Source organism: Serinus canaria, chromosome 25 (assembly GCF_022539315.1).
Source record: "Serinus canaria isolate serCan28SL12 chromosome 25, serCan2020, whole genome shotgun sequence".
In the NCBI taxonomy this organism is placed as follows: Eukaryota; Metazoa; Chordata; class Aves; order Passeriformes; family Fringillidae; genus Serinus; species Serinus canaria.
This window is the reverse complement of record NC_066338.1, coordinates 14,481,927-14,550,568: the sequence shown is the minus strand read 5'-3', so window position 1 is coordinate 14,550,568 and position 68,642 is coordinate 14,481,927. Positions and strand designations below refer to the sequence as shown.

At 52.4% G+C, this 68,642-nt stretch overlaps 9 protein-coding genes across 12 annotated transcripts in view; 4 read left to right on the top strand and 5 right to left on the bottom strand.

Annotated features, from left to right (window-relative positions):
- LOC115484103 (NAD(P)(+)--arginine ADP-ribosyltransferase 2-like) overlaps positions 1-1,239 on the bottom strand; it is a 5,240-nt gene extending 4,001 nt beyond the window's left edge. The window contains 2 exon segments of the mRNA XM_050984868.1: positions 445-536; positions 538-1,239. Coding sequence (XP_050840825.1) covers positions 445-536; positions 538-1,239 — 794 coding nt within the window.
- Positions 1,240-5,710: 4,471 nt separating this feature from the next.
- Positions 5,711-6,463, top strand: LOC103824763 (NAD(P)(+)--arginine ADP-ribosyltransferase 2-like). Its single transcript, XM_009100064.4, has one exon. The coding sequence runs from the start codon at positions 5,711-5,713 to the stop codon at positions 6,461-6,463; it is 753 nt and encodes a 250-aa protein (XP_009098312.2).
- A 2,851-nt stretch (positions 6,464-9,314) lies between these two features.
- On the bottom strand, positions 9,315-10,097 carry LOC103824764 (NAD(P)(+)--arginine ADP-ribosyltransferase 2-like). The gene has a single exon (XM_030228007.2). The coding sequence runs from the start codon at positions 10,095-10,097 to the stop codon at positions 9,315-9,317; it is 783 nt and encodes a 260-aa protein (XP_030083867.2).
- Positions 10,098-13,938: 3,841 nt separating this feature from the next.
- LOC103824765 (NAD(P)(+)--arginine ADP-ribosyltransferase 2-like) lies at positions 13,939-14,688 on the top strand. The gene has a single exon (XM_009100066.4). It carries the CDS (start codon positions 13,939-13,941, stop codon positions 14,686-14,688), a length of 750 nt encoding a protein of 249 aa, XP_009098314.3.
- Positions 14,689-19,529: 4,841 nt separating this feature from the next.
- LOC115484101 (erythroblast NAD(P)(+)--arginine ADP-ribosyltransferase-like) lies at positions 19,530-25,913 on the bottom strand. The gene is given in 5 exon segments (XM_050984867.1): positions 19,530-20,101; positions 20,104-20,292; positions 24,034-24,058; positions 24,499-24,589; positions 25,531-25,913. Coding segments are annotated over 5 exon segments (1,260 nt in total).
- A 4,396-nt stretch (positions 25,914-30,309) lies between these two features.
- On the top strand, positions 30,310-48,110 carry LOC103824758 (NAD(P)(+)--arginine ADP-ribosyltransferase 2-like). 3 transcript variants are annotated; one of them, XM_050983770.1, is made up of 3 exons: positions 45,076-45,217; positions 45,989-46,764; positions 47,174-48,110. In XM_050983770.1, exons 2-3 carry the CDS (start codon positions 46,023-46,025, stop codon positions 47,257-47,259), a joined length of 828 nt encoding a protein of 275 aa, XP_050839727.1. In that variant the 5' UTR covers positions 45,076-45,217; positions 45,989-46,022; the 3' UTR covers positions 47,260-48,110. The 3 variants fall into 3 exon arrangements, 2 of the variants coding, with proteins under 2 accessions (XP_050839726.1, XP_050839727.1); XM_050983769.1 differs by lacking the exons at positions 45,076-45,217; positions 45,989-46,764 and adding an exon at positions 30,310-33,117; XR_007779567.1 differs by lacking the exons at positions 45,076-45,217; positions 45,989-46,764 and adding an exon at positions 41,862-41,890 and having other exon boundaries at positions 47,174-47,260.
- On the bottom strand, positions 33,048-38,396 carry LOC115484106 (NAD(P)(+)--arginine ADP-ribosyltransferase 2-like). Of its 2 annotated transcripts, XR_007779570.1 has the most exons (3): positions 38,336-38,396; positions 36,830-37,593; positions 33,048-33,136 (listed from the first exon to the last, which is right to left on the bottom strand). XR_007779570.1 is itself a non-coding variant. In XM_050983783.1 (2 exons), the coding sequence occupies exon 2, from the start codon at positions 37,548-37,550 to the stop codon at positions 37,050-37,052; it is 501 nt and encodes a 166-aa protein (XP_050839740.1). In that variant the 5' UTR covers positions 37,551-37,593; positions 38,336-38,396; the 3' UTR covers positions 34,800-37,049. The 2 variants fall into 2 exon arrangements, 1 of the variants encoding a protein (XP_050839740.1); XM_050983783.1 differs by lacking the exon at positions 33,048-33,136 and having other exon boundaries at positions 34,800-37,593.
- On the top strand, positions 47,283-60,852 carry LOC115484107 (NAD(P)(+)--arginine ADP-ribosyltransferase 2-like). The gene is made up of 3 exons (XM_050984866.1): positions 47,283-47,636; positions 53,743-53,814; positions 59,989-60,852. The coding sequence occupies exons 1-3, from the start codon at positions 47,283-47,285 to the stop codon at positions 60,850-60,852; spliced, it is 1,290 nt and encodes a 429-aa protein (XP_050840823.1).
- A 2,725-nt stretch (positions 60,853-63,577) lies between these two features.
- Positions 63,578-64,984, bottom strand: LOC115484108 (erythroblast NAD(P)(+)--arginine ADP-ribosyltransferase-like). Its single transcript, XM_050984865.1, is given in 3 exon segments — positions 63,578-63,663; positions 64,244-64,777; positions 64,780-64,984. Coding segments are annotated over 3 exon segments (825 nt in total).
- Positions 64,985-68,642: the final 3,658 nt, after the last annotated feature.

The following is a 68,642-nucleotide window of genomic DNA, read 5'->3' as shown; positions in this document are numbered from 1 at the left end:
AGCACTGCCTTTGGTGGGGAGTGACAGGATCAGAATGGGGACATCCCTGTCTCTGTCCATCTCCCTGTTCCTGTTGTCCTCTGGCAGGGGTGTCCCTGTTCGTGTCCCCCCCAGAAGTGGGGATCTCCATCTCTGTGCCCTATAATCCACATTCCTGTCCCCCTTCCCACAAGGGGTGTCCCTAAACTTGATGTCCCCAGCATGTGGCGTCCCTGTCCCCAAACTCTCAGTGGGTGTACCCACCCCCTGTGCCCTGTGCCCACCCCCTGTGCCCTGTCATGTGTGTGCCGTGCACACTGTGGGTGTCCCCAGCACCGGGTGTCCCTGTCTTTGTTTCCAGCTGTGGATGTCCTTGTCCCAGCACACACACTGAATGCCCATGTCCCCCATCCCAAGTCAGTGTCATTGTCCCCTGTGCCTTACCATGGGGGTCCCCATGCTCACAGTGGGTATCCCCATGGCCCCAGTATGACCACTGTGTCATCACCCCACAGCCATGCACAGCTGTGTTTGCTGTAGGTCCCGGTGGAGCGGAGGACTGATCCTTGTCTTCTTCCCATTCTGAGTGACTTTGGTGACCTTGAAGGTCTCAAAGGGAGGGATCAGCACCTCACGGTTCCTAGGATCGTAGGAAAAAAACTGGATGTCCACACCATGGCACGTGTAAACAACAAATAAGGTGTCTCTTCCGTATTTCTGGGCAATCTCTTTGCTCAGTGACGTCGATGTGAATTGACCAAACCGGACACTCTGGCCAGGCTGCGTCTTGAATTGAACGTCACGCACACCCCTGAACACGTGGTGACACTGCTCATTCTTAACATGCTTCAGCGTCACCACGGCATCAGTCAGCAGGAAATGCAGCGTTTTGAAGTGGAAGTTGTTCTGGTATTCCTCACGGGAACTCCCAGCCACACGCACGGCCGCGTTGAACTCCTTGTAGAGGTGCTTCATTGTGTAGGCCATGAGAGCCACGGCCTGCCATGGGGACACCAGAGGGAAAACAGGAGAGCCCCGCTTGCGCCACTCAGCATCAGCATGATACCAGCCCCAGGCAAAGTGAGGATTCTTCTGGTACTCGAAGTTGTAGAGGGCTGGCAAGGCCGAAGCCATGGCAGGGGTACAGCCCCGGTACTGGTCATCGAAGGAGTCCAGAGCCATGTCCAGGGGCACCTCTGTGATGGTCACGGTGGCCGCGGTCATTGCCAGCAGTGCCAGGGTGTGAGCCAGGAGGGTCATGGTGGGGAGAGGCCACCACGAGCAGTGTGGGACACTGGGAGACAAAGAGGGACACACTCAGGGGACAATTAGGGCACACGGGGGTATATGGGAAGGATTTCTCTGTGAGGGGCTGAGGAGGGGAACTGGGGTCAGCCATAAGGCAGAGGGGGAGCTTCGGCTAGAAGACTCCTGGACACATCCTGGGATGCTGATCTCAAATCCTGGGATCATTCCTGGACTCCCAACAGAACCCCAGGACAACAATCCTACTCCCATGGTCCCATGTCCTCAACACTTAGAGTACTCCTGGAACCTCAGGAATTTAATTCAAATTCCGCAGTCACTCCCTGACCCCCAGGATCTCAATCCCACTCCAGCAATGCCCCCCTGGACCCCACATCTGCGTCCCCCTACCAGAGTCGTCCCTGTGCCAACCAGCCCCACAAGCCTACTCCCCATCCCATATCAGTTCCCCCTCTAGTGCCATCCCCCTACTCCCAGTCTCGTCTCAGTTCAACACTAGTGCCACCCAGCCCAAACCTTGGGAACAATCCCTGACCTCCTCAGTGTCCCCTCAGTGTCCCACCAGCCCCCCATCCCAAACCCAGCCTTGTGTTTACACTTTCATTGTCTCCCCCAATATTCCCCTTGACCTCAATCCTGTCCCCATACCTCTTTAGACCTTTTGTGAACCAGGGCCCTTCTGGCACTTCACCCAAATTCCTAAAGCCACTCACTCACACCACCCTCCCCTGCCCCCAATGTCCCCCAGGTCCCTCTCCCAGACCCAAGTCCCACTCCAAGTCCCGTTACCCATTTCATGGCACTGCAGTCATTCCTGGACTCCTCTTAGACCCCCAGGACAACATTCCCACTCCCAGAGCCCAATGTCCTCCACTCTAAGTGTCCTCCTAGAACCCCAGGAAATTATATCAAATTCAGGGGTCACCCCCTGTGTCCCTAGAAGTACCCACCAAGATCCCAATCCCACTCTGACAATGTCCCCCTGAACCCCACGGCTGTGTCCCCCACAGTGTCGTCCCTGTGCCCACAAGCCCCACAACCCTACTCCCAGTCTCGTCTCAGTTCACCCCTAGTGCCACCCAGCCCAAACCTTGGGAACAATCCCTGACCTCCTCAGTGTCCCCTCAGTGTCACACCAGCTCCCCTGTGCCAATCCCAGTCCTGTGTTTGCCCTTCCATTGTCCCCTCAGTGCTCCCCAGGAACTCAATCATGCTCCCAATCCTCTCCAACCCTCTTGGGACCCCAGACCATTCTGTGATTTCACTGAAATTCCAAAAGCTACTCCCTCACCAGCCCCAGTGTCCCCCAGGTCCCTCTGCCAGACCCAAGTCCCAAACCCAGTCCCATTACCCATTTCATGTCACTCCAGGACTCCAACCCAAATCCAGAGGTCACCCCTGCTCCCATAATGTCCCCCTGGAGTCCCTCATGGCCCCACCTCGCAATCCCAGTCCCAAGTCCCTCCCTCAAATGTCCCCAGTGTCCCCCCAGCCCCTGATACCGAAATTGGCCGGAGTGATCTCCCTGATGGAACTGGAGGAAGCAGAAATCCGGAATTCTTTATCAGCTCAGACTCACAGTAGATCTCTACTGGTCCTGCAGCTCAGGGGGGATTTTGCCATGGGCTATTTATCCATCATAATAATAAATATTCATTAGAAGGGTCTTCTTAATTAATGCAGATACATCATGTTCTCTGGAAATAATTTGCATGTTTCTGCCTCTTTCTGGAAGTCCTTTTATGGTACTGGAGGGCCATCCAAAGGGGTTTCTGGGTGTGGTTTTCACTGAGTGCCACAATATGCCAGATGACCTTTCCTGCAACTTCTGCTTTTTGCAGGCAATGCTCCTTCTGTGGTCCAGAACTTGCAAAATATCTCCACCGGAGTTTCTTTATCTGTTTCTCCATGAATTCCATCCACATTCATCCTGGTTATCTACACTTCTACCTCCTTTACTTGCTTTTGCCCATTCATCTTTAAGCTCTATCTAGACCTATGAAGGAATAAATTTTTTGTTCTCTCTCTTATTGCTCACAGCCCAGATCCCCAGTCCCACTGCCACAGTCCCATGCAAACATGGGAACTCACTTGCCATCTACTTTGAGCATTGCTCATGCCCATGGAGCCATATGGAGAGATAGAATTCAATTCACAGCACAGGGATCTCCAATTAAATATAAACAACAAATATTATTCCTCCTTGACTCCACCCAGCTGCCCAAAGCAGTGGCTGTACTACAATCCAGGGCAAACCAGATTGGGAATGGACAAATCCCTGTGGGAAATAGACTTGCAATAAAACTGCACGAGAGGTTCCACAACAAAGCATCCTGGTGTTAATTCCTGAGAAAGGAGTTTCACTGCCAGAGGTGAGGCCTGGAGAGAGTTGGGCAGATTGAAAATTGGCTGTTTATCTAAAAGCCCACAATAAAGAGGGTGTGTGGGTGGGTGAGAGGTAACTCCCAATAACCAGGTCAGGCCCTCCCCAGCTGATGCTGCAATTTGTAAAGGAGAAAAGCACCAGCAAAGCTCTGGGGAATCGATGCAATGGGGATTCATCTGTGGCCTCAGATCCTCAGTGACCTATAGGACAAAACTGTCAGGTGTGTTACAGAGCAATGCCTGATGTGTTTTCAAAAGAACCCTTTCAATTCAAAACCATCACCTCCAGCCATCACTGAAAGAGAAAGACCCCCGGGGGATCACTGGCAAATGGATTTTCTGAGCTACCAGGCCAACATGGGCTCAGCTATCTCCTGGTGTTGGTGGATCCCTTTTACGGGGTCCAGATCTTCTCCTGACACACCAGCAAGGCCAGGGAAGTCACGCATGCACTCCCCCAACAGATCATTCTCCTGGCTCAAGTCACCTACAGGGATGTCATCTCATAAGGGACCCCAACTGGTATCTGAGGTGTGGCAGCAACTCAGTGAGAAGTGGGGAGTGGGACTGGGGGGAATTGGGGGAACATGAAAAACTGAGATTAGGGTTGTGGGGAGAGAGCAATAAGAGAGAGAATAGAAAGTTTCAGATTCCTTAATGGTGCTGGATAGAGCTTAAAGATGAACAGGCAAAAACAAGGAAAGGAGGTAGAAATGTGGATACCAGGATGAACGTGGATGGAATTCATGGAGAAACAGATCAAGGAACTCCAGTGAGCATCTTTTGCAAATTCTGGACCACAGAAAGAGCAGCGCCAGCAAAAAGCAGAAGTTGCAGGAAAGGCCATCTGGCATATTGTGGCACTCAGTGAAAACCACACCCAGAAACCCCTTTGGATGACCCTCCAGTACCATAAAAGGACTTCCAGAAAGAGGCAGAAGCATGCAAATTATTTCCAGAGAAAGTGATGTATCTGCATTAGTTAAGAAGCCCCTTCTAATGAATATTTATAAATGTGGTGGGTAAATAACCTGTAGCAAAATCCCCCCTGAGTTGCAGGACCAGGAAAGATCTACTGTGAGTCCAAGCTGATAAAGAATTCCAGATTTCTGCTTCCTCCAATTCCATCAGGGAGCTGACTCGGGCCAATTTCGGTATCAGCGGCTGGGGGGACAATGGTGTCATTTGAGGTGGGGACATGGAACTGGGATTGTAGGGTGGTTCCATGGGGGGGTCCAGGGCAGATGTTGTGGGGGGGCAGGGAGTGACCCCCAGATTTGGGTTGGAGTTCTGGGGTGAATCCAAAAGTGTCAAGCGACTGGGAGAGGGCTGAGGAGGACATGGGGGCTGAGGGAGTGGCTTTTGGGATTTAGTTGGGGTTTGTAATCAGCCCGGCACTACAAGAGATTTGCAGAGCATTGGGAGCAGGATTGAGTTCCCGGGGAGCACTGGGGGGACATCAGAAGGGTAAACACAGGACTGGGATTGGGAATGGAGATTGGTGGGGCACTGAGGGGACGCTGGGGAGGTCAGGGAGTGTCCCCAGGATATGGGCTGGGGAACAGTAGAGGGGCTGGGGTGACACTAAGGGTGAAGGGACACAGGGATGGGAATGGTGTTGTGGGGCTTGTGGGCACAGGAGTGACACTGGGGGAGTGGGACACAGCAGTGGGGTCCAGGGGGGCTTTGTGGGAGTGGGCCTGGGGTCCTGGGGGACAATGCTGGGGGGACAGGGAGTGACCCCACAATTTGAATCCTGGTCCTGGGGGCTGGGAGGCTGCTAATAGTTGACGATATGAGACCATGGGAGTGGGATTTTTGTCCTGGGGGTCTGAGGGACCCTGGGGAGTGCTGGAATGACCCCAGGTTTTCAGATCAGCATTTCAGGATGTGTCCAGGGGTCTTCTAACCAGACCTGCCCCTATTCCCACGGGCTGACCCCTTCCCTACCTCAGCCCCTCACGGGAGGGACACTTCCTATGTACCCCTGTGTGCCCTAATTGTCCCTTCAGTGTGTCCCCTTTTTTCTCCTAGTGTCCCCTACCAGCCCCTTGGCTTCTCCTGGAGGCTTTTCCCCACCATGGCCCTCCTGGCTCACACCCTGGCACTGCTGGCAATGACCATGGCAACTGCCATTGCCATCAAGGTGGTGCCCCTGGACATGGCCAGGGACTCCTTCGATGACCAGTACCGGGGCTGTGGCCCTGCCATGACAGCGGCGTTGCCAGCCCTCTTTAACTTCGAGTTCCAGGTTAATCCTCTCTTCACCCAGACCTGGGTGAAGGCCGAGGCTGAGTGGCACAAGCGGGGATCTCCTGTGTCCCCTCTGGTGTCCCCAGCCCAGGCCGTTGCTCTCATGGCCTACACAACAAAGGACATTTACAAGGACTTCAACGCGGCCGTGCGTGCAGCCGGGCGCTCCCGCCAGGAGTACCAGAACAACTTCCACTTCAAAACGCTGCATTTCCTGCTGACCCAGGCACTGGTGAAACTGAAGCAGGCTCAGAACAGGCATTGTCACCGCGTGTTCCGGGGTGTGCGTGACGTCCGGTTCCAGGCACGGCGTGGCCAGAGGGTCCGGTTTGGTCAATTCACATCGACGTCGCTGAGCAAAGAGGTCGCCCAAAAATACGGGACGGACAGCATATTCGAGGTTCAGACGTGCCACGGTGTGGACATCCAGGCTTTTTCCTTCTATCTGAGCAACCGAGAGGTGCTGATCCCGCCATACGAAACCTTCAAGGTCACCAAAGTCACTCAGGATGGGAAGAGAGCAAGGATCAGTCTCCGCTCCACTGGAACCTTCAGCAAACACAACTGTGCATGGCTGTGAGGTGACAGTGGAGGGAACAATCTGGGGGATGGGGACAACCACTGTGGCCTTGGTGACACACATGATATAGCATGGTGATGCATGGGGACAGGGACAAGGGCAACCACTGTGTGTGTGCAGGACAAGGACACCCGCAGCTAGGGACAAGGCAGAGACAGTCACGGCTTGGGACACCCAGTATGGGGATAGGGGACACACATCACAGGGCACAGCAGGTGAGGACACTCACTGCCAGCTGTGGGGACACTCACTGAGAGTGTGGAGACAGAGACACCCAAGGCTGGGAAGACCAGGTTGGGGGACACCCACTGTGCACCAGGAACCCCCATGGCACTCCCTGAACCCCTGTCACAGCCCATGGCACCCCCTGACTGCCCCTGACCCCTGTCACCCCTAAGCACACCTTGACACCCCCAGATCCCTGATCTTTGTACCCTGTTCCCCCAACCACACCCTGTCACCTCATGGCCCCCATCTCTCCTGTCACCCCTAACCGTCCATTATGGCCATCCAAGATCCTCTCCCTACACCCATGGTCCCCCTGATGACTCTCTTTGTCCCCCAGGTAGGAGCATCCCCAGGAATTCCTTCCAACTTGGAAGACTCCTCCTGGCCACCACAGCCCTGGCAGTGGACACAAGAATTCTCTGAGCCACAAGGCCACCAAGGACACCATGGTCATTGCGGTCACTGTGGCAACCATGGCCACGATGATCATCAAGACTCCCTGATCCACAAGGCTACCACAGCCACTGTGACTGCTGAGCCCACCAAGGCCATTGTGCAAAGCAATTCTATTTAAAAAATTCTATCAAAACAGTTTCAGTAAATATTTTTGATCAAAACAATTCCATTACATGAATCTGTCACACCCAGCCAAAAGTGACAAATTTTCAGCAGGACTTGATGTCACTCCCAAGAACAACACTTGTGAGAACATCTCTTTCTCAAGGACGATCCTTAGAGGGCATCCCCTCCCTAAGGGAGGAACCTCACACACATTAATTCCAAGCAGGAATAGGGGAGAGGAATCTCTGTCTCAGAGGGGACTGGATGCTCCCAGGGTCAGATGATGGATGGCCAGGCCCAGCTCTGGTGCTTCAGCCTCGGAGTTTGATTTGAGATTGGTGATCTAGGCTGGTTTTAGACCAATTCAGAAGCAAAAACAGATCAAGACCCCTCTCAATGCAACGCTGATGGCTACAAATGGGATATTGTCCCTTGACCACATTCCAGGCAAAGCATCCTGCCAATCCTGCACTTCAGGGGGAACTTAAATGCTGGAAATTGAGAGGTTCAAGAGGGCAAGAGCAGGTCCTGTCCTTGGGGAGGGACAGTGCCCAGTGTCAGTCCCAGATGGGGGGAACCTCCTGAGGCAGTTCTGAAGAAAAACATGGGGATGCTGGTGGGTGACCAGTGGAACTGGCTGAGTCTCCTGGGACCAGGAGGTACCCAGAGGGCAACAAGAGGGTCTGGCCAGGAGGTCAGGGAGTGTTTGTGCCCCCCTATCATGCCCAGGGAGGCACATCAGAAGTGCTGTGTCCAACTCTGTCCAGGACTGTGTCCAGCTCTGCCAAGTGCCATGTCCAGTTCTGAGCTGCTCTGGACTCGATCCTCTGCTCAGGGATGACGCTGTCTGAGCTGGGAGGTTGTGCCAGGTGCCCACTCTGGATCCTTCCAGCCTGACCCATTCTGGGATTTAGGGATTCTGGCAGTTGCAGTTTGGGAATTGTCCACCGGAGGGCAGCAGTGAGCACAGGAAATCAGCGGCACTGCGCATGCCCCGCCCCCAGCTGCAGGGTACATAGGAAGATTCCTCTCCCCTGTTCCTGTGGGAATTTAAATGTCATGAGGTTACTCCCTCAGGAAGGGGATGCTCAGCAAGGATCCTCAACGTTGAGAGAAAGAGATGTGCCCATAAGTGTTCGTATGGGGAGCGACATTGAGCCCTGCTTAGGTATTGTCACTTTTTCTAGGTTTGTCAGAATTATTTAAAGGAATTGTTATGATTGAATTATTTTATAGAATTGCTTTACACAATGGCCTTGGTGTGCACAATGGTCACAGTGGATGTGGTAACCTTGTGGCTCACGGTGTCTTGGTGATCGTGGTGGCCATGGCTTACACAGTGACCACAGTGACCTCAGTGACCTTGCTGGCCTAGAGCTCAGAGGATCCCAGAGGCCCATGACAGGCGTGTGGTGGCCAGGAGGAATCCTCGGAGGTGACAAGGTGCCCTTGGGATGCGCCCAGCTGGGAGACAAAGAGGGCTATAATAGGAGACCATGGGAGGAGTGAGGAGGTCGGGAATGACCATAATGGAGGGGGGTAGGCATTGCAGGAGAGATGGGGGCCATGAGGTGACAGGTGACAGGATGTCATGGTTGGCGGTGTCAGGGGGGTAGAGGGGCTAGTTAGGTCAGCAGGGTCATGGTGGGCTTATGGATGACAGGGCTCAGGGATAGTCAGGGGTGCCAGGGTGTGCCAGGGGTTCAAGAAGTGCCATAGGGGGTCATTGCCCACCCGTGTCCAGCACACGGGGCCATCCCAACAGCACTGTTTTGGAGGGGCAGGACAGGTTTGGTACAGGCAAGGTCCAGTCTCTGTCATCCCCTCGCAGGAGTGTCCCTGTTCCTGTCCCCTCCCAGAAGTGGGAATTCCCATCCCTGTGCCCTGTCATGGATGTTCTTGCCCTCGTGCCCACAATGGGTGCCCCCAAATTTGATGTCACCAGCCCTGGGTGTCCTTCTCCCCACACACACAGTGGGAGTCCCTGTCCCCATGCCCAGTGAGTATCATTGTCCCCTGTGCCATATCATGGGTGTCTCCATGCCCACAGAGGGTATCCCCATCACCCCAGGCTGTCCCCTGTGCTGTCACCCCACAGCCACGCACAGTTGTATTTGCTAAAGGTCCCGGTGGAGCGAAGACTGATCCTTGTCTTCTTCCCATTCTGAATGAATTTGGTGACCTTGAAGGTCTCAAAGGGAGGGATCAGCACCTCACGATTACTAGGATCATAGGAAAAAGCCTGGATGTCCACACCGTGGCATGTGTGAACATCAAATATCGTGTCTCTTCCATATTTCTGGGCGACCTCTTTGCTCAGCGACGTCGATGTGAATTGACCAAACCGGACCCTCTGGCCACGCCGTGTCTTGAAATGAACGTCACGCACACCCCGGAACACGTGGTGACACTGCCCGTTCTGAACATGCCTCAGTGTCACCAGTGCCTGGGTCAGCAGGAAATGCAGCATTTTGAAGTGGAAGTTGTTCCGGTATTCCTGGAGGGAGCGCCCGGCCGCGCGTACGGCTGCGTTGAACTCCTTGTAGAGGTACTTCATTGTGTAGGCCATGAGAGCAACGGCCTGGGCTGGGGACGCCAGAGGGGACACATGGGAGCCCCGCTTGCGCCACTCAGCCTGGGCCTTCACCCAACCCCGGGCAAAGTTGGGATTCTTCTGGTATTCGATGCCGTAGAGGGATGGCAGAGCTGCGTTCATGGCAGGGGCACAGCCCTGGTACTGGTCATCGAAGGAGTCCCTGGCCATGTCCAGGGGCACCACCTTGATGGCAATGGCAGTTGCTATGGTCATTGCCAGCAGTGCCAGGGTGCGAGCCAGGATGGCCATGGTGGGGAGAAGCCACGGGACCGGTGTGGGACACTGGGGGACAAAAGAGGACACACTGAGGGGATAATTGGGGAACACAAGGGTACATAGGAAGGGTCCCTCCGTGAGGGGCCGAGGTGGGACGGGGTGGAGGTTAGCCCAGGGGATGGGGGGTAGCTCTAGTTAGAAGACCCTTGGAAACCTCCTGGAATGCTGATCTGAAAACCCGGGGTCATTCCAGGACTCTCCAGGGTCCCTCAGACCCCCAGGACAACAATCCCACTCCCATGGTCTCATATCCTCAACCATTGGCAGACTCCCAGCCCGCCAGAACCATGATTCAAATTCTGAGGTCACACCCACTCCCACCAGCAGTGCATCTCAGGACCCCAGTCCCACTCCCAAAAAGCCCCTCCTGGAACCTAATGCTGTGACCCCCCCCAATGTGTTATTCCTGTGCCCACAAGCCCCACAACCCCACTCCCAGTCCCGTGTCCCTTCCACCTTAGTGTCACCCCAGCCCCTCTGCAGCTCCCCAGCCCAAAACCTGGGGACAATCCCTGACTTCCCAGTGTCCCCTCAGTGCCCCAACAGCCCATATCTCAATCCCAGTCCTGTGTTTACCCTTCCACTGTTCCCCCAGTGCTCCCCAAGAACTCAATCTTACTCCCAATCCTCTGCAACCCTCTTGTAACCCCGGGCTGATTACAAACCCCAACAAAATCCCTAAAGCCACTCCCTCGCCCCCCCACTGTCCTCCTCGGTCCTCTCCCTGGCCCCAGTTCCACTCCAGGTCCCGTGACCCTTTTGGTGTCACCCCAGGACTCCAACTCAAATCTGGGGGTCATTCCCTGCCCCCGCAACATCCCCCTTAAGTCGCCCATGGCCCCACCCTGCAATCCCAGTTCCGTGTCCCCACCTCAAATCATCCCATTGTCCCTCCAGCCCCTGATACCGAAATTGGCTGCAGTCAAATCCCTGATGGAATTGGAGCTATCAGAAAGCCGGAACTGTTTCTCAGCAGATCTCTCCTGGTCCTGCTGCTCAGGGGGGACTTTGCCATGGGTTATTTACTCACCACAATAATAAATATTCATTAGAAGGGGCTTCTTAGCTAATGCAGATACATCATTTTCTCTGGAAATTATTTGCATGCTTCTGCCTCTTTCTGGAAGTCCTTTTATGGTACTGGAGGGTCATCCAAAGGGGTTTCTGGGTGTGGTTTTCACTGATTGCCCCAGTATGCCAGATGACCTTTCCTGCAACTTCTTCTTTTTGCAGGCACTGCTCCTTCTGTGGTCCAGAATTTGCAAAAGATCCCCACTGGAGTCTCCTTTATCTGTTTCTCCATGAGCTCCATCCATGTTCATCCTGGTATCCACACTTCTACCTCCTTTCCTTGGTTTTGCACGTTCATCTTTAAGCTCTATCCAGCACCATTAAGGGATCTGAAACTTTCTATTCTCTCTCTTAAAGCTCTCTCCCCACAACCCTAATCTCACTGTTCCATGTTCCCCCAGTTCCCCCCAGTCCCACTCCCCACTTCCCACTGAGTTGCTGCCACACCTCAGATACCAATTGGGGTGCCCTATCTGATGACATCCCTGTAGGCGACTTGAGCCTGGGGGATGATCTTTTGGGGGACTGCCTGGGTGACTTCCCTGGTCTTGCTGGTGTGGCAGAAGAATTCTGGACCCCATAAAAGGGATCCACCAATACCAGGAGATACCTGAGCCCATGTTGGCCTGCTAGCTCAGAAAATCCATTTGTCAGTGATCCCCCGGGGGTCTTTCTCTTTCAGTGATGGCTGGAGGTGATGGTTTTGAATTGAAAGGGTTCTTTTGAAAACATATCAGGCATTGCTCTGTAACAGACCTGACAGTTTTGTCCTATAGGTCACTGAGGATCTGAGGCCACAGATGAATCCCCCTCGCAGCGATTCCTCAGAGTTTTGCTGTTGCTTTTCTCCTTTACAAATTGCAGCATCAGCTGGGGAGGGCCTGACCTGGTTATTGGGAGTTATCTCTCACCCACCCACCCACCTTCTTTATTTTGGGCTTTTAGATAAACAGCCAATTTTGACTCTTCCCAACTCTATCCAGGCCTCACCTCTGGCAGTGAAACTCCTTTCTCAGGAATTAACACCAGGATGCTTTGTTGTGGAACCTCTCGTGCAGTTTTATTGCAAGTCTATTTCCCACAGGGATTTGTCCATCCTCAATCTGGTGTGCCCTGGATTGTAGTACGGCCACTGCTTTGGGCAGCTGGGTGGAGTCAAGGAGGGACAATCATTCTTGTTTATATTTAATTGGAGATCCCTGTGCTGTGAATTGACTTCAATCTCTATCTTCTGTCTCTCCATATGGCTCCATGGGCATGAGCAATGCTCAAAGTAGATGGCAAGTGAGTTCCCATGTTTGCATGGGACTGTGGGAGTGGGACTGGGGATCTGGGCTGTGACCAATAAGAGAGAGAACAAAAACTTAAATCCCTTAGTAGTTCTAGATAGATCTTAAGGATGAATGCGCAAAAGCAAGGAAAGGAGGTAGAAGTGTGGATAGCCAGGATGAACGTGGATGGAATCCTTGGAGAAACAGATAGATGGGATTCCAGCACAGGTCTTTTTTTTGTAAATTCTGGACCACAGAAGGAGCACTGCCTGCAAAAAGCAGAAGTTGCAGGAAAGGTCATCTGGCATATTGGGGCAATCAGTGAAAACCACACCCAGAAACCCCTTTGGATGACCCTCCAGTACCATAAAAGGACTTCCAGAAAGAGGCAGAAGCATGCAAATTATTTCCAGAGAAAGTGATGTATCTGCATTAGTTAAGAAGCCCCTTCTAATGAATATTTATTATTGTGGTGGATAAAACTTCAAAAGCAAAGTCCCCCACAACATGCCGGACCAGTAGAGATCTGCTGTGAGTCCGAGCTGATAAAGAATTCTGGCTTTCTGACACCTCCAGTTCCATCAGGGATTTGACTCCAACTGATTTCGGTATCAAGGGCTGGGGGACACTGGGGAACCTTGTGTGGGGACATGGAATTTGGATTGTGGACTGGGGCCATGGGGGGCTCCAGGGGGATGTGGTGAAGGGCAGGGGATGAACCCTGGATTTGGGTTGGAGTCCTGGATTGACATGGAATGGGTCTTGGGATTGGGAGCGGGTTTTGGGTCTGGGAGAAGGACTTGGGGGACATTGGGGGTGGGGTGAGGACATGGCTTTTGGAATTTGGGTGAAGTCCCGGAAGGGCCTTGGTTCATAAAAGGTCTAAAGAGATGTGGGAACAGGACTGAGGTCCTGGGGAACACTGGGGGTACAATGGAAGGGTAAACACAAGACTGGGTTTGGGATGAGGGGCTGGTGGGGCACGCAGGGAACTCGGGGGATGTCAGGGATTGTTCCCAGGGCTTGGGCATAGGTCACACTACTGAGATGGGACTGGGAGTAGGGTTGTGGGGCTGGTGGGCACAGAACAACACTGGGGGACACACAGAAGGGGTGTCCAGGGAGGCACTGCTGAGGGGACAGAGAGTGACCCCAGAATTTGATATAATTTCCTGGGGTTCCAGGAGGACACTAAGGGTTGAGGACATGAGACCATGGGAGTGGGATTGTTGCCCTGGGGCTCTGAGGGGAATCCAGGGATGACCCCAGGATTTGTAATCTGCATGCCAGGATGTGTCCTGGGGGCTTCAAGCCGAAACTGCCCCTCCACCTTACGGCTGACCCTAGTACCCCTCTTCAGCCCCTCATAGAGGAACACTTCCCATGTACCCACATGTGCCTGAATTGTCCCCTCAGAGTGCCCATCTTTGTCCCCTAGTGTGCCATATTGCCTGTGGTGGCCCTTCCCCACCATGGCCATCCTGGCTCGCACCCTGGCACTGTTGGCAATAACCGCAGCCACGGTGGCCATCAAGGTGGTGCCCCTGGACATGGCTCGGGACTCTTTTGATGACCAGTACCGGGGCTGTGGCCCTGCCATGAACGCAAAGCTGCCATCTCTCTACAACTTCGAGTATCAGAAGAATCCTCACTTTGCCTGGGGCTGGTATCGTGCTGATGCTGAGTGGCGCAAGCGGGGCTCTCCTGTGTCCCCTCTGGTGTCCCCAGCCCAGGCCGTGGCTCTCATGGCCTACACGTCGCAGAATGTGTACAAGGAGTTCAACGCAGCCGTGCGCACGGCCGGGCGCTCCCGCCAGGAGTACCGGAACAACTTCCACTTCAAAACGCTGCATTTCCTGCTGACCCAGGCACTGGTGACGCTGAGGCAGGCTCAGAACAGGCAGTGTCACCGCGTGTTCCGGGGTGTGCGTGGTGTTCGTTTCCAGGCACGGCGTGGCCAGAGGGTCCGGTTTGGTCAATTCACATCAACGTCGCCCCATAAAGAGATTGCTCTGCGATTTGGGATAGACACGATTTTTGAGGTGCACACATGCCATGGCGTAGGCATCGGGCAGTTTTCCATGTATCCAGAGGAAGAGGAGGTGCTGATCCCTCCCTTTGAGACCTTTAAGGTCACCAAAGTCAGCCGGAATGGGAAAAAGGCATGGATCAGTCTTCGCTCCACCGGGACCTTCAGCAAATACAACTGCACGTGGCTGTGAGGTGACAGCACAGGGGACATCCTGGGGTGATGGGGATACCCACTGTGGGCATGGGGACACCCATGATAAGACACAGGAGACAATGATACTCACTGGGCATGGGGGACAAAGAATACCCATTGTGTGTGTGGGGAGAAGGACACCCAGGGCTGGTGACATCAAATTTGGGGGCACCCATTGTGGGCATGAGGGCAAGAACATCCATGACAGGGCACAGGGATGGGAATTCCCACTTCTGGGAAGGGACAGGGACAGGGACACTCCTGCGAGGGGATGACAGAGACTGGACCTTGCCTGTACCAAACCTGTCCTGCCCTTCCAAAACAGTGCTGTTGGGATGGCCCCGTGTGCTGGACACGGGTGGGCAATGACCCCCTATGGCACTTCTTGAACCCCTGGCACACCCTGGCACCCTTGACTATCCCTGAGCCCTGTCATCCATAAGCCCACCATGACCCTGCTGACCTAACTAGCCCCTCTACCCCCCTGACACCGCCAACCATGACATCCTGTCACCTGTCACCTCATGGCCCCCATCTCTCCTGCAATGCCTACCTCCCTCCATTATGGCCATTCCCGACCCCCTCACTCCCTCCATGGTCTCCTATTATAGCCCTCTTTGTCTCCCAGCTGGGCGCGTCCCAAGGGCACCTTGTCACCTCCGAGGATTCCTCCTGGCCACCACATGCTTGGCATGGGCCACTGGGATCCTCTGAGCTCTAGGCCAGCAAGGTCACTGAGGTCACTGTGGTCACTGTGTAAGCCATGGCCACCACGATCACCAAGACACCGTGAGCCACAAAGCTACCACAGCCACTGTGACCATTGTGCACACCAAGGCCATTGTGTAAAGCAATTCTATAAAATAATTCAATCATAACAATTCCATTAAATAATTCTGACAAAGCCAGCAAAAAGTGACAATTCCCAAGCAGGGCTCAGTATCACTCACCACACAACACATTAGCAATGTCTCTTTCTCTCAATGTCGAGGAGGACCTTTGGGGAGCATCCCCTTCCCGAGGGAGGAACCGGATGCACATTTAATTTCCAGCAGGAACAGGGGAGAGGAATCTCTGTCTGAGAGGGGACTGGGCATTCCCAGGGTCACATGATGGATGGCCAGGCTCAGCTCTGGTGCTTCATCCTCAGTTGTCAATTCGGGGTTGGTGATTTGGGCTGGTTTTTGCCAAATTCAGAACCAAAATCAGTGCCAGACCCCTCCCAGTGTAGTCCAGATGGCCAAAAACGGGGCAAAAATTGACCATTGGCCACATTTCAGGCAGAGCATCCTGCCACATCCTGCACTTCAGGTGGGCCTTAACGGCTAGAAATTGGGAGGTTCAAGAGGGCAAGGCCAGGTCCTGTCCCTGGGGAGGGACAGTCCCCAGTGCCAGTTCTGACTGGGGGCACCTGCTGGAGAAGCTGCGGAGAAGGACTTGGGGGTGCTGGTGGGTGACCAGTGAAGCCGGCCCTGTGGGCTGGAACCAAGAGGGATCATGAGGGAATCAAGAAGAGCAGGGCCACGAAGTCAGGGGGCCATCGTGTCTCGCTGCCATGCGTCCAGCTCTGCCAAGTGCCATGTACAGTTCTGAGCTGCTCTGGACCCAGTCCTGGTCACAGCGATGACACTGCCTGAGCTGGGATGTTGGGCCAGGTGCCCACTCTGGGTCCTTCCAGCCTGACCCATTCTGGGATTTGGGCATTCTGGCAGTTGAGGTTTGGGAATTGTCCACCGGAGGGCAGCAGCGAGCACAGGAAATCAGCAGCACTGCGCATGCCCCGCCCCCAGCTGCAGTTCCCAGTGCCAACAGCAGGCGGCAGCACGAGCTGGTGGCGCTGCCGAGCACCCGCCCCGCCCCATCCCGGCCCCGGGGGCTCTGCAATGGTTTGGGATGGAGTGACTTTAAAGCCCGTCCGGTGCCAGCCCTGCCATGGGCAGGGACATCTTCCCCTGGGCCAGGCTGCTCCAGGCACCGCCCAACCTGGCCTTGAACCCTTCCAGGGATGGGGCAGCCACAGCTTTGTTATGGATGGGTAACATGATTATTGGCTCTCACAATTAAGGGATGAATACTGTTTGCATGTGAAGGGAAGTTTTGTTGGAGTATGAATATGTTTTTGTGGTTTGGTTTTCGGACACCCTCTGTTTTCCCAGTGTCCTAGGGTGATGTTATGTTGGTTGTATCCCCAATTGTATGTTCGGTCTCTGCTGGATATTGTACTCTGTGCCCTCAAGCCTGGCTGAGAGCGAAGGTGGGGAGAGGAAGAAGCACAGAGTTTTGTTATCAGGGACTGGACTCCTCCTCCACAGTCTGCTGGCACTCTGATGATGTCTGGGCATGGATGGGGCAGAACACCATGCTCCTTTTGCTTTCTTGGTTAGTTAGTTAGTTTAGCTAGCTGAGGCAGTCCAAGTTTTCATGGACTACTTTTCTTTCCCTTTTCTTGGAACCATTATTGCCCGCTCCAGACTGGGATCTGGGGAAACACAGAGAGCTCACACTCTGTAGCCTGTGGGGGCCTATTCTGGGCAGCAATCTTTTCCAGCACCAGAAGGACTGGTAACAGAGCGACCAACCACTGGAGAGACTTTCCAAATTTGTCACCTCATCAGAGCAATGAATGAGATTTGTCATCTGGTATTGTTAATTTTGTGTGCTGGGGAGTGCTTGGCCTGTTAAATAAAAGGTTCTTTCTACTTCTCTCCAAGGAAATTCTTTCCCAAACTGGCCGGGGGGAGGGGCCCTGTAGGTTCGATTTTTGGAGGGGCCCCGTTTGGAGGTTTTCTCCCAAATTTGCACTAAACCAGGACACCCATAGTCTCCTTTTTCCCACTCTGTATTGTTGCCACCAGATGGCCCTGGTTGTCAGGGCTGTCAGGATCATGTGGAGAGTGGGCAATTGCCTGTGCCCCTTGCATGGGGCAGTTGGGAAAGGGCAAACCCCATTGCTGGGGAGGCGTGGCATGGCAACATCTCACCTCCAATCAGACTCCAGGAATGTGTCCACCAATGGACAGCAAGGAAGAGTCAACTGGCAGATTGTGGGAGGGGCCAGGGATATAAAAAGAAAATTTTTGTGTATGTATGACTATTTATGGATATGCATTTGGCCGATGCAACTCCAGGGGGATAAAAGGCAGAGCCGCCATTTTGTGGATGAGACTCTGGCTGCAGCTAAGCATTCAAGTGGAATCTGCTTAGGATTCAAGTGGAACATTTTTGCGATTGAACATTGGAGCAGAAAAATTCTCCTTGCCAGAGGTTTTCTTGCACCAAAGAGTCAGAAGAGCCCTGCAATTTTATTCATGAAAAAAGAGAGAAGAAAAGAAAATTCATGTGGAATTTCCCCACGACATCTCTCAAATTGCTGTTCAACACAGCCTCCTTTTTATCCAAATTTCCTGGCCATATCTCCCTCTCCCCTTCCCCACTGGCAGAGGTATTAGGAAAGTGCAGACTTCCAAATCCAGCCACTTCACGTCCCGCTTGCTACACACCCCACAGATCTGTAACACAGACACATGACCATTCAAATGAGCTTTAACTTCACCCTGGGTGGGGAAATTAATATTCATAAGCCTGTGAAGTCTTTTTTGTTCTTCTCGAGATTCAGAAATTTCGCAGGACCTTCTCTGAGCAGAAGTCCGTGCCAATGAAGAACATTTTCTGAAACGGATAATTTCTCTGGTCACTTCCTTCTCTACAAGTCCCAGGCCTTATCTACCACCAGATTAATACAATCTGATTGTAAAGAAACATTTGTCTTCTTCCTTTCTAGGTTGAATTCAGTGGGATGCAGAAACACAGTTTATTTGAGTTTAAGTGCTGAATATGTGGGAATTCAGAGGATTTGGGCAAGAATGCAAATAAATTAATCTCCAAAGAAGTTAAGGGCAGCTAATGAAATGTTGGGGGGGTGGGGAGTAGGCAGGATTTTTTTTTTCTCTTCTCTTCCTCTTTTGTCCCTTTTTTCTGCACAGGAAAATGGCAATGGTGGCCTTGGTAGCCTTGGCTGCCTCTTTTCTCTGGGGGTCATGGTGGCGTTGGTGATCATGGAGACCACGGTGACCTTCATTACCTCGTGGTTCAAATGACCCTGGTGGGCACTTCCAGGGCTGTAGTGGCCAGGAGAAGCCCTCTGAGGTGGGATGGGGCCCTGGGGATGCTCCTGCCTGGGGGTAAAAAGAGGGGGATGAGTGGTCCTTGGAGGTGAGCGGGATGAGGTGGGTCAAAGAGGGGTCAGGGAGTTCAGGTGGTATGGAGTACTATGGGGGTGGGGATCGGGGGGGGTCAGGAGGGCCCTGGGGGGTGTCAGGGGTTCAGAGGGGGCCATAACATGAGGTGAGGAGAGATAGGGGCCATGGGCAGTGGGAGGGTTGGGGGTGATTGGTGGTCGGGGTGCAGGAGGGAGATTGGTGGTCAGGGGGGCCATGGGGAATTTAGGGACGATGGGGCGTCAGGGGGGCAGTGGGGAAACACAGGGAGCAAGGGGTTTCAGGGGGGTCATGGTGGACTTTAGGGATGAGTGGTCAGGGGGAGATAAGGGGGTGCACTGAGTGGTGTCAGGGGGGTGCAAGAGGTTAATGGGGGGTCAGGATGGTCCTGGCTCACCCACAACCAGTTCACAGGGCTGGTCCCTACACAGATGGTCTGCAGAGGGGAGGGACAGAGTCAGCAGAGGAGGGTTCCTATCCCTGTCCCTTTCCTGGTCCTTGTCCCTGACTTCCCCTGGCAGGGGTGTCCCTGTCCCCTCCCAGATATGGGGGTCCCGATACCTGTGCCATGTCATGGGTGTCCCTGTCCCTGTCTCCCATCACCTGTGTGTCATTGTCCCCTCTACCTAATCATGGGTGCCCTCATACCCACAATGTGTGTCCCTGTCCTCCAGGTTTTCCCCATGATGTCACGTCGCAGCCACTCGCAGCTGTATCTGCTGAAGGTCCCGCTGGAGCGGAGCTGGATCAATGCCCTGTCCCCTTCCTGGGTGACACTGGTGACTTCAAATGTCTCAAAGGGTGGGATCAGCACCTCCTCCTCACTAGGATTGGAGGAGAATTCTCGGATGTCCACGCCGTAACACGTCTGCACCTGAAACATCGTGTCTGTCCCAAATTGCTGAGCGATCTGTTTATGCAGTGATGTTGATGTGAATTGACCAAACCGGATGGTGTCACCACGCTGCACCTTGAACCGGACCCCAAGCACTCCCCGGAACACATGGTGACACCGTGGTCCCCGAGTGTCCCTCAGTGTTGCCAGTGCCTGGGTCAGCAGGAAATGCAGCATTTTGAAGTGGAAGTTGTCCTGGTATTCCTGGCGGGAGCGCCCAGCCACACGCACGGCAGCGTTGAACTCCTTGTACACGTCCTTCATTGTGTAGGCCATGAGGGCAATGGCCTGGGCTGGGACAGAGGGGTCACAGGTAGCCCCCGCCTCCACCACTCGGCCGCAGCCTTCACCCAGACCTGGGCAAACAGAGGGTTCTGCTGGAACTCAAAGCAGATGAGGGCTGGCAACAACTCAGTCATGGCGTGTCGGCAGCCGGGGTACTGGTCATCAAAGGAGTGCCAGGCCATGTCCAGGGGCACCACCGTGATGGCTGTGGTGGCCATGGTCATTGCCAGCAGTGCCAGGGTCCAAACCAGGGGATTCAGAGAGAGGAGAGGCCATTGGGATCAGCGTGAGATGCTGGGGACACTGGGAAACTGAGAGGACACTGTGGGACATGGGGAACACTGAGGAACACGGCAGCACACTGATGGGATACTGAGGGGACACTGAGGCATACTGGGAGGATGCTGAGGGGACACTGAGGGTCACCATGGGACACAGAGAAGATCCATCAGTCAGGGGCTGGGGAAGGAGGGTGGGCTCAGCCTGGGAAGGGGAGAAGGCTTGGCCAGGAGACCCCTGGACACATCCTGGGAACCTGATCCCAAATCCTGGGGTCACTCCTGGATGCCTTAGTGTCCTCCAGCCCACCCTGGGACCGATATTCCACTCCCACAACTTTGTGTCATTCCCCCGGGATCCCCTCTGCCTCCTCAGGACCCCAATCCAATCCTGGGGTCACCCCCTGACTCCCCAAGTGTCCCTCTTGGCTCACCCACAGACCCCATTCCCACTCCCAGTCTGGTGTCCCCTTTGGAGTTGTTGGAAACGCTACAGGCCAGGAGCCCAACCCAAATGCAGGGATCACCCCCTGCCCCCTGGAGTGTCCTCCAGCCCTCCCATGGCCTCAGTCACACTCCCAGTTCCCTTCTGCTGCCCCACAGAGCTCTGTGAATCCCAGTCCCATGTCCCCCAGTGTCCCCCAGGCTCCCTCAAGACAACAATCCCACTTCACATCCTCCCTGAGGGTCCCCCCCCTCATTCCTCCCAGGGCTGCAATCCCAATGCCATGATGGCATCTGGATTGTCCCACCACAAGTGTTCCCAGGGCTTCCCCAAGCCCCCAATACTGAAATTGTTTGAAGGTGAACTCCCTGACCAAACTGGAGGAAGCAGAAAGACGGAATTCTTTATCAGCTTGGACTCACAGTGGATCTCTCCTGGTCCTGCACAACAGAAGGGACTTTGCCACGCAGAATCTATCTGTCCTAATTATACATATTCATTCAAATAGGCTCCTTAGCTAGTACAAAACCAGCACATTTCCCGTAAATAATTGACATGGCTTTGCCTCTTTTAGGAAATAATTTTTATTGTCCTGGAGGGTCATAAAAATAGGGTTTCTGAGGGTCATTTTCACTGAGTGCTGCAATATCTCAGATGACCTTGCCTCAAACTTTCACTTTGGGCAGGTGCCGCTCCTTCTGTGTTTCAGAATTTGTCAAAAACCCCACTAGTGTTCCCTTTATCTCTTTCTCCACTGCCTCCAGCCACTTTTATTGTCCTGTGTAAAGACTTTTACATCCTTTTATCATTTTTGCCAGTCAGACTTTAAGCTTTACCCAGCACCCTCAGAATGGGGGGAAAAGCCACACTCTGAAAAAGCCAAGTGTTCACAAAGTAGTCTTGAAACTTGATTTAAATAAGGGAGAGAGTTTCCACAGCCATGCCCCCATGGGGTTTCTCTCTCCATGTTTCAGAAGAAACAGCCTCCATTTATCCCAAACTCCTGGCTGCACTTTGTCTTCCTCCTTTCACCACTGGCTGAGGTATCAGGAAGGTGCAGCATTCCCAAATCACCTACCCCGTATCCCCCTTGAAACTGTCATTTTCTCCCAAAGTTCAGAAATTCGGGCTGTCTGGGTTATGGAATAGACTGTGTGGATGTGGAGGGATAGCATGTAAGAAAATAAAGATAGTGCAGAAGGTAATATCACCTCTGAGGAGGTGCAGCTGCACTAATTATCAAAGATCAGGAATAGGCCTGCCCTTAACAGGCAACAATGGCGTCTAATAAGGATGAGTGTTGTAAAAGAATGGGTTAGCTGGGTGAAGAGAGACCTGGAGTTTGTTGGCTGCGCTGTGAAGAAGAATGAGTCAGTGCTGTGAGGAGCTGCCCGTGAGAAATCACCAAGAAGGTATGGGAACTTTTGCAATAAGATGACAACGTGTGGGAACCCTATTTCTTATTAGCCAAAAGTTCAGGACTTCAAACTTTTTGATCAAACCACCAGAGTTCCGTGACAAACTTCGTGTCTTCTCATGCAGAGATGTCAAGAACCATTTTGAAGACACTGACACCAATTTCTCCTAAAGACCCCCAACCCTCTGAGTCATTTTTCAAAGACATCACCACCCATCTTTCCTAAAAAATCCTTCCCGGTGACAGTGGTGATGCCCTGGCACAGGCTGCCCAGAGAAGCTGTGGCTGCCCCATCCCCGGCCATGTCCAAGGCCAGGTTGGGCGGTGCCTGGAGCAGCCTGGCACCAGGGGAAGATGTCCCTGCCCAGGGCTGGGCTGTCACCGGACGGGCTTTAAGGTCACCCCATCCCAAACCATTGCAGAGCCCCCGGAACCAGGGCCAGGATGGGGCAGGCACTCAGCAGTACCAGCAGCTCGTGCTGCCGCCTGCTGTTGGCACCGGGAACTGCAGCTGGGGGCGGGGCATGCGCAGTGCTGCTGATTTCCCACGCTCACTGCTGCCCTCAGGTGGACAATTCCAAACCACAACTGCCAGAATCCCCAAATCCCAGAATGGGTCAGGCTGGAAGGACCCAGAGTGGGCACCTGGCCCAATCTCCCAGATCAGGAAACATCATCCCTGAGCACAGGATTGAGTCCAGAGCAGCTCAGAACTGGACATGGCACTGGACAGAGCTGGACACAGTACTCCTGATATGCCTCACTTGGCAGGGCAGAGGGGCACAATTAATCCCTGACTTCCTGGACTCACTATTTCCAACACCCCTGGTTTCCACCTGGCACTAAGCCACACAGACAGCTCTACTGGTCACCCACCAGCAACCCCAGGTCCTTCTCCAAAGCTGCTCCAGCAGTTTCCACCCAGCCTGGACTGGCACTGGGGACTGTCCCTCCCCAGGGACAAGACCTGCCCTTGGCCTCTTGAACCTCCCAGTTTCCAGGCTTTAATATCCCCTGAACTGTAGGATGTGGCAGGAGGCTTTGCCTGGAATGTGCCCAAGGGACAATGCCCTATTTGTGGCCATCAGGGCTGCATTGGGAGGGGTCTTGTGCTGATTTGGGTGCAGAATTGGGCTAAAACCAGCCCAAATCACCAACCCTAAATTGACAACTGAGGGTGAAGCACCAGAGCTGGGCCTGGCCATCCATCACCTGACCTTGGCAATGTACAGCCCACTCTCAGGCAGAGATTCCTCTCCCATGTTCCTGTTTGGAATGAAATGTGAGTGAGTTTCCTCCCTCGGGAAAGGGGATGCTCCCCAAGGATCCTCCTCGAGGTTGAGAGAGACTTTCCCACAAGTGTTGTCTTGGGAGTGTCATCGAGCCCTGCTCATGAATTGTCACTTTTGGCTGGGTGTGACATTTATTTAATGGAATTGTTTTGATAGAATTGTTTATTAAACTGTCTTTGCCCAATGGCTTTGGTATGCACACTGGTCAGAGTGGCTGTGGTAGCCTTGTATTTCAGGGAGTCTTGTTGATCCTTGTGGCCATGGTTGCCACAGCGACTACAGTGACCTCAGTGACCTTGGTGGCCTCATGGCTCAGAGGATCATGGTGGCCACTGCCAGAGCCGTGGTAGCTAGGGGGAGTCCTCCGACATGGAAAGGGGTGCTGGGGATGCTCCCACCTGAGAGACAAAGAGAGGGATCAGAGGGACCATGTGGGGAGTGAGGGGTTTGGGGATGGCCATAATGGGGAGTGAGGGGTTACAGGAGTGATGAGGGCCATGAGGTGACACATTACAGAGTGTCAGCGGGAGCATGGGAGTCTATAGGGAGCCAGGGAGGTCAGGGGTTCATGGTGGGCTTAGGGGTCACATGGGTGAGGGGGAGCCATGGGGGCTCCTGAGCCACCCTCATCTAGCACACAGGGCCCGTCCTCACAGCACTGCCCATGGTGGGAAGGGACAGGGTCAGAACGGGGCTGTCCCTGTCTCTGTCCCTGTCCCTGTTGTCCCCTGGCAGGGGTGTCCCTGTCCATGTTCCCTCTCAGAAGTGTGGGCCCCCATCCCTCTGCCCTTTCAAAGGCGTTCCTGTCCCTATGCCCACAACGGGTGTCCCCAAACTTGGCGTCCTCATCATGGGGTATTCCTTGTTCCTCCACACACAGTGGGTGTCCCTGTCCCAGTCCCCATCCCCAGTGAGTGTCATTGTCCCCATGGCCACAGGGGTTGTCCTCATTCCCCCAGGCTGTCCCTTGTGCTCTCACCTCAGACCACTCGCAGTTGTATTTGCTGAAGGTCACAGTGGAGCGGAGCTGGATCTGTGTCTTGTCCCCTTCCCGGGTGTATTGGGTGACACTGAAGGTCTCAAAGGGTGGGATCAGCACCCAAATCTCTTCCAGATGTTCGGTGAAAAACTGGATTTCCATGCCATGGCACGTGTGCAGCTCGACCACCATGCAATTGGAGCAGTTGCCAGTTGGTTTGCTCAGGAGTGCCGGCATGAATTCACGGAACCAGACGGTGTCACCATGTTGTGGTGTGGGTTCAGTTTCCATTTGTATTGTTTTCCCTGTTGGTGTTGTTCTCCCCATCTTATAATGTTCTCCCCATTTTGCATCCCTAAGCCTATGTTGATGGTTTAGCCCCGGTTTCCCCCTCTCCCTGAAATGGTTCCCTCCCAGTCTGGGCATATTGCCAAGCCCTTGTCTCCACCCCCGTTTCCATGGTTACCACCCCTCTTGTTGCTTTTCCCCTCCTCCCAGGTCCTGTCCATCTCCCGGGGCCCTGCCCATTTCTCCAGAAACTTCTCCCTTCCTCTGAGGGTGATTGGGCAGGTGCTCCAGGCCCCTCCCTAGCTCTTATATCATTAGTTCTCGCCCGTGTCAGTTATGTCTGATTCCCCTCCTCGGTTTCCCCCATTGGTTCTTGTACCTATGATCCACCCCCTTTATATACTGCTGTTACTCTTTGTTCTCTGCCTTTTCCCGCCTGGATCCCCTGGAGACAATAAAATATCTGGACTGCACCAGCCGAGTCAAGGTCCTCTTTTCTCTCAAGCTTCTCCGCTTTTGCCGCTCCTGTCGATATTGCTGCCCTGTCGAAGGTGCTGCCTGATGCCCCTGGCGCATCAGGGTAGTGCCCCCAGCTGTTAGCTGCTGCAAGTGCCCTCAGCTAGCCAGGACCGCCTCCCCCCCGCTCTCAGGGGAGTAAAGTGCACTCGATGCAGCTGCGCGGCATCACCATACTGTGCCTCAATCCAGACCATAAACACCAACAGGAACATGTCGAGACACTACCCTTTCAGAGTGTCCCTCAGCATGGCCAGGGCATCGGTCAGCAGGAAATGCAGCATTTGGAAGTGGAAGTTGTCCCGGTATTCCTGGTAGAAACGCCTGGCCATGTGCATGGCATTATTGAACATGCTGGACAGGTCATCCATTGTGAAGGCTGTGATAGCAGTGGCCTGGTCTGGGGACAGAGGGGACTCAGAGGGCCTCCAACTCTGACACTTGGCTACAGCCTTTTCCCAAATCTTGGCAAGCTTCTCATTCTGCTCTAAATCGAACTGGTTGAGGTCCGGCCATGCTGCGGTCATGGCAGGGCCGCAGCCCCGGTACTGGTCATCAAAGGAATCCTCAGCCATGTCCAGAGTCACCATCTTGATGGCTGTGGTGGCCATGGCCATTGCCAGCAGTGCCAGGGTCTGTGCCAGGGGGGCCATGGAGTGGAGAGGCCACAGGGACCAAGGTGGGACACTGGGGGACACAGAGGGGATGAAGAGGAGATACGGCGAGGGTTCCTTAGTGAGGGACTGGGCAGGGGAGTGGGGTCAGCCCAGGGGAAGGGAGGCACTCCTGGCCAGCAGACCCCTGGACATGTCTGGGTTCCCTGATCCTGAATCCTGGGGTTACTTAGACCTCCCCAATGTCCCCCAGCCCCAGGAACCCAAATCCCACAGTACCATGAATCCCCAGAAGCCCAATCCTACTCCCATGATTACAAGTCCCCTCAGCCCTGACAGAATCCCCACCCAAATCCTGGAGTCAATCCCTTAACCCCCCAGTGTCCCCCTCAGCCGGTCCCCAGGCCCCAATCCCACTCCCATTCCCCAATTTCTTCAGTGTCACCCCAGGACCTCAACCCAAATCCAGGCATCACCCCCTGACCCCACAGTGACTCCCAGCACCCCCATGACCCCAATCTCACTCTCACCATCCCATGTCCCCCCTCATTTTCCCCCAAAGCCCCCCATTACACCAATTCCAGTCTTGTGACTCCCCCAGTGTCTCCCCACATCCGCAATCTGAATCTCTCAGTCCTGTGCCCCCCCCAAGTGTCCCCAGGGGTCCCCCCAAGCCCCAATACCAAAATCAGCCAGAGTGAACTCCTGATGGAACTGGAGCTATCAGAAAGCCGGAATTCTTTATCAGCACAGACTCACAGTGGATCTCTGCTGGTCCTGCACATCAGGGAGGACCTTGCCAAGAGAATCTATCCATCCTAATTATACATATTCATCAAAATGTGCTTCTAAGCTAATACAAAACCATCAATTTTCCAGTAAATACTTTGCATGGCTCTGCCTCTTTTAGGAAATAATTTTTATTGTCCTGGAGAGTCATAAAAATGAGGTTTCTGGGGGTCATTTTCATGGAGTGCTCCAATATCTCAGATGACCTTGTCTCAAACTTTCGCTTTGTGCAGCAAAAATGTTCCTGCTGTGTTGCAGAACTTGACAAAAACCACTCACTGGAGTGCCATTTACTTGTTTGTCCAAAGGTTCTAGCCACCTTTGCTCTTCTGTGTACACACTTAAACATCCATTTATTGTTTTTTACTCGTTCTTCTTAGAGCCCCATCCAGCATTTTCAGGGGAACCCAAACTTTCTATTCTCTCTCTTACTGCTCACCCCCCAGGACCCCAGTCCCACGGTCCCATGTCCCCCCAGTTCCTCCCAGTCCCACTCCCCACTGCTCACTGAGTTGCCTACACACCTCAGATACCAGTTGGGGTCCCCTATCAGATGTGGTCCCTATAGGCACCTTGAGCCTGGGGGTGATCTCATGGGGGAGCGCCTGGGTGACTTCCCTGGTGTTGTTGGTGTGACAGGAGAAGTTCTGAACCCCAAAAAAGGGATCCACCAACACCAGGAGACACCTGAGCCCATGTTCTCGTGGTAGCTCAGAAAATCCACCCATCCACCCACCCTCTTTATTGTGGGCTTTTAGATAAGCAGCCAATTTTTAATTTGCCCAACTCTATCCAGGCCTCACCTCTGGCAGTGAAATTCCTTTCTCAGGAATTTACACCACGATTCTTCTTAGAGGAACCTCTCGTACAGCTTCATTGCAAGTCTATTTCCCACAGGGATTTGTCAATCCCCAAGCTGGTGCGCCCTGGGTTGTAGTATGGCCACATCTTTGGGCAGCTGGATAGTAGCTAGGGCACCCAGAACCTGGTGTTTTCATTGGTACACAAAAAAAAAAATCAAAGGAGAGGAGATCCCATGGGAAATGTGGACATCAGGGCCATCTTTGAGTTACAGAAGCAATGCCCTTCCTCAGGAGTCCAAATCGAAGGTCATTCTGGGGTTTCCTTTGTGGGGGAGACTTCACAAGACCTTTGGGGTGCTCTTCAAAAACAACTTGACATCAGCCAGGATTGGCCCAGATGCCTGTGGGCCGTAGCAGAGACTGTTCTTATCCAAGAGGCAAGGAAATCCAATTTGGGACAAAAGTTTTTGGTATATGCTCTGCTCACCATAACTGCAAGAAGATGTGGAACAAGGGGAGGAGCTCGAGGTGTTATTGCTCACCCTCCAGGACCCCAATCTCACCTTCCCATGTTCCCCCAGTTCCCCCCAGTCCCACTCCCCACTGCTCACTCAGTTGCTGTCACACCTCAGATACCAGTTGGGGTCCCCTCTCAGATGAAATCCCTGTAGGCACCTTGAGCCTGGGGATGATCTCTTGGGGGAGTGCCTGGGTGACTTCCCTGGCCTTGTTGCTGTGGCAGGAGCAGTTCTGAACCCCAAAAAAGGGATCCAACAACACCAGGAGATACCTGAGCCCATGTTGGTGTGCTAGCTCAGAAAAGCCATTTTGCAGTAATCCCCGGGAGTGTTTCCTCTTTCAGTGATGCCTGGAGGTGATGGTTTTGAATTCAAAGGAACCTCTTGTGCAGCTTTAATGCAAGTCCATTTCCCACAGGGATTTGTCAATCCCCAGGCTGGTGTGTCCTGGACTGTCGTACGGCCACTGCTTTGGGCAGCTCAGCTCAGCTCAGTCACCCAGGCACTCCCCCAAGAGATCATCCCCAGGCTCAAGGTGCCTGCAGGGATGTCTGTCGAGGGATTTTTGCAGGAAAATGGACACACTGCCCAAGCCAGCCTTTATGGGGTCTGAGTAGAATTTCATAGTTTTCCCGACAGATCGATAACAGGAAGAGCTTGCTCAGGAGAAAAACAAGTCCAGGATGTGGGGCACGCTAAGAAGACGGAGCAAAAAACCACAGCGGAGTGTATGAAGGCGAAACAACAAACCACAGTGAGATGCATGAAGAAAGAAGAAGAACCAATCAGCTGAAGGCTTGAGCTGCGTGCCCAGACAGGCTTAACCAATCATGGATTAGCTTGAGGGGCATGAACAGTAGAACAAAGCATAAATACAGCTTGTTCTTGTAATAAATTTGACTTCACTTGATCATATTGATCATGGCGGGATGTCCCATTGCTGATCCTCCACAGATGTCATCTGATAGGGGACCCCAGCTGGTATCTGAGGTGTGGCAGCAACCCAGTGAGCAGTGGGGAGTGGGACTGGGGGGAACTGGGGGAACGTGGGACAGTGGGATTGGTGGTCCTGGAGGGTGAGCAATAAGAGAGAAAATAGAAAGTTTTAGATCCCTGTCATGGTTTGATGCTGGCACAATGCCACTGCCCCCATGAAAATATATTCTCCCTGGTGTCTCATTTAAGATGTGACCAGAAATACAGCAAAGCAGGCTCCAGCTTAGGAATAAAAGAAAAAAAAAATCATTAACTTACAATATGTAAAAGAAACACAGAACTCAGAATGAAACCTTCCAAAAATATTCTTCCACCTCCCCCAATTTCCAACACATGACTGTAAGACAAAACCTTGGATTTCTCAATTCAGTTACCACCTCTCAGATAATAAACTCTCAGTCCCTCACCACCCTTCAGATAATCAACTCTCAGTTCATCAAGGAGATAGGAGTCCCTCTTGTACCATAGGCATCCCCTGGAAACACAGTTGAAACCTTGTGTGTTTCCATATCTCTGGCACTGCCCAGAGAACATTTGCCATCGTGACAACTTTGTTCCATGCCCAGTGCTCTCACCACTGCACAGGGACCAGAGCTTCTTCTAGGGTTTTCCTTTTAAGGGTGCTTTGCCCAGTTCCAAAAAAGCAACAGTCTCTCAATTTCTGGACACCAGTTGCCCCCAAATTAACCCCCTGAGGCTGAGGGGTCTTGAGAACAGAAATCTTCTTCACTGAAGAAGGGGACACCACCCTCCTCACCCATTGTCTCTGTTCACACATTCCTTCACATCACATCACATCACTGCACTCTCTTGGCTCCAAGCCATTGCCTCCCCCTAAATGCACTCTCTGTGTCACAGGAAAAATGGTTCTGTCCATGGCCTTACAAGAAAAGTCCAGCCAAAGGCCGCTCCATCATCTCCTCCCACCTAGGTTTCTTCTCAACTCTTCTGACATCTTTAACTTGCAAGGATTTTCATCACGCTTGCCCATTTCCTCCTATTTCATCTCTATCTCGCCTCTCATTCAGATCCAGGAGGATTGGTATTTTTAAGGTTTCCATCATTCAAGAAAAGGGTTAAAAATCTCGAGCTCTGCCTGCCCTGCCGGGCACCTTCTCGCTGCTCCCCCTTCTCCCTCCCAGCCAACCCTGCTGCCTGCATATTATATCAAATTTCAAGGTGGCACAAGCACAGGCACCGGCTCTCTCTTGCTCTCTCTCTCTCTGGGGGGGGCTGCCCGATGCCTCTCAGTGTTCCTCCACCCTTCCATCCTACAGGAGCCTTCACCTTTGCCGCCGGCCGGGGGCTATGTACAAATCACGAACGGGACGGGACTGCTGTGGAACGTGCCTTGAGCTGTTTTATTTTTCAGCATCAGTCTCATTACATGGCTATGACAATGGGAAGATGCCAGCAGCTCACATCCCAAGCAGCAGACAAAGAACTTAATGTTACAACTTACTTTATAACTTTTTTGACCAATCACACAAAGCAAAAGCATACTGACAGTGGTTCCATCCAACCACTATAAGCACACACACCTTTGGTTAAAACAATGATTGCTTATTTCGAATACAATGCCTGCTTGTAAGCCTTAAAACACAATGCACAGAGCTCCATTATTAAGCTTCAAACTTCCTAATATCTTGCTAGATAAACTTTTCTGCAGCTTAGGAAGTTATCCTAGACAAGCGTTAATACATGGACCATTGTTCTACTCGTCCTTGCTTTTCTACTTTTTAAGTAATTTTTCTGCTGACCTATCTCATGGCTATTGCTTAGCTCTAATCACAGTTCTGCTGTCTCTGAGGCCTGTCTTTTGCAGCTTTCCCAAAAACCTCTAATTTTGTGAATTCTCACAACCTTCTTTATCTGTCCAAGGCTCCAGCGTACCTCACCTGGCCCCATGGCTTCCCCTCCTCCGCCCAGCCCACAGCTGGGCAGGGAAGGTCTGACCTCTTTCCGGGAACCAAGAGAGCTTCCCCCTGGGAGTTCTCAGCTTTTAACCCCCTCTGTTCCCAGAGGCATATCCATGTCCTCAGTGGTCACACCAGGTGCAAATATTCAAATTTCAGCACTGATTGGTTTGACCACAGCATCCCAAAAAACGCACCTCCTGTTCAAACCAGGACAATCCCTGTCATAGTTCTGGGTACAGCTTAAAGATGAATGGGCAAAAAAAGAATAAAAAGTTTTAAAAGTGTGGACGCAGCAGGGCAAAGGTGGCTGGAACCTGTGGAGAAAGAGATAAAGGGAACTCCAGTGAGGGGTTTTAGGCAAGTTATTTATCCACAGAAGGAGCAGCACCTACCAAAAGCAAAAGTTTGAGGCAAGGTCATGTGGGATATTGGGGCACTCAGTGAAAACCACACTCTGACACCCCATTTTTATGACTCTTCAGCACAATAAAAATTATTTCCTAAAAGAGGCAGAGCCATGCAAATTATTTACGGGAAAAGTGCTGGTTTCTGTATTAGATAAGGGACACATTTCATGAATATTTATAATTATGATGGATAAATACCCCATGGCAAAGTCCCCCCAACCTACAGGACCAGGAGAGATCTGCTGTGAGTGTGAGCTGAGAAAGAATTCCGGCTTTCAGATACCTCCAGTTCCATCTGGGAGTTCACTCCGGCCAATTTCGGTATCAGGGACAGGGGACCCTTGGCAGGGGGGAACATGAGACTGTGGGATTGGGGTCTGGGGGGGCACTGGGGGTGTCAGAGGACAGAGATTGGGGTCCTGGGGTTGTCCATGGGCAGGGATGGGGAGCACAGGAACCATGGGAGCGGCAGTGAGGTACTGGGGGGCACCCTTGGGGCACCTAAGACTAGATCGGTGTCCAGGAGTCACCAGGGCAGTCATGGGACTGGCAGTGGGATTGGGGTATGGGATGGGGACAAGGGGGACACTGGGGGACAGCAGGCCTTGGCTCAGGGTTCTGGGGGACATGGGGCACCGGGACAGATACAAGGCACTGGGAGAAGGATTGGGGTAACAGAGGCACTGGGAAATACTGGGAGGTGGGGACACAGCACTATGGGAGTGGGATTGAGAGTCTGGGGGACACTGGGGCATCCAGGAGTGACCCCAGGACTTGTGACCAGGTTCCAGGGGTCTCCTGGCAAGGGCTGCCCCCCTCCGCCAGCTGACCACACTCTTCCTCCCCAGCTTCTCCCTAAGGAAGCCTCCGCATGTCCTGCCATGTCCCTCAGAGTGCCCTCTGTCCCATTCATGTCTCCTCAGCATCCCTCGGGGCTCCCAGTGTAGTCCCTTTGTCACATAGTGTTCCCTCTGTGTTCCCTCTATGTCCCACAGTTTCCCACTGGTCCCTGTGTACTTTCTGCTCCATGATCCCCTTGGCTCACACCCTGGCACTGCTGGCAATGACCGTGGCCACTGCAGCCATCGAGATGGTGCCCCTGGACATGGCCCAGGACTCCTTTGATGACCAGTACCTCAACTGTGGCCCTGCCATGACTGAGGTCTTGCCGGCCCTCAAGGACTCCGACTTCAATAAAAACAAGGAGTTTTACCAGGCCTGGGTGAAGGCCACGGCCGAGTGGCAGAAGAGGGGGTCCGATTCATCCACTCTGTCCCCAGACCAGGCCATTGCCCTCATGGCCTACACGATGGAGGACGTGTACATGGAGTTCAATGAAGCTGTGCGCACGGCTGGAAAGTCCAGCCAGGAATACCGGGACAACTTCCACTTCAAAACGCTGCATTTCCTGCTGACCCAGGCCCTCCAGAAGCTGGGACACCCAGATGATTGTCAGAAAGTGTTCCGGGGAATAAAAAAATACCAGTTTGAGGTGAAGCCTGGTAATAAAGTCCGCTTTGGTCAATTCGCTTCATCATCGCTGGACAAAACGGTGGCCCAGGGTTATGGGACAGACACGATGTTCGAGGTGCACACGTGCCACGGCGTGGACATCCAGGCTTTTTCCTACAATCCTAAAAACCGTGAGGTGCTGATCCCACCCTTCGAGACCTTTGAGGTCAGTGATGTCAACACGGAAGGAAGCACAATGAACATTGGTCTTCGCTCCACTGGGAACTCCAGCAACTACAACTGCGAGTGGCTGCGAGGTGACATCTTGGGAACAACCTGGGGGGATGGGACACTCAGTGAGGGTTGGGGACAAGGACACACGGTGCAGGGGACACCCATGGCCCAGAGGGGACAAGGACATCCATTGTTGGTGAGAGGCAAGGCACCCAGAGCTGAGGACAAGGTCAGGGACAGCATTGCTTGGGCACAGGGGATGGGGACAGTCAGTGCCAGGTGAGTGGGACAGGGACATCCACTGCTGGGGTTGGGGGGAAAGGTTCATGGTACATGGCTGGGTCCAGGGGAAATGGACCTTGTTATGGCCCTTTCTGACCCCACACCCTCACGGCCCCCCACCACCTCTGTGCCTCCACCCATGGCTCTCCTGATGCCCCCCTAACCTTCTCACCCCATGATCCCCTTGACTCCTCTCTTTGTCCCCACAGGTGGGAGCCTCCCCAGGAACTCCCCCCATCTTGGGGGGCTTCTCCTGGCTACCATGGCCATGGCAGTGGCCATTGGAACCCTCTAAGCCATGAGGCCACCAAGATCACTGTGGTCTTGGAAGACACTGTGGAAGGCCACCAGGATGAAGGCCACCAGGACCCCCAGAGAAATGTGCCCACCAAGACTACCAAGGCCATTATGGCCACTATAGTTCCTTTTTTCACTCTGACCACTCAGGCCGTTATTGCCACTATGGCCACTGTGGCCACTTTGGCCTCTGTGACCACTGTGGCCACTCTGGTCATTGGAACCACCAATGTCAGCATGGCCATTGTGCCCACAGTGACCCATGATGTCACCATGCCCACTGTGGCTACCATGGTCACTGTAACTACCGAGACCACCATGGCCACCTTGGTTACCCAGGTGATCGTAATCACCGTGGCCACCACAGCCACTGTGGCCACCATGGTCATTGTAACATGGCGTCCATCCTGGAAAAGCCCCTCCGAGAGCTGCATAGCGAGGGAGCGATGCCAGGGCAGCAGGACCAGCACAGGGGGGCTGGAGCAGCCAGGACAGCACAGGACAGCATGGACAGCAGAGACTGGGCAGCACCTGGGGCCACTTGGGCACTTCCCGATAGAGGGGTTTGGGAGTGGCAATGTCACGGCCACCTGCTAGCACTCCTTGGCTGCCTTGCTTGATGTACCAATAAATTGCTGCTTGCACAGCTGCCATATAAGAAATGTATCAAATTCTTGATCCTTGCTCGCCTGGTGTATCAAATATTTATCAGAAATTTGATCCTTGCTTGCCTGGTGTATCAAAAGTTTACCCAAATTTGCTGCTGACTCGCCTGATGTATCCACTGCAGCTCTTGCAACACCTTTCCTTAAGGGTCCCTCGTTTCCTAAAATAAAGCAGTTCCTGGTGTTTTCCTTAGAGGCCGCTTAATGCTTTATTTTTCAAACCTTGATCTTCAAAGAGATGCTGGAGAAATAGTCCTCTCTTTTTCCTCCTTCACTGCAGCCCCTCAGAAAGGACCTGGAGGGGCTGGAACATGTCCAGGGAAGGGATGGAGCTGGGGAAGGGTCTGGAGCACCAGCAAAGGCTGAGGGAGCTGGCAGTGGCTCTTCAGTGCAATGAAAAAAATATGAACTATCAGTCTGGGGCCAGTGATTTGAGGCAATGCAACAGAAGAAGCATTGGGAGGAAAAAAAGAAAAACAAACAGAATGAAGAAAGGATGAAAAATAAAATGGAGAAATGGCGACAGAGGCAATACCACCCATTTATTGATGAAAAAAAACCATGATGTTTCACTCAGAAAACTTTTTTCTTTCAAATCAGGGATTTTCCCTCTTTACCCGCTCATTGCCTGGAGTTGCAGTTCAGGAATTGTCCACCGGAGGGCAGCAGCGAGCATGGGAAATTAGCGGCACCGCGGATGAGCCGCCCCCAGCTGCAGTTCTGGGTGCCAACAGCAGGCGGCAGCACGAGCTGCTGGAGCTTCCAAGTGCCCGCCCTGCCCCATCCCGGCCCCGGGGGCTCTGCAATGGTTTGGGATGGAGAGACCCTGACCTCTTGGCCCCACTCTTTCCAACAACTCCTGGATCCCTCCTGGCCCCAGCCTACACAGCCAGCTCCACTGGTCTCCCACCAGCATCCTGAGGTCCTTCTCCACAGCTGCTCCAGCAAGCCAACCCCAGCTGGGACTGGCACTGGGGACTGTCCCTCCCCAGGGACAGGACCTGTCCTTGCCCTCTTGAACCTCCCCATTTCCACCCTTTAAGGTCTCCCTGAGGTGCAGGATGTGGCAGGAGGCTCTGCCTGGAATGTGGAAAAAGTACAATGTCCTAATTGTGGCAATCGGGGCTGCATTGAGAGGGTCTTGTGCTGATTTTGGTGTTGAATTGGGCTAAAATCAATCCAAAGCACCAACCCCAAACTGTCAGCTAAGGGTGAAGCACCACAGCTGGTCCAGGCTTTCCATCATGTGACCCTGGGTATGTCCAATCCCTTCTCAGACAGGGATTCCTCTCCCCTGTTCCTGCTTGGAATGAAATGTGTTTGACGTTCCTCCCTCCCTGAGGATCCTCCTAGAGTTTGAGAGAAAGAAACAGTCCCACGGGTGTTTTTCTGGAGTGTGACATCATGCCCTGCTTAAGAATTGTCATTTTTTTGCTGGCTTTGTCAGAATTGTTTAAGGGAATTTTTTTGATAGAATTGTTTAATAGAATTGCTTTGCAAAATGGTATTGGTAGCCACGGTGGCTGTGGTAGCATTGTGGCTGAGGGAGTCTTGGTGATCATGGTGGCCACAGAAGCCTTGGTGATTTTTGTGGCCATGGTGGCCACAGTGGCTGTGGTGGCCACGGTGGCCTCATGTCAGCAATAGCTGCCAGGGTGGCCAGAGTGCCTGTAGTGGTCTTGGTAGCCTTGTTGGCCTCTTTTCTCTGGGATTCCTGATGGTGTTGGTGATCAGGGTGGCAACCAGTGTTGCCACGGTGGCCATGGCTCCAACTGTGACCACAGTGATCTCAGTGGCCTCATGGCTCAGAAGATTCCCGTGGCCACTGCCAGGGCCGTGGTGGCCAGGAGGAGTCTTCCAGCATGGAAGGGGGCAGTGGGGACACTCCCACCTGAGGGACAATGTTGGGCATTGGGGGAACGATGAGGAGAATGAAGGGGTCAGGGATGACCATAGTGGGGTGTTAGGGGTGACAGGAGAGATGGGGGCCATGAGGTGACAGGTGACAGGGTGTCAGTGGGGGCATGGGGGGAGGGTACAGAGGCCAGAGATGTTAGGGGGGTCATGGTGGGCTTAGGATTGACAGGGGCCAGGAGGAGTCAGAGGGGCCGTGGGGGGTGACAGGGGTTCTGGGAGTGCCAGGGAAGGTCCGGCCCACCCATGTCCAGCTCACAGGGTCTGTCATCACAGCTCGGCCTTTGGCAGAGTGGGACAAGGTAGGTACAGGGGGTCCCTGTCTCTGTCCCTCTCCCTGCTGCCCCTGGCAGGGGTTTCCCTGTCCATGTTCCCTTCCAGAAGTGGGGGTCCCCATCTCCGTGCCCTGTCATGAGTGTTCCTGTCCCTGTGTCCACAATGGGTTTTTTGCAGACTTGATCTCCCCAGCCCAGCGTATCCTTGTCCCCCCACACACTGTGGCTGTCTCTGTCCCAGTCCCCCATCCCCAGTGAGGGTCATTGTCCCCTGTGACCTGTCAGAGGTGTCCCCAAGGCCACAGTGGGTGTTGCCCATCCCCCCAGGCTGTCCCCTGTGCCATCACCTCACAGCCACTCACAGTTGTATTTGCTGGAAGTCCCAGTGGAGCTGAGCTGAATGTTTGCCGTGTCCCCTTCCCAGGTGACTTCGGTGACACTGAAGGTCTCAAAGGGTGGGATCAGCACACCCCCAGATCCAATTGCAGAGTAAAAGCTGATATCCACGCCATGGCACATGTGCACCTGGAAAATCGTCTCATTCCCAGAGCATTGTGACGTCGGTTTGATCAGCCCCCATTGTCATGAATTGACCAAACCAGACTGCATCGCCATGCTGTGCTTCAAACCACACAACTCCATGAACACGTCATAACACTGCCCTTGCAGATTGTTCCTCAGCGTTGCCATGGCATCAGTCAGCAGGAAATGCAGAGTTTTGAAGTGGAACTTGTCCCGGTGTCCCTGGCAGGAGTGCCCGGCTGCACGCATGGCCAGATTGAAAATGCCATACAGGCCTTCGGTGTAGGCCATGACTGCGATGGCCTGGGCTGGGGTCAGAGTGGTCACAGGGGGCCCCCACCTCAGCAACTCCGATGCAGCCTTCACCCAGATCTGGGCAAACACACGGTTCTGGTAGAACTCAGAGCAGTTGAGGAATGGCAACGTCGCAGTGATGGCAGGGCCACAGCCACGGTACTGGTCATCAAAGGAGTCCTCAGCCATGTCCAGGGTCACCACCACCACAGCTGTGGTGGCCATGGCCATTGCCAGCAGTGCCAGGGTCTGTGCCAGGGGGGCCATGGAGTGGAGAGACCACAGGGACCAGGGTGGGACACTGGAGGCACTAAGGGGACACAGAGGAGACAAAAGGAGGGTTCCTCAGTGAGGGACTGGGCAGGGGAGTGGGGCCAGCCCAGGGGAAGGGAGGCACTCCTGGCCAGCAGACTCCTTGGCATGTCTGGGGTCCCTGATCCTGAATCCTGGGGTTACTTGTGCCTCCCCAATGTCCCCCAGCTCCAGGAACTCCAATCTCATAGTACCATGGACCCCAGAAGCCCAATCCTACTCCCATGACTGCAAGTGTCCTCAGCCCCACCAGGATCCCGACCCAAATCCTGGGGTCACTCCCTGAACGCCCCAGTGTCCCAGTCAGCCTGTACCCAGGCCCCAGTCCAACTCCAATTCCCCAATTTCTTTGGTCTCACCCCAGAACCTCAACCCAAATCCAGGAATCACCCCCTGCACCCACAGTGTCTCCCAGCTCCCCTCCCCCATGACCACAATCTCACTCTCACCATCCCACCATGACCACAATCCCACTCCCAGCCCCCACCATGACCCCAGTCCCACTCTCACCATCTCATGTCCCCCCTCATTTTCCCCCAAAACACCCATGACCCCAGTCCCAGGCCTGTGACTCCCCCCATGTCCCCCCAGCACCACAATCCCAATCCCTCAGTCCCGTGTCTCCCCCAAAAGTCCCCAGGGGTCCCCCCAGCCCCAATACCAAAATCAGCTGGACGGAAATCCCTGATGGAACTGGAGGTTTATCAAAAAGATGGAATTCTTAATCAGCTTGGACTCACATTGGATCTCTGCTGGTCCTGCAGGTCAGGGGGGACTTTGCCACAGAGTCTTTATCCACCACAATTATAAATATTCATTACAATGTGTCCCTCACCTAGTCCAGAAACTTCACTTTTCCGAGAAATAATTTGCATGGCTCTGCCTCTTTCTGGAAATCCTTTTATGGTGCTGGAGAGACCTAAAAATTTGTTTTCTCAAGGTTGTTTTCACTGAGTGCCCCAATATCCCAGATGACCTCAGCTTGAACTTTCACTTCCAGCAGACACTGTTCCTTCTGCGCATACAGAACTTGCCAAAAAGCCCTCACTGGAGTTCCCTTTATCTCTTTCTCCACAGGTTCCAGCCACCTTTGCCCTGCTGTGTCCACATTTTTACATCCTTTTATTCTTTTTTGCAAGTTCTTATTTAAGCCCTACCCAGCACCATTAAGGGATCTAAAACTTTCTATTCCCTCTCTTATTGCTCACTCCCAAGACCCCACTCCCACCATCCCATGTACTCCCAGTTCCTCCCAGTCCCACACCCCACTGCTCACTGGGTTGCTGCCACACCTCAGACACCAGTTGGGGTCCCCTCTCAGATGACATCCCTGTAGGCACCTTGAGCCAGGGGGTGATCTCCTGGAGTGCCTGGATGACTTCCCTGGTCTTGCTGCTGTGGCAGGAGAAGTTCTGGAGCCCCAAAAAGGGATCCACCAACACCAGGAGACATCTGAGCCCAAGTTGGTGTGGTAGCTCAGAAAATCCATTTGCCAGTGATCCCCAGGTGTGTTTCTTCTTTCAGTGATGCCTGGAGGTGATGGTTTTGAATTCAAAAGATTCTTTTGAAAATATATTGGCCACTGCTCTGTAACAGACCAGACAGTTTTCTCCGACAGACACTGAAGATCTGAGGCCACATACCTGTCCCCATCACATTGATTCCCCAGAGCTTTGCTGGTGCTTTTCTCCTTTACAAATTGCAGCATCAGCTGGGGAGGGCCTGACCTGGTTATTAGGAGTTACCTCTCACCCACCCACTCACCCAGCCACACTGTTTATTTTGGGCTTTTAGATAAACAGCAATTTTGACTCTTCCCATCTCTATCCAGGCCTCCCCTCTGGGGGTGAACTTCCTTTCTCAGGAATTAAACACCAGGATGCTTTGTTGTGGAACCTCTCATGCAGCTTTAATGCAAATCTCTTTCTGGTCAATGCCCAAATTGGTGTGCCCTGGATTGTAGTACAGCCACGTCTTTGGGCAGCTGGGAGGAATCAAGGAGGGACAATAATTCCCGTTTCTATTTAATCGTAGATCCCTGTGCTGTAATTGGCTCATACCTCTCCATATGGCTCCATGGGCATAAGCAGTGCTCAAAAAGGATTCCAAGTGAGTTCCTATATTTTCTCTTTCTCTTCCTGCCAATTCCAGAGCTCTTCATAACACTGCGAGTTCCTCCCTTTGTTCCACATCCCCTGAGTCTATGGCGAGCAGAGTATATACCATAAACTTCTGTCCCAAACAGGATTTCCTGGCCTCTTGGATGAGGACAACAGTCGTTGAGGAGTAGGACTGGGGTCCTGGGAGGTGAGAAATAAGAAAGAAAATAGAAAGTTTCAGATCCCTTAATGGTGCTGGATAGAGCCTAAAGATGAACGGGCAAAAAACAATAAAAGGATGTAAATGTGTGTACACAGTCGGGCAAATGTTGCTGGAACCTGTGTAAAAAGAGATAAAGGGAACTCCAGTGAGGGGTTTTGGGCAAATTCTGTATACATTGAAGAGCAATGTCTGCCGAAATGAAAGTTTGAGGCAAGGCCATCTGGCATATTGGGGCACTCAGTGAAAACCACACTCTGACACCCCATTTTTATGACACTCCAGGACAATAAAAATTATTTCCTAAAAGAAGCAGAGCCATGCAAATTATTTACGGGAAAAGTGCTGGTTTCTGTATTAGATAAGGGACACATTTCCATGAATATTTACAATTAGGATGGATAAATACCCCATGGGAAGGTTCCCCCAGACCTACAGGACTAGAAGGGATCCTCTGTGAGTGTGAGATGAGAAAGAATTCCGGCTTTCTGATACCTCCATTTCCATCAGGGTGTTCTCTCCGGCCAATTTTGGTATCAGGGGCTGCGGGGACCCTTGTGGGGGGAACTGTGGGACCGTGGGATAGGGGTCTGGGGGGCACTGGGGGTGTCACAGTAGAGGAACTGAAGTCCTGGGGTGATCCAGGGGCAGCAATGGGGGACACAGGACCATGGGAGTGTCAGTGGAGCACTGGGGGACACTTGGGGCACATCAGACTAGATCGGTGTCCAGGGGTCACCAGGGTGGTCATGGCAGTGGTATTGGGGTATGGGATGGGGACAAGGGGGACACTGGAGGATGGCAGGCCTTGGGTTAGGGTCTTGGGGGGACATGGGGTCACTGGGAGATGTACAAGGGATTGGGAGAGGGATTGGGGTAAAACAGGTGCTGGGAAACACTGGAAGGGGGAGACACAGCACTACGGGAGTGGAATTGGGAGTCTGGGGGACACTGGGGCATCCAGGAGTGACCCCAGGATTTGGGATCAGGTTCCAGGACATGTCCAGGGGTCTCCTGGCCAGGGCTGGCCCTCTCCCCTGTCTGACTCCACTCTACCTCCCAAGCCCCTCTCCAAGGAAGACTCCCCATGTCCCACCATGTCCCTCAGAGCCCTCTCCATCCCATTAATGTCTCCTCAGCATCCCTCAGTGTCCCCCAGAGCCATCCCTGTGTCACACAGTCTGTTCTCTATGACACACAGTGTCCAACACTGGTCCTTGTGGACTCTTTTCTCCATGGCCCCCTTGGCTCAGACCCTGGCACCGCTGGCAATGACCGTGGCCACTGCAGCCATCACGGTGGTGCCCCTGGACATGGCCCAGAACTCCTTTGTTGACCAGTACCTGAAGTGTAGGGATGAATTGACTGATTAATTGCCAGAACTCAAGCGCTCTGATTTCCTCAAGAATAACATGTTTGAAAAAGTCTGGAGAAATTCCATGGCTGAGTGGCAGAAACGAGGCTCTGATTCAACCCCTCTGTCCCCAGATCAGGCCATCGCCCTCATGGCCTACACGATGAAGTCCGTGTACAGTGACTTCAATAAAGCCGGGTGCTGGAAAAGTCCCGCCAGGAATACTGAGACAACTTCCACTTCAAAATGCTGCATTTCCTGCTGACCCAGGCCCTCCAGAAGATGAGACACCCTAAGAAGTGTCTGGAAGTGTCCTGGGAGGTGAAGCAAGTCCAGTTCAACGCAAAACTTCGTGATAGAGTCCGATTCAGTCAATTTGCTTTGTCGTCATCTCTGGACAAAACGGTGGCCCAGGTTTATGGGACAGACACAACGTTTGAGGTGCACACAGGCCACGGCACCGACATCCAGAAGTTCTCCTTCAATCTAAGTGAGAAGGAGGTGCTGATCCCACCCTTCAAGACCTCTGAGGTCACCAAAGTCACCAGGGAAGGGAAGAAGGTGCAGATTGGGCTTCACTCCACTTGCAACTCCAGCAACTACAACTGCGAGTGGCTGCGAGGTGACATCTTGGGGACAACCTGGGGGGATGGGTAGTCCAGCTTCCTGCTGGGCAGGTTTTCCCCCGAGCAGGCAGCACCGGATGGATAGCTCAGTCCTTTGGGGACAGACTGTCCGAGTACCCAAGCCGCTCTTAGCCACAGGCAATCTTAGCAAGCTTAAGGGATATCAGCTCTTTAGTTATTTATCAGCTCTTTTATGATTTCCAGCTCTTTTGCTTGCTAAGGTGCTGTGCAGGTCGGCCGGTAGGCAGATGCAAGAGAGGAGAAGACTGGTCCTGGCGTTCCACAGCTATGGTTTTATTGGGGGGGTCTGTGAAGGGTTCCAGCGATGGCTCTTCTGTCAGAATGGGCTAAAACAGCCCATTATATAGGGCTAGAGAGGATCAGAAATCGTCCAATAGCAGGGGATAAGGAGAAGTCACCTATGGGGTCACAGAGAGATAAGCTGGGGTCCAAAAGGCAGAAGAGAGGGGCTTCATTTGCTATTTTCCCATGACTTGGCATTTTAAGCTTCTCCCTCCACGGGGCCCTAGCAGGCCCAGAGCCTGCTACAGATGGGGACACTCAGTAAGGGCTGGGGACAGGGACACAAGGTGCAGGGGACACCCATGGCCCAGAGGGGACAGGGACACTCACTATGGTTGGGAGGCAGGGCACCCAGAGCTGGGGACAAGGACAGGGACAGCCATTGCTTTGGCACAGGGGATGGGTACAGTCAGTGCCAGGTGAGTGGAACAGGGACATCCAGTGCTGGGGACATGCACAGGGGTTGGAAGGACAAGGCCAGCCATGGCTGGGCACAGGGAAAAGGGACATCATCTGACATCACACCCTCAGAGCTCCCTCCCTCACCACTTTCGCTCTGCCCTACGGCACCATGACCCAACACCCCATGATCCCTCTGACCCCTCTCTTTGTCCCACAGGTGGGAGCCTCCCCAGGAACTCCCCTCATCTTGGGGGGCTTCTCCTGGCTACTGTGGCTATGGCAGTGGCCATTGGAACCCTCTAAGCCACGAGGCCACCAAGATCACTGTAGCCACCATGCTCACTGTAACGTGGCGTCCATCCTGCAAAAGCCCCTCTGAGAGCTGCTCAGCAAGGGAGCCATGCCAGGGCAGAAGGACCAGTACGAGGAGGGCTGGAGCAGCCAGGACAGCACAGGACAGCATGGACAGCAGAGACTGGGCAGTGCCTGGGGCTGCTTGGGCACTTCCTGACAGAGGGGTTTGGGAGTGGCAATGTCACGGCCACCTGCTAGCACTCCTTGGCTGCCTCACCTGATGTAGCAATAAATTGCTGCTTGCACAGCTGCCATATAAGAAATGTATCAAATTCTTGATCCTTGCTCGCCTGGTGTATCAAATATTTATCAGAAATTTGATCCTTGCTTGCCTGGTGTATCAAAAGTTTACCCAAATTTGCTGCTGACTCGCCTGATGTACCTACTACAGCTCTTGTAACACCTTTCCTTAAGGGTCCCTCGTTTCCTAAAATAAAGCAGTTCCTGGTGTTTTCCTTAGAGGCCGCTTAGCGCTTTATTTTTCGAACCTTGATCTTCAAAGAGGTGCTGGAGAAATATTCCTCCCTTTTTCCTCATTTACTGCAGCCCCTCAGAAAAGACCTGGAGGGGCTGGAATATGTCCAGGGAAGGGATGGAGCTGGGGAAGGGTTTGGAGCACCAGAAAGGGCTGAAGGAGATGGCGGGGGCTGCTCAGTTCCATTTAAAACAGATGAATAATCAGTTTGGGGCCAGTTTCAAAGTTCCTGATTTGAGGCAATGCAACAGAGGAAGCATTGGGAGGAAAAAAAACAAAAACAAACAGAATAAAGAAGGATGAAAAATAAAATAGAGAAATGGAGACAGAGGCAGCGCCACCCAAATATTTGTGATGGAAAACCATGATGTTTTGCTCAGGAAACTCTTTTTCCTTTGATGAGCTGGTAAAGAGGGAGAATCAGGGATTCTCCCTCTTTACCAGCTCATCTCCTAGAGTTGAGGTTTGGGAATTGTCCACCGGAGGGCACCAGCGAGCACGGGAAATCAGCAGCACTGCGCATGCGCCGCCCCCAGCTGCAGTTCCCAGTGCCAACAGCAGGCGGCAGCACGAGCTGCTGGCACTGCCAAGCGCCCGCCCCGCCCCATCCCGGCCCCGGGGGCTCTGCAATGGTTTGGGATGGAGCGACCTTAAAGCCAGTCCGGTGCCAGCCCTGCCATGGGCAGGGACATCTTCCCTGGTGCCGGCTGCTCCAGGCACTGCCCAAACCTGGCCTTGAACCCTTCCAGGGATGGGGCAGCCACAGCTTCTCTGAGCAAGCTGTGCCAGGGCATCACCACTGTCACAGGGAAGGATTTTCTAGGAAAGATGGGTGGTGATGTCTTTGAAAAATGACTCAGAGGGTTGGGAGGCTTTAGGAGAAATTGTTGTCAGTGTCTTCAAAACGGGTCTTGACATCTCTGCCTGAGAAGACATGAAGTTTGTCACAGAACCCTGGTGGCTTGACCAGAAATTTTAAGTCCTGAACTTTCGGGTAATGAGAGCAGTTGGTCCCCACAAAGTCTATTCCATAACCCAGACAGCCTGAACTTCTGAACTCTGGGGGGAAATGACAGATTCAAAGGGGATGTGGGGTAGGTGGTTTGGGACAGCTGCACCTTCCTGGTACCTCAGCCAATGGGGAAAGGGAGAGGGCAACTTGCAGCCAGGAGTTTGGGATAAAAGGAGGCTGCGTCCTCCAAAACCTCGAGAGAGAAACCCCTCGGGGGGATGGCTGTGGAAACTCTGTCCCTTTGTTTGAATCAAGTTTCAAGACTACTTTGTGAACTCTTGGCTTTTCATAGTGTGGCTTTTCCTCACAATCTGAAAGTGCTGGATAGAGCTTAAATTTTGACAGGAACAAATGAAAAAAGGATGTAAACCTATTCACACAGGAAAATAAATGTGGCTCAAAGCAGTAGGGAAAGAGATAAAAGGAACAAGAATCAGCGCCTCGCCACAGCTAAAGTTGGAGGATGGGTCATGTGGGGTATCTGGGCACTCATTGAAATGGCTTCCTGATTACTATTCAGGAATTCTCCAGGACAATAGGAGGATTTCCAGAGAGAGGTGGAGCCATGCAAATTGTTTCTTGAGATAGTGCACTTCCTGTATTCTATAGGAAACCCCTTTCAATGAATATTTATGATTATGATGGATAAATTCCTTGTGTCAAAGTCCCCCCTGAGCTGCAGGACCAGGAGAGATCTGCTGTGAGTCCGAGCTGAAAAAGAATTCCGGCTTTCTGATAGCTCCAGTTCCATCAGGGAGTTCACTCCAACCAATTTAGGTATCAGGGGCTGGTGGACATTGAGGAGACTTTGGGGAGGGGGAGGGGAAGGGGACCATGACATCAGGATTGGGGACCTGGGACAATCGGGAGGGGGGGGGTGGACTCTGGAGGAGAATGTGACCTGTGGTTGGGCTCCTGGGGGAAGCTGAGGGACACTGGGGGACAGGGGACTGGGGTTCACAGAGTTCTGTGGGGCAGCAGAGGGTAAATGGGAATGTGACTGGAGCCATGCAGTGGCTGGAGGACACTGCAGGGGGCAGGGGGTGATCCCTGCATTTGGGTTTGAGTCCTGAGGTGAATCATTTCCAACGACTCCAAAGAGGACAACAGACTGGGAGTGGGGTTGGGGTATGGAGCAAGACTGACACTGGGGGTTCAAAGAGGGACCCCAGAATTTTGGATTGGGTCCTGAGAGGGCTGAGGGGACCCCAGGAGACTGGCACAAAATGTTGGGAGTGGGTTTGGGGTCCCTGGGGGGACTGGTGACACCAGGGCATCCAGGAGCGATCCCAGGATTTGGGATCAGGGTCCCAGGATGTTTACAGGGGTCTCCTAGGCAAGCCCACCCCCCTCTGAGGTTCCCCCTACTCTCTCTCTATAGCCCCTCATCAAGGAAACCTCCCCGTAACCCCCATGTCCCTCAGCATCCTCTGTGTCCCATCAGTGTCCCCTGGTGTCCATCAGTGTCTCCTCAGCATCCCCTGGTATCCTCCAGTGTCCTCCCTGTGTCACATAGTGTTCCCTCTGTGTCCCCTCTATGTCCCACAGTGTCCCACACTGGCCACTGTGGACTCTCTTCTCCATGGCCCCCTTGGCTCACACCCTGGCACTGCTGGCAATGACCATGGCCACTGCAGCCATCATGGAATTGCCCCTGGACATGGCCTGGGACTCCTTTGATGACCAGTACCTCAACTGTGGCCCTGCCATGACTGCGGCCTTGCCGGCCCTCAAGAACTCCGACTTCAATAAAAACAAGGAGTTTTACCAGGCCTGGGAGAAGGCCACGGCCGAGTGGCAGAAACGAGGCTCCTATTCATCCTCTCTGACCAACGACCAGGCCATCGCCCTCATGGTCTACACGATGAAGTCCGTGTACAGTGACTTCAATAAAGCCGTGCGCACAGCTGGAAAGTCCCGCCGGGAATACTGGGACAACTTCCACTTCAAAACCCTGCATTTCCTGCTGACCCAGGCCCTCCAGAAGTTGAGAAACCCTTATAAGTGTCTGAATGTGTCCCGGGGGGTGAAGGATGTCCGGTTCAACGCAAAATTTCATGATAAAGTCCGCTTTGGTCATTTCACTTCATCGTCACTGAACAAAACAGTGGCCTGGGGTTATGGGACAGACACGATGTTCGAGGTGCACACATGCCATGGCGTGGACATCCAGAAGTTCTCCTTCAATCAAAGCGAGAAGGAGGTGCTGATCCCGCCCTTCGAGATCTTTAAGGTCACTTATGTCAACATATTTGGAAGCAGGAGGAACATTTGGCTTAACTCCACTGGGAAATCCAGCAACTACAACTGCGAGTGGCTGCGAGGTGACATCTTGGGGACAACCTGGGGGGATGGGGAAACTCAGTGAGGGTTGGGAACATAGGCACTCATTGTTGGGGACACCCATAGCCCTGAGGGGACAGGGACACCCACTGTGGGTGAGAGGAAGGACACCCAGAGCTGGGGACAAGGTCAGGGACAGCATTGCTTGGGCACAGGGGATGGGGACAGTCAGTGCCAGGTGAGTGGGACAGGGACATCCACTGCTGGGGTTGGGGGGAAAGGTTCATGGTACATGGCTGGGTCCAGGGGAGATGAATCTTGGTATGGCCCTTTCTGACCCCACACCCTCAGGGCCCCCCACCACCTCTGTCCCTCCACCAATGGCTCTCCTGATGCCCCCCTAACCTTCTCACCCTATGATCCCTTTGACTCCTCTCTTTGTCCCCACAGGTGGGAGCCTCCCCAGGAACTCCCCCCATCTTGGGGGGCTTCTCCTGGCTACCATGGCCATGACAGTGGCCATTGGAACCCTCTAAGCCATGAGGTCACCAAGGTCACCATGGTCTTGGAAGGCCCTGTGGAAGGCCACCAGGATGAAGGCCACCAGGACCCCCAGAGAAATGTGCCCACCAAGGCTACCAAGGCCATTATGGCCACTATGGTTCATTTCTCCACTGTGACCACTGTGGCCATTATTGCCACTATGGCCACTGTGGCCGCTTTGGCCTCTGTGACCACTCTGGGCATTGGAACCACCAATGTCAGCATGGCCATTGTGCCCACAGTGACCCATGATGTCACCATGCCCACTGTGGCTACCATGGTCACTGTAACTACCGAGGCCACCATGGCCCCCGTGGTTACCCAGGTGACCAAAGTCACCATGGCCACCACAGCCGCTGTGGCCACCACGGTCACTGTAACATGGCGTCCATCCTGGAAAAGCCCCTCCGAGAGCTGCGCAGCCAGGGAGCAATGCCAGGGCAGCAGCACCAGCACGGGGGGCACTGGAGCAGCCAGGACAGCACAGGACAGCACGGACAGCAGAGATTGGGCAGTGCCTGGGGCCACCTGGGCACTTCCTGACAGAGAGGTTTGGGAGTGGCAATGTCACGGCCACCTGCTAGCACTCCTTGGCTGCCTCACCTGATGTAGCAATAAATTGCCGCTTGCACAGCTGCCATATAAAAAATGTATCAAATCCTTGATCCTTGCTTGCCTGGTGTATCAAATGTTTATCAGAAATTTAATCCTTGCTTGCCTGGTGTATCAAAACTTCACCCGAATTTGCTGCTTGCTTGCCTTATGTATCTGCTACAGCACTTTTAATGCCTTTCCTGGAGGGCACCTCATTTCCTAAATAAAGCCGTTCCTGGAGTTTTTATTAGAGGCAACTTAAAGCTTTATTTTTCGAACCTTGATATTCAAAGAGATGCTGGAGAAATGTTCCTCCCTTTTTCCTTATTCACTGCAGCCCCCCAGAAAGGAGGTTCTAGAGCATGTCCAGGGAAGGGATGGAGCTGGGGAAGGGTCTGGTGCACCAGGAAGGGCTGACGGAGCTGGTGGGCACTGTTTAGTGCAATTAAAAAGGATGAACAATTCATTCGGGGCCAGTTCCAAAGTTCCTGATATGAGGCAATGCAACAGAAGAAGCACAGGGAGGAAAAAAATTTAAAAACCCTGAAAGATACAGGATGAAAAATAAAATAGAGAAATGGGTACAGAGGCAGCACCACCCATTTATTGATGGAAAACCCTGATGTATTGCTCAGGAAACTCTTTTTCCTTTTAAATCAGGGATTTTCCCTCTTTACCCGCTCATCTCCTGGAGCTGTGGTTCGGGAATTGTCCACCGGAGGGCAGCAGCGAGCGTGGGAAATCAGCAGCACTGCGCATGCCCCGCCCCCAGCTGCAGTTCCCAGTGCCAACAGCAGGCGGCAGCACGAGCTGGTGACGCTGCCGAGTGCCTGCCCCGCCCCATCCCGGCCCCGGGGGCTCTGCAATGGTTTGGGATGGAGCGACCTTAAAGCCCGTCCGGTGCCAGCCCTGCCATGGGCAGGGACATCTTCCCCTGGGCCAGGCTGCTCCAGGACCTCCCCAGCCAGGCCTTGGACATGGCCAGGGATGGGGCAGCCACAGCTTCTCTGGGCAGCCTGTGCCAGGGCATCATCACCGTCACAGGGAAGGATTTTCTAGGAAAGATGGGTGGTGATGTCTTTGAAAAATGACTCAGAGGTTTGGGGGTCTTTATGAGAAATTGTTGCCAATGTCTTCAAAACAGGTCTTGATATCTCTGCATGAGAAGACATGAAGTTTGTCACAGAAGCCTGGTGGTTTGACCAGAAATTTTAAGTCCTGAACTTTCGGGTAATAAGAGAAGCTGGTCCCCACAAAGTCCGTTTCATACCCCAGACAGCCTCAACTTCTGAACTTTGGGAGACAATGGCAGTTTCAAGGGAGATGTGGGGTAGGTGGTTTGGGACAGCTGCACCTTCCTGGTACCTCAGCCAATGGGGAAAGGGAGAGGGCAATGTGAAGCTGAGAGTTTGGGATAAAAGGAGGCTGTGCCCTTCGAATCCTTGAGAGAGAAACCCCACAGGGGTATGGCTATGGAAACTCTGCCCCTTTATTTGAATCAAGTTTTTAGACTATTTTCTGCACATCTGGCTTCTCATAGGGGGGCTTTTCCCCACACACTGAAAGTGCTAGATAGAGCGTAAAGTCTGACTGGCAAAAATGATAAAATTATGTAAAAGAATTTACAGAGGACAATAAAAGTGATTGGAAGCGGTGGAGAAAGAGATAAAGGGAACTCCAGTGGGGTTTTTGACAAATTCTGTAACACAGAAGGAGCAGTGCCTGACAAAATGATAAGTTCAGAGGAGGTCATCTGAGATATTGGGGCACTCACCGAAAATGACTACTGAGTCCTGATTACTTTTTAGGAACTCCCCAGGAAAATAAGAGGATTCCTGGAGAGAGGTGGAGTGCCAATTGCCAATTGTTTACAGGAAAAGTGCTTGTTTTGTATTAGCTAAGAAGCCCATTTTAAGGAATATTTATCATCACAGTGGATAGATTCCATGTGGCAACGTCTCCCCTGTGGAATCCTTTGCAGCCTTTTCCCCTCATGGAAATCCCCAGGGCATTGCCTTGGAAAGATCTACCATAGAGTTTTCCCCACCTAGGCTGAAAGAGAGGACTTCCCTCTTGAGTCTTGCACAACACTATGATTCACCCCAGCTGCTTTCCCCATCTCTCACAAATTCTTGTGGTTTCTCCTCTCCCTGTTCCCTCATTGGTTGTGGTATCCCTGGCGGCTGATCCCGTCATCGCCGTAGACCAATGCCTTTTGCCCTGCTGTTTGTACCGCCCCCGTACCCTCAGATCATTGGATGCTGACCCCTATTAATCTTGTGCAGACCACATGGCTGCGTCTTTTGTCCCTGATTCCCTTTCTGTGTGCTGCAATGAACCTTTCCTGGAATTTATCATACAAAGGGCCCTTCTGCCTCTCTTTGCTGAGCCAGCCGAGGTGAGCGAGGTGTGTGTGGACTTGACTGCTTTGCCTGAATGCTTCCCCAAGCGGCTTTTCCACAGGAGATGCTTATTGGGAAATAGGTATTAACATCCATTTTATTAACATCTAAACCCATGCTGCTACAACTGGTGCCCAACGTGGTGTCACAATCTGTCCCTACGGATGGGTTTCGTGATGGTTCGTAAGGGATCTCTGTTGCCAACATATTTTATGAAAAATCCTTTACTTAGGATTTTTCCTTTCCTTAGAGCTGAGAAGCCTCAGGAACAACGGTAAACAATTCTTATCTGCTGCTGTGGAATGCCACGGGAAAATCTGTGATTGGCTCCGTCAGACTGTTTGCAATTAAGAGCCTATCACAATTCACCTGTTCGGCCTGTCTCGGGCTGAGAAGACTTCAGTTTACACATTCCTATTCTATTCTTAGCATAGCCTTGTAGTGAAACCTTTCTCTTTACTCTTTTAGTATAGTTTCTATATCTTATATATCATATCATAATAAATCAAAGCCTTCTGATACATGGAGTCAACGTTGTCGTCTCTTCCCTCATCCTGGGACCCCAGAAAACCTCTGTGATAGATCTCAGCCTGCAAAAAGAACCTGCACGGTACGAGGGGGTTTGCAATTATGATCAAAACAAATGCACCTTTATTGAATGACCACAGCAAAATGCGATAGAGGGATTAAGGGAGAGAAAAGGATAGAGAGAGAGAGAGAAAGAGGGGAATATAGCTACCAAACATAGAGACAAAGTCCTTAGGTCCAGTCCAGTCGAGGATCCGCCTGTTACATTGGGGAGATCTCAGAGGTGCAGTTCAGTCTGGACCTTAATTATACTCTTCTCATTGAGGGGGAAGGGGTTTCTTTCAAAACTGAATTGATTGCATCTTCTGGTAAAAAGAATGGTATTTGGGAAAGGGGTACACACAGTTCCTATCTCAGTGGGCGAGGGCCATTGTTTTCGTGGTCCAATGCCCAGACCTGCAACATCCTCCTTGCTTTGGTCAGCTCGCCTCCCCCCACGCGCCTCCCCGGGCTGGGGGCTTCAGTCCCAGTCCTTGTCACATGGGGATTTCATGTCTCAAGGTTTTTTTTTTCTCTGGTGGAGAGGCTTCTGTCATCTCAGTATGTCTGTCACAGTGGTTGCAAACGAGCAAGAGGGGTCTTCTGTGGGGGACCACCTGTGGGAGGAGACCCCGAGGACTGCAGGGAGGAGACGCCGTGGGAAGACACTCCCCTGTAGCTGTCCTTCATCCGGGGCTCCCTCCCCAAGTTCTAGAGAATTCTGTTAGCCTCTCTCCCCCATTGGCCTGCGCACCAGCTCCACCCTTCTCCCTTCTCCCCATTTGCTCTCCCCTGATCACCCTAAATTTGCCCCTCCTCTGGTCCCTCGCCCGATTGGACCGTGGTGCCCGAACCCCCCCCTCTCCACCAATGCCTCTTAAGCCTTGTTTCCGCCCCTCTCGGGGCTTCTGCAGCCAATCTACCCTCCAGACAGGTTGCCTTTCTACCTCTCTCCGTCCCTTTCCGCCTTCCCTCCTCCATCTCCCTTGAATAAACCTGTTTTTGGAAAGAGATTGCATCTGTGGAGCCCTCCTTCGCCACTGGAGTGCAGAGTTAGCCGGGACCGGATCACCTGCAGAGCAGCTCGAGGGAACCTCTCTCCCGGGGAGTTGGATCCGCTCGACTGCCCAGGAAAAGAACCCGAGCGGGACCCCCACACCACCGGGGACCTCTGAATCCCGCAACCACCCAAAACTCAGGAGAAGTCCAGCCAGGCCAAGAGGTGGGACAGCTTCCAAGGCTATTGCTGCAAAAAGGGCACAGTGCCCCTTCTTCTCACTGGGCTCAGTGTAGCATGCAGCAAAACACACCTGTGAAAACAAGAGTTTAGCAATGCTCTCTGGTCTCAGGGCCTTTGTGTAACTTTCTCCTACAAAGCCAGAGATTTTAGACAGGGGGTCTTTTCTTCAGTGGTCCCACAATGACAATTGTGAGGCAAATTGAAGGATATTCCGGACAGACGCTCACACGTGGTAATTGGGATTTTGCTCAAAAATTGCAAGTCCTAGCAGCCCCAGTTATATACAAAAGAGGGAGGATCCCCAAATGGGAATCTATTCCATATGGCGAACTTAAAGAATTACGCAAGGCATCGAAAGACTGGGGATTAAAATCTCCACATTTTAAATATCTATTACAAGTAACTTTCTCAGCTCATGTGCTCGTCCCCCATGATCTTTGGCATGTTTTGTCCCTCTTCCTATCACCTACAGAGTTTTTTCTGTGGGAATCAATTTGGAAAAAACAACTAAAAGCATTAGGAGAAAATTTAAAAATGAGGATGAGCAAGCTCATTTTACAACAGACCACCTGAGCAGGGAAGGACAATTTCAAACACCACAGGAGCAAGCTCTAAATCTACCCAGATGTGTTTTAGAAGACAATAAAAATGCTGCCCAGAATGCTTTATTCCAAACACCTGCTGGTACCATCCCACAACAAAGTTTTGCTGACATTCGTCAGAGCATTGATGAGACATTTAATAAGTTCATAGACAGACTAAAAGACACTATTGATAAAAAAATCGATTGCCCAAGGGCTAGAGAAGAGTTGCTCAGTAAACTAGCACTGCCCAACGCAAATGAGGATTGCAAGAAAATGCCAAGAGCACTCCCTCCAGACCCTCAACCCACCATTCAGCAAATGGTGAAAGCCTGTACTTGTCTCACAACTACAGAACATATGGTAGCCCTGGCAGTCAGCAAAGGAGTAGCTGAAGCCTTTGTGGCACAAAATAAACCAAATTGGGTGTCACCGACATGTTTTATGAAAAATCCTTTACTTAGGATTTTTCCTCTCCTGGGAGCTGAGAGGCCTCAGGAACAAACTGTAAACAATTCTTATCTGCTACTGTGGAATGCAACAGGGGATGTCTGTGATTGGCCCTGTCAGACTGTTTGCAATTAAGAGCCTATCACAGAACACCTGTCCGGCCGTCTCGGTCTGAGAAGACTTTTCGTTTACAGATTCTTTTCTATTCTTAGCATAGCCTTGTAGTGAAATCCTTCTCTTTATTCTTTTAGTATAGTTTTTATATCTTATATATCATATAATAATAAATCAAGCCTTCTGATACATGGAGTCAACTTTGTCGTCTCTTCCCTCCTCTTGGGACCTCTGAGAACGGGGTAACAATTGGGCATGCTTTAGGTGTGGTGAACTGGGCCACCTCAAGGTGGAACACGATAAAGACTTTTTGCAGAGACACCCCTGCACTGGTTGTCCCTCCGCTGCATGCCTAGACTGTAAAGAACATTTTAAACACTGTCCCCAGTTTCAGTATCACCATCAGATCCAGCATCATCTGTCTTATCAGAAACACCAGGGGTGCTTCCAGCAAAGCGCAGGGCAGCTCTGCATGACAACACCAAATGCCAAGCCCTTCTGTCCCTCTTTCCCCACCATCTTGGAAAGGCAAGGTTCTGCGAGACCATCTGCGACGACGAGAAAGAGTTCCAGCTCTCAGACATCTACCAGCATGTTCAGGCAAGGACACAATGTGCACTAGTAAGCTCCCTTTCCATCCAGTTTGATGAGGAGGGAAGCTACCAAATTCCAACCGGTGAATTCAGACCTTCTTGTGGACCAAGAGACATTTTAATCATAGGGGACTCTATTAATGGGCCAGATGTTGCAGTGTGAAGCAATATCCTGTCCCTCAGGTGTGCCAACTTCTTCCCCTCCCCCTTGCCCTCTTCCTAATTGCTGTCTCTCAAGTTCCACATTCCAGCAAGGGCGTCGTGTGATTGGCAGAAGTTCCAAAGATGCTTCTCAGACCTGGGGTCATTGGTCTGTCCAGGTGCCATTGTCTTCTGAGACCCTCCCCCTCCCACCTGGTTGGTGGCTCACCTATCCTTTCCCTCCCCCCTCCCTGTGAGCTTAAAAGACACAGAGACCATTCTGTTGGAGCTGTTATCAAGATTCATAACTCTGTCACCCTGGAATAAACTCTGGGTTCAACCCTCTGGAGGGATCTGCTCTCTTTCCTCTTCACCATCACCTGAACCTTTTCCACCAGAGGTAAACTGAGTTTCTACCATGCCTAGACTCATTCCGAGTGCCCGACTGCAACTGCCAGCCAGCCAAAGGTGTCTCTGAGGTGAAACATCCCAGCTGCCATTTTTGGTCCGACAGTAGGGCAGGATGAGCCCAGGCACGTTCCACCCAGCAATATTGGGATTTTATTACAAGAGCCAGACAGTCTACAGGTACTACCAGAAGTCCAAACTGTGGGACCAGGGGATGAGATTACTGTAGCTGTCCTATGTGTAGACCCACCTTGGCTTTTGTCTAAGGGCACACCCATTGCCAAAGGTTTTTCATACCCACCTGGGTGACATTTTGCCAGAAAGCCCTACAGGTTTTTGGGCAGAGATTGTGGGCAAAGAGAGACCTATGATAGAGTGTGGCTTGTTTAATAAAGGGGACAAAGCTTCTCTTCCAGGAGTAGCAGATCATTGCCTGCTCCTAGTGGCCACGGGGCTGGGAACTGGTGCCAGCCAATGGAGTCATCTCTGGGATTGGAGTGAATCAAAGGTTTAAAGAAACTGAAAGAGTTAAAAGTTTTGCTAGATCTAGTTAGGGGGGATAGAAACAATTAAGAGCATAGCAAGAAGAGTAGAAACAATGAGATTGTTTATTTTTAGCCCATGGAATAGTTAAGGCTAAGATATAAATCGTGTATTTGTCTTTACTGTGTTTAAAGAAGCATGATGGGATGCAGATCTAATTGTAAAAAAGAAGAGGACCATTGCCTGCACCAGGGCCCCAAAACTTGAGCTATAGCCAAGGGATCCGAAAGCCTGCCAAGAAGAAAGAAGTAAAGGTAGCTTTGACCTCAGAAGACCACCAACCCTTTTCAGAACCCACTGACCCATTTAAAGTGAAGGACTGCGCAAGCATGAAGGGACTTTGGGCTCAATTATAATACATTTTATTATGAAGTGGGGGTAGGCAGGGTTAGGTAATAAATATGCATTAGGCATTCTGGGTAATTATATGAATATGAAAGACTTTTCTGGATAAATAAGGGACCTGGGGCTTTTGTGATTAGCACATGCTTCTGGAAATTATTCCACTTGCACCCGGTGGTAATAAACATACCACTTTCTAACTTTAACTTGTTGGGGAGTTCTATTCTGTGCTTCAACACAGTGTCCCCTCCATGTCCCCTCTTTGTCCCCCTGTGTCTCACACTGGCCTCAGTGGCCTTTCCCCTCCATCCCCCCCCCCTGGTTCTGACCCTGGCACTTCTGGCAATGTCCATGGCCACCACATCCATGGAGGTGATGCCTCTGGACAAGGCCTGGAACTCCATTGATGGCCAGTACAGGGTCTGCCTTGACAATATAACCAAGCACTTGCTGACCCTCAGCAAATCCAAGTTCCAGCAGAGCAAATACTTAGCCCAGGGCTGGGCAAAGACCGTGGCCAACTGGTGGAGGCGGGGGCCTGCCGCGCTGCTGCGTCGAGTGCACTCTACTCCCCTGAGAGCGGGGGGGAGGCGGCGCCAGCTAGTTGAGGGCACTTGCAGCAGCTAGCAGCGGGGGGCACTACCTTAATGCGCCGGGGCATCAGGCAGCACCTTCGACAGGGCAGCAATATCGAGAGGAGCGGCAAAAGCGGAGAAGCTTAAGAGAAAAGAGGACCTTGACTCTCTTTGTGCAGTCCAGAGCTTTATTATCTTTAGGGGATCCAGGCGAGAAAAGGCCGGGAGCGACCAGTAACAGCAGTATATAAAGGGGGTGGAACATAGGTATTGATACAGTACAAGAACCAATGGGGGGAAACTGAGGAGGGGAATTGAATATAACTGACATGGACAAGAACTAATGGTACATGAGTCAGGGAGGGGCTCGGAGCAACTGCCCAATCACCCTCCGTGGAAAGGAGAAGTTTCTGGAAGGATGGGGGGTGTTTCAGGAGATGGACAGGGCTCTGGAGGAGGGAAAAATGTAACAAGTGGGGTGGTTGCTAAGGGAACGGGGGTGGAGACAAGGGCTTGGCAGCCTTCCCAGAACAGGAGGGAACCAACTCAGGGAGAGGGGGAAACCAGGGCTGAACCATCAACATAGGCTTAGGGATGCAAAATGGGGAGAACATTATAAGATGGGGAGAACAACACCAACGGGGAAAACAATACAAATGGAAACTGAACCCACACCACAACAGGGGCCCACTGTGTCCCCTCTGTCCCCAGCCCAGGCCATTGCCCTCATGGCCTACACAATGGATGACCTGCACAAGGACATTCAACTTGGCTGTGTGCTCGGCTGGGCGCTCCCACCAGGAATAGTGGGACAACTTCCACTTCAAAACACTGCATTTCCTGCTGACCCATGCCCTGGTAACGCTGAGGGACACTCGGGCACTGTGGTTTCAGGAGGTGTCCTGGGGCGGGTGTATGGGATCTTATGGAGTTCGGCTGTTCGTCTCTGCTCCCACACACGCCCAGGATGGTTCTGGTAAGCTGTACCTCAAAAGATGAGTCTGTACTCCAGGGTTTTTCGGTCTTCAGAATTGTTTATTATATCTTATCTACAAAGTCCCTTCTCTGCCCGACTGGGATCTGACCAGCACGGCAGCCAAAGGCACTCTGACCACCCCCAAGGCGAGCACATCTTTTATATCAAAAACCACATATATCATATTTACTTTTTATCCCCAATACCTGTCACCCTCGTCACCGGATACACCCTCACCCCAGACCAATCCCCAAGTGCCAACACCACAGCAGAAGATAGACAACAAGAAGAAGAAAGAAGAGTCTTGTGACACGCCCTGACTCCTCCATCTTGTCTCCACAACCCCCCTGTACCAAAACCCCAAAATCTGTGATTTACCCTATAATTGTGTTTTCCCTTCACCATTCACACCCGAGTAATTCCCACAGGTTCCATCTCCTCATACACCGGTGGCACATCCCTAGATGGATCAAAATCAAGCCACCAAGTGCTTCTGGCAACATTCCGAGGCCCCCTGAGCCCCCCAAGGGTTCTCTTGGTAGCTCTGGACATCAGGAGTGATGTGCTGAGTTCCCACAGGATCTGGTTTGAGGCGTGGCCTGGCAACACCATCCGGATCAGTCGATTCATGTCAATGAAACTTTGCAATGAAACTTTGCCATGCTTCAGGATGGACACAGTGTTCCTTGCGCAGACATGCCATGGTGTGGATATCCAGGGATTCTCCTGTCAGGGTGAGAAGGAGGTGCTGATCCCAACCCATTGGGGTTGGTTATTTGAGCTGCTTTTAGCCCAATTCTGCATCAAAATCAGCACAAGAACCCTCTTAACGCAGCCCTGATGGCCACAAATGGGGCATTGTCCCTTGGCCACATTCCAGGCAGAGCATCCTGCCACATCCTGCACTTCAGGGGGACCTTAAAGCAAGGAAACTGGGAGGTTCAAGAGGGTAATGGCAGGTCCTGTCCCTGGGGAGGGACAGTCCCCAGTGCACGTCCTGGCTGGTGGGGACCTGTTGGAACAGCTCTGAAGAAGGATCTGGGGGTGCTGGTGGGTGACCAGCAGAACTAGCTGAGTGACCTGGGACCAGGAGTGATCCAGGGGGTATTGGGAGGAGCAGGGACAGGAGGCCAGGGAGTGATCATCCCTCTCTGTCCTTCCCAGGGAGGCACTTCAGGAATGCTGTGTCCAGCTCTGTCCAGGGCCACGTCCAGTTCTGCCCAGTGCACTTTCCAGTTCTGGACTCCTCAGGACATGGAAATCCTGGGGCAGGTCCAGCAAAGCCTGTGAGAATGATGAAGGGACTGGAGTGTCTCTCTTATGAGGCAAGGCTGCAGGAGCAGGGGCTGTTCAGCCTCAAGAGGAGACACAGCTGGGAGAAGACCTCATCCATGTGTGTATGATTCCTTAAGATTTAGCATGTATGTTTTTCAGATCCTCTACTAATTTGCTGTGTAACTCTAGAACTCCATAGCCTGTCAGCTGCTGGCTGACTCCTGTTTCATTCAGACAAAACAATTCCTCTCTGAGCCTGTAACTCAAGGACACTTCACTGTCTCAGGCCCTGAAAATTATGAACAAAATAAGCTTGGGGTGAGCAAACTGGGAGTAAATGACTTCATTATCTGAAGCTGTAATTGGAGGATTAACCGGGGATATATAAACAGACCACACTTATAACTGTATGGAATCTCGTGACCCTCATCCATCTTGGGTGAAGCCTCTCGGAGGCTTCTGCCTGCCCAAGATGTAGCTGTTGAAGGTTTTTAATAAAGACCCACTTTTATTCTCATAATCTTGTCTAGCCTCTGTTCCAGGTAGCCAGTCCAAGGCAAAATAGAAATATAGAAATATACTGCGCCATCCCAGTTCCTCGGCCAAGGGGGAAAGGGAGAAGGCAACGTGTGGCCGAGATTTTGGGTTAAAAGGAGGCTGCACCCTCCGAAACATCGAGAGAGAAACTCCACGGGGGTATGGTTGTGGAAATTCTGTCCCTTTATTCCATTAAAGTTTCAAGACAACTTTGTGAACACTTGGCTTTTTCAGCGTGTGGCTTTTCCCTGAACACTGAAGGCGCTGGGTAGAGCTTAAAGTCTGACAGGCAAAAATGGGAAAAGGATGTAAAAGAATTTACACAGGACAATAAAAGTGGCTCAAAGTGGTGTAAAAAGAGATGAAGGGAACTCCAGTGGGGATATTTGACAAATTCTGAAACACAAAAGGAGCAGCACCTGCCAAAAGCAGGAGTTTGTGGTGAGACCATCTGAGATATTGGGACAGTCAATGAAAACAACTTCCTGATCACTTTATAAGAACTCTCCAGGACAATAAGAGGATTTCCGGAGAGAGGAAGATCTATGTCAATGATTCACAGGAAAATGCTGGTTTTGTATTAGCAAAGAGGTCCTTTTTAAATAAATAATTATAATTACGGTGGATAAATACCCCTTGGCAAAGTGTCCCAAACTGCAGGACCAGGAGAGATCTGCTGTGAGTCCGGTGCTGATAAAGAATTCTGGCTTTCTGATACCTCCAGTTCCATCAGGGAGTTCACTCCAGCTGATTTCGGTGTCAGGGGCTAGTGGAAATTGAGGACACGTTGAGGTGGGGGGGAAGGGGATCATGGCATGAGGATTGGGGTCCTGGGGGACATTGGGGGGACCCTGGAGGAGAATGTGACACGGGATTGGAATCCTGGGGGAACCTGGGGGACAATGGTGTTCACAGGACTGGGGTTCACCGGGCTCTGGGGGGCAACAGGGGGGAACTGGGTGTGTGACTGGGGCCATGGGAGAGCTGGGGGAAACTGCAGGGAGTAGGGGGCAATCCCTGGATTTGGATGGGGTTCTTGGTGGGGCTGAGGGGACACTGGGAAAGGTCTCAAGGCTGTGGGTGTGAGATTTGGATCTCTGGAGCGACTGGAGGAAACTGGGATATCCAGGAGTGACCCCAGGATTTGGGATCAGGCTCCCAGGATGGGTCTAGGGGGTCTCCTGGCCAAGGCTGCCCCCTGCCCCAGACTGACACCAACCCCTTCCCCAGCCCCTGATTGAGGGAACTTCCTGTGTTCTCTGGTGTCCCTCCAAGACCCTCTGTGTTCCGCCATGTCCCCTCAGCATCCTGTCAGTGTCCCATCAGTGCCCTGACGTGTTCCTCAGTGTTCCCCATGTCCCACAGGGTCCCCTTTGTTTTCCAGTGTCCCCAGTGTCCCACACTGGCCCTGGTGGCATCTCCCCTCTCTCTGGATCCCCTGGTTTGGACCCTGGCACAGCTGGCAATGACCATGGCCACCACAGCCATCACTGTGATGCTCCTGGACATGGCCTGGCACTCCTTTGATGACCAGTACCCCGGCTGCCGACACGCCATGACCGAGTTGTTGCCAGCCCTCATCTGCTTTGAGTTCCAGCAGAACCCTCTGTTTGCCCAGGTCTGGGTGAAGGCTGCGGCCGAGTGGTGGAGGCGGGGGCCACCTGTGACCCCTCTGTCCTCAGCCCAGGCCATTGCCCTCATGGCCTACACAATGAAGGACGTGTACAAGGAGTTCAACGCTGCTGTGCGTGTGGCCGGGCGCTCCCGCCAGGAATACCAGAACAACTTCCACTTCAAAATGCTGCATTTCCTGCTGACCCAGGCACTGGCAACACTGAGGGACACTCGGGGACCGCGATGTCACCATGTGTTCCGGGGAGTGCTTGGGGTCCGGTTTGAGACGCGGTGTGGTGACACCATCCGGTTTGGTCAATTCACATCAACATCACTGCATAAACAGATCGCTCAGCAATTTGGGACAGACACGATGTTCCAGGTGCAGACGTGTTACGGCGAGGACATCCGAGAATTCTCCTCCAATCCTAGTGAGCAGGAGGTGCTGATCCCACCCTTCGAGACCTTTGAAGTCACCAGTGTCACCCAGGAAGGGGACAGGGCATTGATCCAGCTCCGCTCCAGCTGGACCTTCAGCAGATACAGCTGCGAGTGGCTGCGACGTGACATCATGGGGAAAACCTGGAGGACAGGGACACACATTGTGGGTATGGGGACACCCATGATTAGGTAGAGGGGACAATGACACACAGGTGATGGGAGACAGGGACAGCGACATCCATGACATGGCACAGGGATGGGGACCCCCACATCTGGAAGGGAACAGGGATGCCCCTTCCAAGGGAGGACAAGGACACACAGAATTTATCTGTCCTAATTGTACAAATTCATTCAAATGGGCTCCTTAGCTAGTACAAAACCAGCACATTTCCCGTAAATAATTGGCATGGCTCTGCCTCTTTTAGGAAATATTTTTTATTGTCCTGGAGGGTCATAAAAATGGGGTTTCTGGGGGTCATTTTCACTGAGTGCTGCAATATCTCAGATGGCCTTGCCTCAAACTTTCACTTTGGGCAGGTGCTGCTCCTTCTGTGTTTCAGAATTTGTCAAAAACCCCACTGGAGTTCCCTTTATCTCTTTCTCCGCTGCTTCCAGCCACTTTTATTGTCCTGTGTAAAAGCTTTTACATCCTTTTATCATTTTTGCCAGTCAGACTTTAAGCTTTACCCAGCACTTTCAGAATGGGGGGAAAAGCCACACGCTGAAAAAGCCAAGTGTTCCCAAAGTAGTCTTGAACATCGATTCAAATAAAGGGAGAGACTTCCCACAGCCATACCCCCACAGGGTTTCTCTCTTGAGGATTCAGAGAGCACAGCCTCCTTTTATCCCAAACTCCTGGCCGCACATTACCTGTCATCAACATGTTCTATGAAAAATCCTTTCCTTAAGTTTTTTCCTTCTTGAGAAGCTGAGAGGCCTCAAGAACAAACTGCAAACAATTCTTATCTGCTGCTGTGGAATGCAACAGGTGGATCTGTGATTGGTCTCATCTGGTTGTTTCTAATTAATGACCAATCAAAGTCCACCTGTCCAGACCGTCTCGGTCAGAGGAAAGTCTTTGTTATTGATTCCTTTTCTATTCTTAGCTAAGCCTTTTGATGAAATCATTTCTTCTGTTCTTTTAGTATAGTTTTAATATACTATATATCATAAAATAATAAACCAAGCCTACTGAAACATTCAGTCAACTTTCACGTCTCTTCCCTCATCCTGGGACCCCTGTGAACAACGCATGAGTTACCCTCTCCCTTTCCCCACTGGCTGAGGTACCAGGAAGGTGCAGCATTCCCAAATCACCTACCCCACATCCCCCTTGAAGCTGCCATTTCCCCCCAAAGTTCAGAGGTTCAGGCTATCTGGGGTATGGAATTAACTTTGTGGGGACCCATTTTTCTTATTACCTGAAAGTTCTGGAGTTCAAACATTCTGGTCAAAGCACCATGGTTCAGTGACAAACCAAATGTTTGTAGAGCCATCAAGACCCATTTTGAAGACATTGACAACCATTTCTCCCAAAAAAGAACCCAACACACTCAGTCATTTTTCGCAACCCACCTTTCCTAGAAAATCCTTCTCTGTGACAGTGGTGGTGCCCTGGCACAGGCTGCCCAGAGAAGCTGTGGCTGCCCCATCACTGCAAAAGGTGCAAGGCCAGGTTGGGCGGGGCCTGGAGCAGCCTGGCCCAGGGGAAGATGTCCCTGCCCATGGCAGGGCTGGCACCGGACGGGCTTTAAGGTCGCTCCATCCCAAACCATTGCAGAGCCCCCGGGCTGGGATGGGGCGGGGCGGGCGCTCGGCAGCGCCACCAGCTCGTGCTGCCGCCTGCTGCTGTCACCCGGAACTGCAGCTGGGGGCGGGGCATGCGCAGTGCCGCTGATTTCCTGCTCTCACTGCTGCCCTCCAGTGGACAATTCCCGAACCACAGCTGCCAGAATTCCCAAATCCCAGAATGGGTCAGGCTGGAAGGACCCAGAGTGGGCACCTGGCCCAACCTCCCAGCTCAGGCACCATCACCCTTTTGACTGGGATTGGAAACTGGAGCAGCCCAAAACTGGACACAGCGCTGGACAAAACTAGATACAGAACTCCCTTTGTGCCTTCCTGGGCAGGGCAGAGGGACACGATCACTCAAGCACCTTCTGGCCCTGCTCCTCCCGATGTCACCCACCAGCACCCCCAGGGTGCTCCAGCTACTCCAGCAGGTCCACCCCAGCCTGGACTGGCACTGGGGACTGTCTCACCCCAAGGACAGGACCTGCCCTTGCCCTCTTGAACCTCCCAATTTCCATTCTTTAATGTCCCCTGAACTGCAGGATATGACAGGATGCTCTGTCTGGAATCTGTCCTAGGGACTATCCCCTATTTGTGGCCATTGGGGCTGCACTGAGAAGGGTCTGCTGCTGATTTTGGTGCTGAATTGGGCTAAAACCAGACCAAATCTCTAAATTCAAATTGACAATAGAGGCTAAAAGACCAGAGCTTGGCCAGGCCTTCCATCAGCTGACCTTAGGAACATCCAGTCCCCTCTCAGAATGAGATTCCTCTCCCCTGTGCCTGCTTGGAATGAAATGTTTGTGAGGTTCCTCCCTTGGCAAGGGGATCCTCCCCAAGGATCCTCCTCCAGGTTGAGAGAAAGAGACATTCCCTTGAGTGTTGGTGTGGGGAGTGACATCGAGCCCTGCTTAGGAATTGTCACTTTTTGCTGGCTTTGTCTGAATTATTTAATGGAATTGGTTTGATAGAATTATTTATTAGAATAGCTTTGCACAATGGCTGTGGTGGCCACACTAGCCAGGGTGGCTGTGATAGCCTTGTGGCTGAGGGTGTCTTGGTGATCATGGTGGCCACCACTGTCACAGTGAGCACAGTGACTTTGGTGACCTTGATGGCCTTGTGGCTCAGAGGAGCCTGGTGGCCACTGCCAAGGCTGTGGTGGCCTGGAGGAGTCCTCCGAGGTGGAAAGGAGCCCTGGGGACACTCGAACCTGGGGGGGAAAGAGGGGAATCAGTGGGATCATGTGGGGTAGGAAGGGCATCAGGGATAGCCATAATGGGAGATAAAGGGTGACAGGACAGATGTGGGCATGAGTGTGACAAGTGACAGGATATCAGGGGGGACACAGGAGGGTACAGGGGCCAGGGAGGTCAGGGGAGTCAGGGTGGGATTAGTGGTGACAGGGGTCAGGGGTGCTCAGGGATTGCTATGGGCACTTACAGGGGGTTACAGGGTTTCAGGGAGTGCCATGAGGGGTCCTGGCCCACCCATTTTCCATTACCCTGGGGGGCCCTGTCTCTGTCCCTGCCCATGTCCCTTGTCCCCTGGCATGGATGTTCCTGTCCCTGTTCCCTCCCAGAAGGGGGGTTCCCTATCCCTGTTCCCTGTCATGGGTGTTCCTGTCCCTGTGCCCACAATGGGTGTCCCCAGACTTGGTGTCCCCAGCCCAGAGAATCCTTGTCCCCCACACGCTCTGGGTGTCCCTGTCCCCCATCCCCAGTGAGTGTCATTGTCCCCTGTGCCTTTTCATGGCTGTCCCCATTCCCCTGGACTGTCCCCTGCAGTGTCACCTCGCAGCCACTCGCAGTTGTATTTGCTGAAGGTCCCGGTGGAGCGGAGCTGGATCTGTGTCTTGTCCCCTTCCCGGGTGTATTGTGTGACCTTGAAGGTCTCGAAGGGTGGGATCAGCACCACTCTCTCTTCCGGATGTTCGGTGAAAAACTGGATTTCCACACCATGGCACGTGTGCAGCTCGAGCATTGTGTCACCGGAGCACTCGCCAATTGGTTTCCTCGGGAACATTGGCATGAAGAGACCAAACCGGACGGTGTCACCAAGCTGTGCCTCGAACCGGGTGTCACACACCTTCAGGAACACGTCCTGACACTGCCCTTTCAGAGCATCCCTCAGCGTCTCCAGGGCCTGGGTCAGCAGGAAATGCAGCGTTTTGAAGTGGAAGTTGTCCCGGTATTCCTGGCGGGAGCGCCCGACCACGCGCACGGCATCATTGAATAGACTGGGGTCAGTCATTGTGAAGGCCATGATGGCGGTGGCCTGGTCTGGGGACAGAGGGGACTCAGGGGGACCCCAACTCTGCCACTCCTTGCAGCTTTTACCCAAACCTCAGCAAACTTCTTGTTCTGCTTGAACTCGGAGGTGTTGAGGGCCAGCAGTGCCGCCTTCATGGCAGGGCCACAGCCACGGTACTGGTCATCAAAGGAGTCCTGGGCCATGTCCAGGGGGATCACATCGACAGCCATGGTGGCCATGGCCAGTGCCAGCAGTGCCAGGGTCTGGGCCAGGGGGGCCATGGAGTAGAGAGGCCACAGGGACCAGTGTGGACACTGGGGGACACAGAGGGGACATGGGGGAGACACAGGAAGGGTTCATCAGCGAGGGACTGTGCAGGGGAGTGGGGTCAGCAGGGGAGTGGGATCAGGGGGAAAGGAGGCACTGCTGGCCAGCCGACCCCTGAAGATATCCAGGATCCCTGATCCCAGATCCTGGGATTTCTTATGCCTCCCCAACATTCCCCAGCCCCAGGGACCCCAATCCCATAGTACCATGGCCCTCAGAAGACCAATCCTACTCCCATGGCTACAAGTCCCCTCAGCCCTGACAGAATCCCCACCCAAATCCTGGAGTCACTCCCTGAGCCCCCCAGTGTCCCCCTCAGCCGGTCCCCAGACCCCAATCCCACTCCTGTTGGACATCCCTGTGGGAGTCCAGAGTCACCAGGACCCTTTCCAGGGGGCTGGGAGACCCTGGCACACAGCCCAGAACACCAGCAGGTTCAATTACGAACCATGGAACAAATTGCCACCTTTACATGAAGAGATAAAAGCCACGGCAGTTTAAATGGTGTAAAAATAAAGTACTCAATAAAATACAGGGTGTAAATGTAGGATTTAGGATTTTTGGTATGAGGGTTTCTGGTGACAAGATGGAGGGATTTGGGCGTGTCTAACCTTTCTTCTTCTTCTTCTTCTTCTTCTTCTTCTTCTTCTTCTTCTTCTTCTTCTTCTTCTCTACCTCCATCTTCACTGGTGATGTTGGCACTTTTAGATGGGTCTAGAGTAGAAGCTCACTGTCTAATATAGATGATAGGTATTGGAAAATAATTGTAAATATTGTACAGGGAGTTTGTAGTGTATAAAAATAACCCCACCCTGGGGGCAGACAGAGTGCCTCTGACTGTCCTGCTGAGTGGATCTCGGCTGGGCAGGGAGAGAATTTTATAGATAAGATGCAATAAACAACCTTGAGACCGAGAAATGAAGAGCTCTGACTCGTTCTTCAAGCGCCGGGCTGGAGAAAGAGACTTTAGAACTTTTCTCTGGCCAGCTAGACTCCCACACACTCCCATTCCCCAATTTCTTTGGCGTCACCCCAAGACCTCAACCCAAATCCAGGCATCACCACCTGCCCCCAAAGTGTCTGCCAGCCCCACCATGACCCCAATCACACTCTCACCATTCCATGTCCCTCCTCATTTACCCCCAGAGCACCCCATGACCCCAGTCCCAGACCTGTGACTCCCCCAGTATCCCCCAAGCATTACAATCCCAATCCCACAGTCCCGTGTCCCCTCCAAGTGTCCCCCTGGAGTCCCCCAGCCCCTGATACTTCAATCAGCCAGAGTGAACTCCCTGATGGAACTGGAGGTATCAGAAATCGGGAATTATTTCTCAGCTCGGACTCACAGAAGTTCTCTCCTGGTCCTGCAGCTCAGGGAGGACTTTGCCATGGGGTATTTATCCACCATAAATATAAATATTCATGAAATATTCTCCCTTATCTAATACAGAAACTGTACTTTTCCCATAAATAATTTGCATTGATCCACCTCCTCCTCTTCCTCCAAGTCCTTTTATTGTCCTAGAGGGTCATAAAAATGGGGTTTCTTGGGGTCATATTCAGCAAACACTTTGATACCAAAGGGACTTTGCCCAGAACGATTTCTTTGCACAGGTGCTGTTGTTTCCTTTTATAGGACTTGCCAAAACCCCACTGGAGTTCCCTTTATCTGTTTTTCCGTGGGCTCCAGCCACGTTTTTCATCCTGTGTGCACACCTCTCACATTATTATCATTTTCTTTTATCATTTTATCATTTCTTCCAGGCTCTGTCCAGCACCTTCAATGGAAGGAAAAATTTCCATTCCCTCTGTCATTTGTCACCTTGTGACAGAAACGCTCCAGTTCTGTCATCATCCATGCTGCTCTTCAGGAGCTCCCGGAGCTCCAGGTCTTTCCTGTCCTGAGGAACTCAGAAAGGGACATGGCACTTGGCAGAGCTGGACATGGCACTGGGTGGGGCTGGACATGGCACTGGACAGTGCTGGACACAGCACCCCTTATGTGCCTCCCTGGGCAGGGCAGAAGGACATGATCACTTCCCGACCTCCTGGCCCTAGTCCTCCTGTGTTGGGGAAGATGAAACAGGAAAGCCTTACAAATATGATTGCCTGGCAAAAGATTTTGAGAATATAGAAACCATGAGCGAGATTGAAATGAAAGCAAGCTCTGAGATCCCTTAGTTACTGAACAACGGGAAAACAATGGTGTGGCCGGCTGAAGGTAATCCCCTCTTAATGAAACAACACCCTCTGCAAGCAGGCAGGTCCAAGGGTCCGAGCAGACCCTGCCAGCTTGGCAGAAGGGCCCAAAGAGTCGTTTTTAGGGTTTAAAATGTAGCACAATATGGTAATGTAGTGATTCTTATAGGCTGTATGTAGATGCTATAGGATTTGTATGCTCTACTAGATTGGTTAGTGAGAATCAGAATATTCAACACAGAAGATGATTTATTGTGTTGTAACGAGAACTTCGCTCTCTTGCTTTTGCTCTTGTGCTCTTGCTCTCATACTCTTGAACTCTTACTCATACTCTTGCTCTCTTGCTCTTACTTTTCTATGCTCTTTTATGCCGCCAGCTGGGGGTTATGTACAAACCACGAACAGGACGGGACTGCTGTGGAACGTGCCTTGAGCTGTTTTATTTTTCAGCATCAGTCTCATTACATGGCTATGACAATGGGAAGATGCCAGCAGCTCACATCCCAAGCAGCAGACCAAGAACTTAATGATACAACTTACTTTATAACTTTTTTGACCAGTCACACAAAGCAAAAGCATACTGACAGTGGTTCCATCCAACCACTATAAGCATACGCACCTTTGGTTAAAACAATGCTTGCTTATTTCGAATACAATGCCTGCTTGTAAGCCTTAAAACACAATGCACAGAGCTCCATTATTAAGCTTCAAACTTCCTAATATCTTGCTAGATAAACTTTTCTGCAGCTTAGGAAGTTATCCTAGACAAGCGTTAATACACGGACCATTGTTCTACTCGTCCTTGCTTTTCTACTTTTTAAGTAATTTTTCTGCTGACCTATGTCATGGCTATTGCTTAGCTCTAATCACAGTTCTGCTGTCTCTGAGGCCTGTCTTTTGCAGCTTTCTCATAACCCTCTAATTTTATGGATTCCCACATTTTACGTTATTACATATTATATATAGCCTTTTACGTTCTTACCCTCTCATCCTCTCTCTTCTCTCGGGCCTGCTCCGAGCTGCAGCTGGCAGCTCCCAGCAGGGCCCTGCACCCACGCCCTTTGCAATAAACCCCAATTCCACGACCTGGCTTCAGAGATCTCTCATCTCCCTCCGTCCCGACCGTGCTAACCCCCGTCTCGCCTACACTCCTGATTCCCCCTGAATCTCTCCTGGCCCCAGGCCACCTGACCGGCTCCACTGGCCAACCACCAGCACCCCAAGTTCCTTCTCCAGAGCTCCACCAATCTCTACTAGATTGGTTAGTGAGAATCAGAATATTCAACACAGAAGATGATTTATTGGATTGTAACGAGAACTTCGCTCTCTTGCTTTTGCTCTTGTGCTCTTACTCATACTCTTGCGCTCTTACTCATACTCTTGCTCTCTTGCTCTTACTTACTTTTCTATGCT

Bases quoted from the DNA above. Each gene is read 5' to 3' on its own strand.
- LOC103824765 (XM_009100066.4), top strand. From the start codon at position 13,939: ATGGCCATCCTGGCTCGCACCCTGGCACTGTTGGCAATAACCGCAGCC.
- LOC103824763 (XM_009100064.4), top strand. From the start codon at position 5,711: ATGGCCCTCCTGGCTCACACCCTGGCACTGCTGGCAATGACCATGGCA.
- LOC103824758 (XM_050983769.1), top strand. From the start codon at position 32,220: ATGTCCTGCCATGTCCCTCAGAGTGCCCTCTGTCCCATTCATGTCTCC. The intron at 33,118-47,173 runs GTGACATCTTGG...TTGTCCCCACAG, and splicing joins CAACTGCGAGTGGCTGCGAG to GTGGGAGCCTCCCCAGGAAC.
- LOC103824764 (XM_030228007.2), bottom strand. From the start codon at position 10,097: ATGGCCATCCTGGCTCGCACCCTGGCACTGCTGGCAATGACCATAGCA.
- LOC115484106 (XM_050983783.1), bottom strand. From the start codon at position 37,550: ATGGCCCCCCTGGCACAGACCCTGGCACTGCTGGCAATGGCCATGGCC.
- LOC115484107 (XM_050984866.1), top strand. From the start codon at position 47,283: ATGGTCTTGGAAGGCCCTGTGGAAGGCCACCAGGATGAAGGCCACCAG. The intron at 47,637-53,742 runs GTCACTGTAACA...CATCTTGGAAAG, and splicing joins CAGCCGCTGTGGCCACCACG to GCAAGGTTCTGCGAGACCAT. The intron at 53,815-59,988 runs GCAAGGACACAA...TTTGTTTTCCAG, and splicing joins ACATCTACCAGCATGTTCAG to TGTCCCCAGTGTCCCACACT.